The 72,089-nt window shown below is 47.1% G+C and overlaps 1 long non-coding RNA gene across 1 annotated transcript; it reads right to left on the bottom strand.

Moving 5' to 3' along the window:
• LOC110256791 lies at positions 18,025-48,419 on the bottom strand. Its single transcript, XR_002338787.1, has 3 exons — positions 48,092-48,419; positions 38,204-38,416; positions 18,025-19,419 (listed from the first exon to the last, which is right to left on the bottom strand). It is a non-coding gene; the product is annotated as an uncharacterized LOC110256791 (long non-coding RNA).

The following is a 72,089-nucleotide window of genomic DNA, read 5'->3' on the forward strand; positions in this document are numbered from 1 at the left end:
GCCTAGGAACTTCCTTATGCCTCGAGTGCGGTCCTAAGAAGCAAAAAAATAAAAAATAAAAAAAATAAAAGGAAGTGAAGACCTGCAGAATTCATTTCTATTTAACTGTGAGCAACCAGAGACTAGTGCAGTGGAAAATATGCAAAGGGCTTAAAGGAGGAAAGAGGATATTAAAATTTGTCATTTTTCCATTTATATTGAGATGTTTCTTTCAGCCCTAATGACGGGATGCACAGCACATCCGTCAAAAACTGTGCTATATCTCCAAGCAGAAACCAAATAAATTGAGCTTATGCTCAGTGACAGCATAGGCTGAGGTTGCTGTTGGCTTTGTTCTGGGTTTTTTCTTTTTTCTTCTCTCTCTCTCCATGACGTTTTGGTTTTGTTGCTATCTTTGTGAGATGTGCTCCTGTTTTCTCCCTTGTTCTTCTCCCTTCCACGTGAACTGGACAGGACCTGAGTCTGCATGCACCAGGGAGCTCCAGTGTGAAGCTTCCAAAGGCCCCACATAGGCCCCGGGATGCAGTATAAGGTCTAACAATCAGGCCCTGAGGGTCCGACTGGGTGTCGACATCCCCAAAGACCCCAAATCTACTGCTTTTTCTAGCAGCCGATGGGAGAGGCCAAGATTGGTCAGGCAGAGAAACACTGTGGTGTGGTGTCCCACGTGGTTGAACTGAGGTTGACCAGTGATAAGCAAAGGGCTGATGAAATCCATGGCCAATGGGTGACAGCAGGACTCAATTTCGGGGATAAGTCTGGGCACCTCTTTGGGCCTTAAGAACCTAATTTGGTTGTGAGCTGAGTCCTAGAATTTTCTGACATCAATGGAGCCCCACGAATGGAAGTTCTGCATCATCAGGGGGTTCCTGGCCAGATTTCTGGATGCCATTCCACTCTACTGGAGCTCGGGTCACCTCACCTGTGAACCCCAAGATGTAGCTCTCCTCCCTGCCTTTCAGGGCAACACTAGGGCACCAGCCAAGAGGGACAAGGGACAACAAACCTCCAGGAATGTAATTCACACCCCAAAATCTCACATCCTTGAATAAATGGGGCATTCAGGAGCGGAACATCTGAAACTGAGTCAGAGGAACTCGAATCAATTATATCCAAGGAAGAGATAGCAGGAACACTTTAAAATATTTTTGAGGAGTTCCAATTGTGGCTCAGCAGAAACAAACCTAATGAGTATCCATGAGGACTCAGGTTTAATCACTGGCCTTGCTCAGTGGGTTGGGGATCCACCGTTGCCGTGAGCTGTGATGTAGGTCACAGACATGGCTCAGATCCTGTGATGCTGTGGCTGTGGCTGTGGCTGTGGCCAGCAGCTATATCTCCAATTCAACCCCTAACCTGGGAACTTCCATATACCACACGTGCAGCCCTTAAAAAATTTTTTTTAATAAAATAAAATATTTGACAAGCCAGTGGCAAAAGAGCTTGGAGAGGGCGACATGGGCCAGGTCTGGAAGGATCTGCACATCACTGTATGCACCCATGGGAGCCACTAAAGGGCTAAGATCAGGACAGTGATGATCAGAGCTGCATTTCAGAAGATCACTCCCGCTGTGGGGAAAGAATGGATGGAAGGAGGGAAGAATGGAAATAATTGACAGAAGGCTCCTCTGGAAATTTTGAAAGGGAGACAGCCAGATCCAAGACATTGGGTAGAGAATGGAGACAAGTTAACAGCTCTAAGCACTGTTTAAGAAATAAGATTAGAAAGGAAAACAGTTTTGGAGTTCCCGTCGTGGCTCAGTGGAAATGAATCTGACTAGTATCCATGAGGATACAGGTTTGATCCCTGGCATTCCTCGGTGGGTTAAGGATCTGGTCTTGCCATGAGCTGTGGTATAGGTTGCAGACTCAGGTCAGATCCAGCGTTGCTGTGGTTGTGGTATAGGCCGGCAGCTGCAGCTCCATTTCAACCCCTAGCCTGGGAACCTCCGTATGCTGCCAGCGTGGCCCTAAAGAGATAAAAAAAAAAAAAAAAAAAGAAAGAAAGAAAAAAAAAAAAGAAAGGAAGACAGTTTTAGGCTAGAAGGATAGAGTTAGTCTAAACTCTTCCCCCAATTTTAGTTTATCTAACACATGGCAAGTCAAAATCTTTTTTTTTTCTTTCAAATTTTGCTCGTGGGTGTTCACTGGCGATCTAGTCATTAAAGGATCCGGCGTTGCCACTGGTTCGATCCCTCGCCAGCAAACTTCCATCTGGCATGGCTGTGCCCGCCAAAAAATGATGTGATCTTTTGTGGGTTTTTTTGTTTTTGTTTTTTTGTCTTTTTGCCTTTTCTGGGGCCACTCTAGGATCTGAGCCACGTCTGCAACCTACACCACAGCTCACAGCAACGCCAGATCTTTAACCCACTGAGCAAGGCCAGGGACCGAACCCACAACCTCATGGTTTTAGTCGGATTCGTTAACCACTGCGACACGACAGGAACTCTAAAAATGATGTGATCTTAATGCAGCCCTTGGTGATGGAGTCAAGAGAGCAAAGCTGTAATGGAGAGAATTTGTTCCTTTTTTTTTTTTTTTTTTTTTTGTCCTTTTTGCTATTTCTTGGGCCGCTCTAGCAGCATAAGGAGGTTCCCAGGCTAGGGGTCGAATCGGAGCTGTAGCCACTGGCCTACACCAGAACCACAGCAACGCGGGATCCAAGCCACATCTGCGACCTACACCACAGCTCACGGCAACGCCAGGATCGTTAACCCACTGAGCAAGGGCAGGGACCGAACCCACAACCTCATGGTTCCACTGCACCACGACGGGAACTCCAAGAATTTGTTCTATGCAGAGGACAGAAAAAAACTTTCAGGAACTCAAAGCTTATAGCTAATATTGAGGAACCACTGAATGGTCCCCAGCCCTCCAGTGAAAGGTACACTTTTCTGCCACCTTCCTCAAATAGCAGCTTATCAACAATACGAGTCACTAAGATTGTACCTCCAGTGGATCTTAGCCAAAGAGGTTTTCCTAAAGCTGAGCAGGGCAGGACGAAAGGAGTGACCATGGTGGGTAAACTCATCATCCTAGAGTCAATGAAGAGCTCACTATTCAATCCAGTTCATACGTGGAAACAGTCTACGTGGACATTGACCATCCTTCATGAGTAAGATAATTGACCATCCCAGTTTGTCTGGGACCTCCAGTGCTAAAATGGAGAAAGTCCCAGGCAAATTAGGATGAGCTGGGGCTTCCTTTGAGCCCCACTTGCAGCTTACGTCACCATTTTGAATGGTATCCTATTCAATGGTGATTTCAGAAAACACACTGACCAATGTTGGGTCCATTGGTGGCGGGGGGAGGAAAGATAAGCAATTTGCTCAATTGTTCATGGAAATTGCTCATCTTTTCCAATGGAAAGGAAATTGGTATAGCCATGGTGCAAGCTCTGAAATCAGATACAATGGTTCAAATCCTTTCTTGCCTCACTAAAATGGGAACATTCCTAATTCAAGCCTCCGATGTAAGACAACGTATGGAAAGTGCTGAGTGCAGTGTCTGGCTTGCAGTAAGTATTCAAAGCCATGAGCTGTTTTTTATTATTAGAACTTTCCATCTAACCCCACCCCGACTCCAATCCTCTTGATGGAAAGCTACTTAGAGCTTTTAATCTGTCTCTTGGCATTTCCCATTTGACCTAGGCTTTGAGGAGCTTTTGAATCTCACATCCCCCTTCCCAGGGCCTTAACTGATAGAATCCAGTTACCAGGTTCCTCTTTGCAAATTTGTAACTCAGAAGATTTGGAAAACCTTCGACTCAAGCGACTAACACGATCGAATATGAAAGGAAAGCATGACAATCGCGTCTTTCCTTCAGAAGGAATGGGTTATCTCTAGGGGAAGGGAGTTTTCTAAGCTCCAAAGATGTTTGTTAACTGAGATAACGTGTATAAAGAGGTTAATGTCGTGGTCAAAACAATGCCACTACCAAATTATTATCTCTCACCTGAACAATGGCAGTGGCCTCCCAGCTGTCCTACTGCTTCTGCCTTTTAGCCCAAGAGTCTGCTCTCCACCCCGCAGCCAGAGGGATCTTTTTAAAATGTAAGACAGCTAAAAAACGAGAAACTGCCCTGGTGTCCATGAGCAGGAGAAAGGATAAACTGTGGTATAGCTATACAAAGGAATAGTACCCCACAATAAAATATATATATATATATATACATACTGATCCAAGTTACACAGCAGAAATGAATTTCAAATACAATACACTGAGTGAAAGAAACCTGGGAGTTCCCGTCGTGGCACAGCAGAAACAAATCCGACTAGGAACCATGAGGTTTCGGGCTCTATCCCTGGCCTCACTCATGTGGGTTAAGGATCCGGCATTGCCATGAGCTGTGGTGTAGGTTGCAGATGCGGCTCAGATCTGGCATTGCTGTGGTTGTGGCGTAGGCTGGCAGCTGTGGCTCCAATTAGACCCCTAACCTGGGAACCTCTATATGCCATGGGTGCGACCCTAAAAAGACAAAAAAAGTCTTACACCAGACTACATAAAGGTCTGGAATAGGCGAAACATACATGGGGAGAAAAATCAGAACAGCAGTTGCCTGGGGGCAGGGCAAGAGGGAGGGCTGCAATGATTATATTCTAGCTTGATAGGGATTTGGGCCTCACAGGTATGCCAAAAATTGTCAAAATCCAAAGAATGATACACTTAAGATTTGTGCCCTTCACTGTATGTAAATTCTCTCCTTAAAAACAAACATTGAACTCTGATTAGTGATATGCATGCCAAACCGTTTGAGGATAAGGTCACTGGATGTCTGCAATTTACTTTTGAAATGCAACGAAGCAATAAGATGAAATGTTTGATGGACAGAGGGATGAATACACAAGTAGATGTGTGAAAAAGCAAACAGAATTTTAAGTGCAGAATCCATTCAGTGGTTATATATATATAGGTACTTGATATACGTACAGTTTTTCAGCTTTTCCATGTGGTCGAAAATTTTCAGAATAAAAAAAAATGGGGTGGAATGGGGAAGGGGAATAAAAAGGGAGATATATCACTCCTTTTTAAAATAGCTTCCCCATTTTATTCAGATGCAGAAACCAAAGCACTCGCCCTTGCAGGATCTACAGGATCTGGTCTCCTCCCCAGTCCCAACTCTCTAGTTTCATCACCTGCTACCTTCTAAATAATTTTCAGGGATGGAAGAAGCCTCTCAAGGGCTTTACTTCCAGCCACGGTGGCCTCCTTGTTCATCCTCAAACATGCCAACCCTGTTCCGGATTCAGAGCCTTTGCACATCTGTTCCTTCTGCCTGGAACAGGGTTCCCCTAAATTCCACACGCTTGATTCCCTGCTTTCTTCAGTCTCTGGCCCAGTGTCACCTCCTGACTATAGAAAACAGCACTTCCTTTCTCCCGTCACTCTCCATACCTTTGCCTGAACTGGGTTTTTGTTTTGTTTCCTTTTGGCTGCGGCGTGCGACGTCTTGAAGTGGGATCTCGGTTCCCAGACCGGGGATTGAACCCAGACCACAGCAGTGAAAGTGCCAAGTCCTAACCATGAGAACACCAGGGAATTCCCTAGGCATCCTGGTTTTTATCACCTGCGGGTACAATTTTTATCTGTTTATTGCCTATCTCCCCTCCCAGCAATACAGGCACTTACTGTTTCTTGTGCTGTGTCAGCACCTAGAATAGTACCCAAAAGATGGGAGCACTCCATCCATATTTTAATAAACATGTGCATCCATGTGTGGGATGCTGACACTACCCACAGTAATCTTTTTTGGTCTTTTTAGGGCCGCACCTGCGGCATATGGAAGTTTCCAGGCTAGGGGTCTAATCCGAGCTACAGCTGCTGTCCTACACCACAGCCACAGCCACAGCCACAGCAACATGGGAATTGGGCTGCATCTGCGACCTACACCACAGCTCACAGCAATGCCAGATCCTTAACCCACTGAGTGAGGCCAGGGATCGAACCCACATCATCATGGATACTATTTGGGTTCATTACCACTGAGCCAAGACAGGAACTTCCCATAGTAGCTTTAACTGAGGACTTGGTAAGTCCTGTGCTAAACCACTGACTCTCATGCTCTCAAATAGCCTATGCCTATTTTGACAACTGAGAAAAGTCATAGCTTAGAACATTGATTTATCCACAGACAAGGATCTGGGCTGGGGGAATCCAGCCCAGTTCTTGGATTCCAAAGCCCAGAATCTTTTCACATTGCTCCAGGGCTGGGAGGGTCTAGAAGAGAGGGTTACCCAGGAGAGAAGGCATGAGCTTTTGCCAGGGCTGCCCCAACTACAGACATAAAACCCAGGTGCCACACTTCTGGGACATCAGACGCTCCATCACTCCATCATCAAACGTCCAATGATCCCTGGTGCCCCCGGTCCTCCGTCTACCAGGGTCATATGGGCTGACCAGCATCACTACTGGACTCCCAACTTAGTTCTTCTGAATCATGATCTGTGTAAATAAACTGCCTTTCAGTGGTAAAGATGACCTCAACCCCCATCTCTTTTTGGTCTTTCCCTACACAGGCTCTACCTATTGACCTTAGCACAAACCAATTTTTTTACAAGTGCTGAAAAATGTTGGTTTTCTCCATGATTAACTAGTCCATATCTGACAGTCAAATTTAACATGGGGGAAAGAAATGTTAAAAACAGTTCCAGTTATTCACAGATGATCAGTCAGTCAAGGAATGGACATTCAGGAAGCAATGGGCATGGCAGTTGTTGCTAGGTGTGTGTATTGATTACCTACTATGTGCCAGGCATTATATCAGACATGAGGGGATGTTCCCTGCAGACCTCACTCACCTACTGTGTGACCTTGGCCAAATTACTCAAGCACTCTGAACCTCAGTTGCCCCATCTGAAAAGTGGAAATAACTATACCTCCTTGAAAATGCTGTTATTGTGAGGAACACAGGAAACAATATCCAGAACAGGGTCTGACAGTGGCCAGAACACAATAGCCCAGGAAAAACATGCTAGTTCCATGCCCACATCTCCCTCCCCTGGGACACACTTGCATAATTCTGATGTCTGAGCAGACGAGGCTAAGTACTCCAAGTGAGGAGCTGACCACAGACTAGTATTTCATTCTATGCCCAAAGACACTCACAAAGAAGGTATTTTTGTCCCCACGTAACAGATGGGAAAACCAAAACTCAGAAAGAATAAATACTGGCCAAGATAATACAGTTTTTAAGTTTTAGAAGCCTCCTAGTTCTTATCTTTTTCATCCCGTGGTAGAGAGAGATGAATTCCAATCTGCTTCAGAAATGCAGAAGGGCTGCTTGGAGGAGGTGGCCATTTCAAGAGTCTGTCTTCGGAGCGTGCAATCTCTTTTTCTCTAGTACCAAACTCAGCATTCCTCTAAGAGTCTGCATCCTGGATTCCATAACCCAGAGATTTGCCACTTTCCTTCCGGCTTTGGCTTTTGCCCAAGTGGGCATCGGCACATTTCCTCCTCTGAACACAAGTAAAACATTCAGTTTCATGGAGATCTCCACCCATCTCCTCCCCCCTCGCCACATCTTTGTCTCCCCCCTCCCCCAACATCTAAAGTGATTTGAGAAAGATGCTGCTCAAAATCTCTTTGAAAATCCCCTCCCGCTGGCTGGTTATGTCAGACCTACTTTTTTGTCTTTTGAGACAGGTTTTAAGAAAAGGAGAGGAGGGAATCCAGCAAACAGTTATCCTCAGGATGGAGCTTCCACCATGCTACTGCGAAAAAATATGCATGTTCTCTCGTTATTTACAATTACCTGTTTGTTTAGGAGGGATTTTTTTCTCTTCCTTCCTTCCAAGTCCGTGTGTACGGTAAAAAGGATGGGGCTGGGCCTGTAAGATTTTTTTTCCCCTCGGCTGTGTTTATCCACCCAAGAAAGTATTTTAAGTACTTTGTTTCCATTATGCTATTCTGAGCCCATTACTTGGTGGGGTGATTAAAGATTGCTTTTGGCAAGAGAAGAGAAAGCAAAGTGTTTGTTACTTCCATGACTGTTAGCCTTTCCCAGGCAGTCTTCAAAGGGGAAAACATAAACACATGGCATTCAAAATACATATTGGCTTCGTCCTGGGAGCCCTGGAGAATGTCTGGCCCTTCACCTTTGCCTGGAATCAGAGAGTAGCTGGGACAGGAGGCATGAAAAGGGCTCTTTGGGGGGCATCTTGGAAGCAATCAACCTTTCTGGGTCTTCTGTCTTCCTCCTCACCTGTGTGGTCCTTGATTCTTTCCCTTGGCTGGGGTCTTCTTGAGTTTGGAACTAGCCATGGACAAGACAGATGAGCTCTCTACATTCATGGGGCTTAAAGTCTGGCATGGTCCACAGACCTTAATGAAAGAATCCCACAAGTATATTTCCAAGAGGCGCCAAGGTTCCATGATGCAAAAGGACAAGGCATGTAATGGGGTCGGGAGTAAGAATCTGAGTTTCTCTTGGGGTCAGGAAGGACTTCCTTGCATGTGCAAATCTGAAAGATAATCAGGGAGGGGGTAGGAAGGGGTCTCCCAAGCAAAAGCAGCAAGGAGAGGAGAGAGCAGGGTTTTTTTCCCAAAGAAGGGAGAGAAGGTGGGATGGCTGGAATCCAGAGGACAAGAGTAAGGTGATGTAAACAGGAGGTCAGAGAGGTCTTGGGTGCCCTCCGCCCCATATAACCACATAGCAGGTGCTAAATACAAGACAGACTGGAATAAGAGTGGAAGGAGGAAGTGTCAGGTAGAAGAGAAAAGGACCAATTCCTGCTTTCTTATCTTAACAGCTAGGTGGCCCTGGGGCAAGATATTTCACTGCCTTAAGCCTCTGTTTCCTCATCTGTCAAATGGGTCTCAATTAGCCCTACCTCACAGGGCCTGTGGTACCCCGTTGGAACTTAACTTTAATGATGCCCTTTCCTTGTTCCACTTGCATGAAGACAAAAAAAAAAAAAAAAAAAAAAAAAAAAAAACCATCACCATCTCTGATCAATTGCTCATTTGAATGAAAGCCCAAGACTGTCAGTCCTGTGGGCCAGGGGGCCTCGCCGCTTGCAAGGTTGTTGTAATCACTCACCCTCCATCCCTGCAGCCAGAAGGCATCGCTTTGAAGTCAACAGCTGATCTCTCCCTGGATCTTGGGCACATGAGTATCTCCCTGGCCTATCTCCCAAACTATTGTGACGAGCCGATGAGATAAAGGGTGGGTGAGGTCTTTAGAGGATTCCTGTTCCCCTCCCTGGGCTGGGAAGGAAATCTGCATGGGTCTAGATAGGGTTACAAGTTGCACAAAAGCACTTTCCCTGAACTCACACCCTTAAGTCAAGGGCCTCTTGAATTCAAAATGGCACCTGCAAGTTTGGGCATGTCCAGAGCGCTTTAGGCAAGTGGGACTCTCAGTCTTCCAGAGCCAAGTGGGCAGCTTCAGCAACTCCAACTGCTCAGGCAAACAGAAAGCACAGTCTAGGGCATGGGGCAGCTCACATGCATCCTCTGCTCCATGACCTCTCGAGAGCCACCTCCAGGCCAGATGCTTTTCTCCAACCCTCTTCATGTCATTGTCCTCACAATCCTGTGGGAGAGCTAAACCATTCCCCCCACCCTTTTTTTTTTTTTTTTTAATGTTCTTGTTTTTGTCTTTTTAGGTCTGCACATGCGGCATATGGAGGTGCCCAGGCCAGGGGTTGAATCAGAGCTGTAGCCGCTGGTCTACGCCACAGCCACAGCAATGCCAGATCTGAGCTGCCTCTGTGACCTACACCTCAGCTCATGGCAATGCCAGATCTTTAACCCACTGGGCGAGGCCAGGGATCAAACCTGCGTCCTCATAGATACCAGTCATATTCGTTTCCACTGAGCCACGACGGAAACTCCTAAGCCTTCCAATTTTGACTGATTTGATCCACTGAGAAGTTCAGCTACTGGCACAGAGTCTCACTTATGAAATGGAAACAAGTTCCTGATGCTAAACACACAAAGGCCTTTAATTTTCAATGCTCTCTTGATGACTATTTAACTGTTCTCTCTACATCCAAAAAATAGATTACCTGGGACCGAACAATGCTCAGGGGAATGGAGCCTCCAGGTGGGGGACGTCTTTGCTTTGAGTGTTGAATTTGGATTTCCAGAGACTCCCAGGCTACCAACAGATAGTTGGTATCTCCCATCATTTTCGTTCTCTTCCAATCCTGAGTCCTCTGCTAACCTCACTAGAGTTCTAGAAGGTATGACCACAGTCTTCATAATCATAATTGGCCCCATTTATTAAGCACTTGCTATGTGCTAGATCCTGAGCCATGCAATACGTTATTTCCTCAGGAATTTATGAAATTGATACATAGCTGTTGGTATCTTCCTCCCCATTTCACAGATGAGCAAAGTAAGGCTCAGAGGGGGAAAAGTCTTCACCCAAGTTCACAACTACCAAGTGGCTGAGTCAAATCTGAAATTTGGTCTGGGAATTCCCTGATGGCCTAGTGGTTAAAGATCCAGCATTGTCACTGCTGTGACTCAGGTTTGATCCCTGGCCCAGGAGGGAAGTTCCACCTGCCAAGGGCACAGCCAAAGAAAAAAGAAATTTGGTCTGGCTGACCCCAAGCTCTCAACCACTTCAACATTGCCTGCTTTTCTGCCTTCACACTTTGACGAAAGTGGAAAAGATGGTACCAAGATCCGGTGAAATTCTGCCCAACCAACCCTGAGGCCCAACCCAGGCTTGTCTGTCCCTCTCCACCTGCACTCTCAGGCCTCAGGGTCCCCCTCTGTGGGATAGACAGACCCTAACACTTACTCAAATCCTGACAACGAGAGTTCCCGTCATGGCTCAGTGGTTACCAAACCTGACTAGTATCCATGAGGACACGGGTTCAATCCCTGGCCTCGCTCAGTGGGTTAACAATCCGGCGTTGCCATGAGCTGTAGTATAGGTCGAAGACACAGCTCTGGCGTTGCTGTGGTTGTGGTGTGGGCTGGCAGCTGCAGCTCCAATTCGACCCCTAGCCTAGGAATCTCCATATGCTGCGGGTGCTGCCCTAAAAAGACAAAAAAAAAAAAAAAAAAAAAAAAAAAAAAAAAAAAACCCTAACAACTGCAACTCAACCGGAAGCAGCATCCTACACATGCTCAACCCCATCCGAGTCCTGAATCCTCCTTAAGACATTTCTCTCTATGTATGGAAAATAAGTGAGGGCTTCAACAACTTTTCCTGTTTCTCTTGCGGACTCCCAGGGAGGAGGGGCAAACGAAGTCACAGCCCGGCTCCTGTGGGCCCCAAGGCATCAAACCCCAGGCTTTCCCTCAGGCTCCTCCCATTCTGGGAGCTCACCTTGGCCTTTTTCATGCCTGTAATTCTCCCTCCATGGCTAGCTTGAGATTCCAGATCCTGAGGTTGGAATCTGAGTCTTGTCCTCCAGGAATCTGGCCCCATCTTGACTGAGCTTTGAGAAGGGGTAGGTAGACCCAAGCCTTTAGAGCCAGACAGAGCTGATTCACACCCCAGTACTGCCATGTGGCACTGTCTTTGTCCCTGTGGGAGACACTTAGGAGTTTAACCTTTATGAAGGTCCTACTGTGTTAGGAACTTTGTTTTTTTTTTATTTTTTGTTGTTTTTTTATTGTTTTTGTTTTTTGCTTTTTAGGGCCTCACCTACAACATACGGAAGTTCCAAGACTCAGGGTCAAATTGGAGCTGCAGGAGTTCCCGTCGTGGCTCAGTGAGTGCTTAACAAATCTGACTAGCATCCATGAGGACGCAGATTTGATCCTTGGCCTTGCTCAGTGGGTTAAGGATCTGGCATCACCGTGAGCTGTGGTGTAAGTCGGAGATGCCGCTCAGACCCTGTGTTTCTGTGTCTGTGGCATAGGCCAGCAGCTACAGCTCCAATTCGACCCCTAGCCTGGGAACTTCCATATGCCGCAGGTGCAGCCCTAAAAAGCAAAACAAAACAAAACAAAAAACAAATTGGAGCTGCAGCTACAGCCACAGCAACACCAGATCCAAGCCACGTCTGCAACCTACACCACAGCTCACAGCAATGCAGGATCTTTAACCCACTGAGCAAAGCCAGGGATTGAACTTGAATCCTCAAGGACACTAGTCATATTCACTTCTGCTGCACCACAACAGGAGCTCCCTGTGTTAGGAACTCTGTCGCAGGATACAGCGTTGCCTAGAGAAGCAAGATCTCTGCCATCTTGTAGTTTTCTTTCTGATTGGAAGAGTGGGAATAGCGGGGGTAAATAGACAGCAAGTACATATGAGATTTTCAGGGGTGGAGTTCCCGTCGTGGTGCAGTGTAGCAGAAATGAATCCGACTAGAAACCATGAGGTTGCAGGTTCGATCCCTGGCCTTGTTCAGTGGGTTACGGATCCGGCTTTGCCGTGACCTGTGGTGTAGCTCACAGATGCAATTCAGATCTGGCGTTGCTGTGGCTCTGGCGTAGGCCGATGGCAACAGCTCCAATTGGACCTCTAGCCTGGGAACCTCCATATGCCGAAGGTGCATATGAAAGACAAAAGAGAGAGATTTTCAGAGGTAAATAAATGAAGGTAAAAGGATAAGAAGTGGTAGGAGATGTTTTTAATGCAAAGCAAATGTCTTCCCGAAGGAACAACATTTGAGGAGAGACTTGATCAGTGAGACCACCGTATGAAAGCAGAGGGAACAGCAAAGAAGTTTGCTATGCTTCAAGGTCAGAAGAAAGGACAATATGGCAGAAAGGGAGTGAATTTCAGGGAGAAGAAAGCAAATTGAGGTTGGAAGATGGCAGGAGCCAGATCACTGTAGGCTATGTAGATCACGAAACAGAGTTTGGATGTTATTTTAGAGGCATGGGAAGGCACTGGAGGATTTTTAAGAACTTTTTCCATGCTTTCGCCAGAAAAAAAAAAAAAAAAAAAAAGGCTATTTTAAGAATCTGTCAAACTCGGAGTTCCCATCGTGGCGCAGTGGTTAACGAATCTGACTAGGAACCATGAGGTTGCGGGTTCGATCCCTGCCCTTGCTCAGTGGGTTAAGGATCCAGCGTTGTCGTGAGCTGTGGTGTAGGTTGCAGACACGGCTCGCATCCCGCCTTGCTGTGGCTCTGGCGTAGGCCGGCGGCTACAGCTCCGACTGGACCCCTAGCCTGGGAACATCCCATATGCCGTGGGAGCGGCCCAAGAAATGGCAAAAAGACAAAAAAAAAAAAAAAAAAAAGAATCTGTCAAACTCATCCAAAGTGGCTGTACCATTCTGCATTCCCCTTGGGCATTCCAGTTGCTCCACATCTTTGCCAACACTTGGCATGGTCAGTCTTTTTAATTTTAGCCATCGTGTTGGATGTAGAGTAATATCTCATTACTGCTTTCATTTTTATTTTCCTGATGACTAGTGGTGTTGAGTATTTTTTATGAGCTTTTTGACTGCTCAAATATTTCCTTCTTTCACCCATCTTTTAATCTATTTTATTTATTCTTTATTTTAGCCATGGAATGCTGTGGCTTGATGTGGATCTCAGTTCCCAGATTAGGGATTGAACCCAGGATATAGTTGTGAAAGCACCAAGTCCTAACCACTAGACCACCAGAAAACTCCCTGCTCATTTTTAAATTGGGTCATTTGTCTTTTTGTTAGTAAGTCATAGGACTTCTTTTAATAGTCTGGATATATGTTCTCTGTCAGATAAATGATTTACAGATAATTTTTTCTCAGATTATGGCTTGCCTTTTCATTTCCTCAACAGGGTCCTTCTTTTTTGGGGGCGGGGGGAGGGAGCGCACTCATGGCTATGAAAAATCCCAGGCTAGAGATCGAATCGGAGCTACACCTGCCAGCCTACACCACAGCCACAGCAATGCCAGATCCAAGCCATATCTGCAAACTACATCACAGCTCATGGCAACACTGGATCCTTAACCCACTGAGAGAGGCCAGGGGTTGAACCTACATCCTCATGGATACTAGTCGGGTTCTTAATTTGCTGAGCCACAATGGGAACTCCTCAATAGGGTCTTTCAAAGAGAAGACATTTTATGTCTTGATAAAGTCCAATTTATCATTTATTTTTATTTTATGGTTTATGCTTTTTGTGTTCTAAGAAATTTGTGCCTATCCCAAGGTCACAAAGATTTCCTAGTGTTCTCTCTTCTAAAAGTTATATAGGAGTTCCCGTCGTGGCGCAGTGGTTAACGAATCCGGAACCATGAGGTTGCGGGTTCGGTCCCTGCCCTTGCTCAGTGGGTTAAGGATCTGGCGTTGCCGTGAGCTGTGGTGTAGGTCACAGACGCGGCTCGGATCCTGTGTTGCTGTGGCTCTGGCGTAGGCCGGTAGCTACAGCTCCGATTCAACCCCTAGCTTGGGAACCTCCATATGCCGCGGGAGCGGCCCAAGAAATAGCAAAATAAATAAATAAATAAAAAATAAAAGTTATATAGTTTTAGTTCCTATATTTAGTTTTAATCTTATATTGTTTACATTAGGTTAAAAAGTTTAACATGTACTTACCATACATGACAGCAATTTAACTCTCAGACTCATACGTCCACAGAAAGACTTACACTTGACAGTTCATATCAGTATTACTCACAATAGCCAAAAACTAGAAATAACCTGACTGTCCATCCACAGGCAGTACACGCATGTAATGGAATGCTACTTATCAAAGAAAAGGCACCAACCATTGATCCATGCAACAACACAAATGAATCTGGAAAACACGATCCTGAGCAAAAGAAGCCAGACAAAACAGAGGCCATGCTGGATGATTCCATTAATATAAAACTCTAGAAATGATCAAGTTCATCTATGGTGACAGAAAGCAGATCAGTGGTCACCCAGGACCAGAGCATATGGGTGGAGGTGGGCAGGTGACCAGGAAGGGGAAGGAGGGCACTTTGGAAGAGAGGAAGAATGATCTATATCTTGATTGTACTGGTGGCCATACCCACGTGAATGTTTATCAAAACTCATTGAACTGTACCCTTGAAATGAGTACATTTTATTTTGTGAAAACCATATACCATGCAAGTCTTGGGAAGTAATGGGTATGGTTAGCATTTATGGTGTACCTACAGTATACCAGGAACCACGCTAAGCATTGCACACGTATATCATTTAAACCTCACAATAACTCTAGAGGAAAATGACTTTATTCAAATGAGGAAACCAGGAGTTCCCCTCTGGTGCAGCAAGTTTAAGGATCCGGCATTATTAGGGTAACTCAGGTCACTGCTGTGGCATGGGTTCAACCCCTGGACTGGGAATTTCCACATGCCTCAAGAATGGCCAGAAAACAAAACAAATGAAGGGTTAGCTGGAGGCCCCCACATTCAGTCAACCCCTGAACATCTCTCAGTGGTCTGCTTTCCTCTGCTCCATTTTCTAGTGCAAGCCCTCATCATTTCTTATCTATCTCCATAAACAGAAAGACATGTTTTAAGGTTAGCTTCTTGTTTGTTTTTGTTCTGTTTTGCTTTGCTTTTTAGGACCAAAGGTATGGTGTATGGAAGTTCCCAGAGGTTGAATTGGAGCTGCAGCTACCAGCCTAGGCCACAGCCACAGCCACAGCCACATCAGGTCCTAGCCGCACGGGTGACCTACTTGCAGCTCACGGAAAACCAGATTCTTAACCCACTGAGCGAGGCCAGGGATCGAACTTGCATCTTCCTGGACACTATATCGGATTCTTAACCCACTGAGCCACAACAGGGAGGGGGATTTTGGCTAATGAAATTCCCTTGAATAAAATTCTTCAGTGGCTCCCAATTATCCTCAGAGTAAATTCTAAATCCCTCACACTATCTGAGCCCATCTAAATACCATCCTCATCTCCCATTGCTCCCTTCCCCAGAGTAATACCTACTCATGCTTCAGAATTCAGCTTAGGAAACGAATCTGACTAGAAACCGTGAGATTGAAGATTCAATCCCTGGCCTCACTCAGTGGGTTAAGGATCCAGCATTGCCATGAGCTGTGGTGTAGGTTGCAGAGGAGGCTTGGATCCTGTGGGGCTGTGGCTGTGGTATAGGCCAGCAACTGTAGCTCCAATTCAACCCCTAGCCTGGGAACCTCCATATGCTACAGATGTGGCCCTTAAAAAAAAAAAAAAGAATTCAGCTTAGATACCACTTCCTCCAGGAAGTCTTCTTTGCCTGCCCCTCAGGTGTGAGTCGGTTTTCCTACTCAGGTACCCTGAGAACACTCTTCCTGTCATCATAGCACTTAGCACAGTGCATTTTTATTGCCTGTTAACTTGTCTATCACCTCCAGATGGCAGGGGCTAAACACAGGGTTGGCACACTTGTGGTTCATATTTGTTCATTGTCATGGGCCATATGACCTTCAGTGCAGAAGGAAAACCAGGATTAGAAGCCACCAATGGCTGACTCCAGGGACTGTGTTCTGTCTACTATCCCACACAGATGTTGGTGGAGGCACAAAAGTCTATCTGGTATAGCAGGCACCAAAAAAGCTAAGCCCAAGTGTGCAGGGACCTGGAATGGCAAACATGCCTCTACTGTTCTCTGCCACACCCATGGCAGACATTACTAAGGGATCATAACACTCCTTACTGAACCCTGACCCCAGCCAGTCGCTACCAATCAATTCAAGACAGCACCGACATGTAATCTAAACACATGTGATCTGTCATCCTATGTCCCCTTTTAGAAGGGAAGGCGAATGGGATAGAGAGAAAACTGGTTTCCCAAAACCACATGCAAGTTCATGTGAAAGCAGGGACACAAGCTCTCCTCTCTCAGTTCAGTGCTGCTCTCCTACCCCTCTTGGCCTCTGGAGATCAGCTTCTCAAGCTGTGTAGTCAGCATACCCTCAGGATGTCTGGAGAAAGAAGTATACTTGTTAAATTAGACCAGGTGACCCATGGAAGTCTCTGAAGACAAGAATAACTAAGGATGGCCCAGTGGACTCTCTTTTCTTTTTTAAAGTTGTTCAGAGGCAACTCCAGCTTTTATCTCTTTCCTATGAGTCTAGCCATCTACCTGCATGCCACATGCTCCTCACAACCATGGAAATGCAGCACCTGGGTACATGGCCTGCAAACCCTCTAGGGATGCACAGAATTTCCAAACCAAAAAAAGAAAGACTTTCCAAGACACATTAGTAACACACAATGCCCCACTTTCTCCTTTTCCAAAAAAGGGAAGTTTCTATTTTGCAACAATTTTAGATTGACAGACAAGTTGCAAAGATGGTACAAGAATCCCTGTTTAAAACTTGTGGTTGGTTACCAAGGGGGACAGGTGGCAGGGAGGGATGAATGGGGGGGGTTGGTATCGGCACATGCACACTGTGGTATATGGAATCACTGGTCAACAGGGACCTAGCACAGGGAACTCTCAATATTTGGTGATAATCTACATGGGAAAAGAATCTGAAAAGAATTGGCTGTGTGTATATGTATGACTGAATTACTCTGTTGTACAGCAGAAATTATCACAAACCTGTAAATCAACCATACTTCAATACAAAATTTTTTTTAAATCCCTGTTTACTCTTCACCCAGTTTCCCCTAATGGTAGCCTTTTGCCTTTCCATGGGATGTTCCTTAAAAATGAAGAAATCGACACCTGGGCATTAGAATTAACTGAACTCCAGATTTTATTCAGATTTCCCTCATTTTTCTGTTCCAGGATCCAGCCCAGGCGACCCATTGCTTTGAGGACTTGCCCTTTTTGATAAATCCCTTTCCCATGTTTCCCCCTTCCTCCTGGCAGCTAATTCCCCCTGGCACTCAGAAAGGGATGTTTGCTTCTTGCTTTACTCTGCTCTGATTCATTTTATGGATTATGGTTTGGGGGATGCTTCACCTGATTATTTCTAATATTGTAAATGATCCTTCTTCAGCACATTCATTTTTCCTCTTTCTGTTTTAAAGTCTAGTTCACATCATCAGACTAGCCACTGGCACTTCCTGGAAAACTTGGCAGAGCATTTTACTGTATTTCTAAATAAATAAATTAAAAAAAAAAAAAGTCCTGCTTTTTTCTTTTTTTTTTTTTTTTTTTTTTTTTTGCCAGCTTCCCCCGACCCCGAACTTCGTTTGTTCTTTTATGACTAAGGATATTTATCTTCTGCCTGCTTTAGAAGTTTATGGGCAGCTTTTCCTTTGAATTCCAGGCCAAGGTCAGTGGCCTTTTGATTGTGATGTCACAGTGTGTTGCCTTGGTTACCACTGTGACATCATCAGGCAAACCTGGGGGCCTGATGGGGTGGCAGAGGCTCTTTGAAACAGACTGTCTCCTTCATCTGCTTTTGGTGACAAAACTGCCGCTGCTTTGGGAAAAGCTTTGAGAAATTGTGAGAAGTTAAAGGGAAGGGTTAAGAAGATTTACAATGCTCCCCCCACAACAGGCTGCAGACCCCTAAAAGTCAGGCCACCATCAAAGGCTGCAGACTTCTGAAGGGGAAAAAGCTAAAGGAACAAATGCATTCCTAGAAACAGAACCCTGATTTGTAAAAAGACCATCAGTTGGCCTCAAGAAGAAACACACAAGCACACACAAGCACACATGCACATACGCACATACAAATTGACTATCGACCAAATTGCCTCGAGATGGAATGTATTTCACGAGGTGTCTCTTGGTCTTTAATCTAATCTAATCTGTCTCCCCTTCGGCATAAAAGCGAAAGCAAAGAAAGGAATTACAAGCCAGGAATGCTTGGTTTAAAAGGCTTTTTAATAAAAGGAGAAAAGAAAAAGAACAAAAGAGCGAACACTCAGCAGACAGTTTTCATGCCATTAAAACAGCATCTTGAAAAATGTTCATCTTTTTTTCCCCCCCTCAGGGTCAGGGGAAGGGGGAAAAAATGTGTTTTTATTGTGAACATGTGTCAAGAGGACTCGGTCACATAAACTCGGTACCCACAATAAGTATATTTGTGCAGTAATTAATGTGAGATCTGAGACGCACGTTTTGCCAAAAGGCTATTGTCAGCGTGGGCTGTATTTATGTGGGTCAATAATCTAGTTTTCCGAATGCGGTGCACATCCCGCTCGCTGTAATTAAGCGCTCTGTCATCTAACGACAAAGCAAGCAAAAGTGACTCCCAGGCCGGATTATACCTAAAACACAGTTTCCAAATGTTTCTTCTTGGCAAATCTTTTAAGGAAACTCTATGCAGGAGGAATGTCAAGACATCTGTAATTAGATCCTGGAGAAAAGGGTGGAAGACTGAGGACCAGTTTTTATTTCGGCTCTCCAAGAACCCCCACCCCCACCCCAGTTCTCTGCCCTGGCTGTCAAGGGCCTTATCCATCACAGTCATCTGTCTTTTCCTTCTGTCTCCTAGGGTCTCCAGGAACACGCTTGGGATGCCAAGTGGCCCTCGGAAAGTTGACTGCAGCAGCTGTGAAGGCAAAATTGGTGGTGTCCAAACGGTCTTCGGCCAGGCTTTGAACCCGGCCAGGGAGATGCTGGTTCTGAGGGTTTCTGCTTTGTTACGGGGCCTGGAGGTCTGAAGAAGAAAGCGGGATGGGGTGTGTTTTGTGGGATCTAGGGCTGCGTGTTTGGAAGACACTTGCACTGCAAGGGAAACCAAAGGGAGAAGAACCCGCTGGTTGAAGCTTTTAGGTGAGGCCACAGGGAGGTGCAAGCAGCGATGGGGCGGGGTATGTATCCTGACCCTGGCCTGACAATGGACGTGGGGCTCCGTTTGTGTCCGGTTTTATATGTCACATATGAACATGCTTGCACACACCCCGTGGGTCTTGGGCATGTGTTGTAAGCATGTGATGCTTCTTTGTGCATGCGAGGGGAGGGGGGTACGCTGAGCTTGTCGCTTTATCTTTCCTTGGCTCCTATGGGTCACCCCACACGTGGGGGCATCTCTAACCATGAAATATACGGCATTCATTATACATCGTACCCTCTTTTCCAACCAACAGGCTATCTGCAGACCTCTCAGCTCTTTATCACCCAAATACGATCTTACGGTGTTGGAAAAGCGAAACACATCATAAATCTCGAGACTGGCTAGAACCTGGAGACTTTTCAAAAGAAAGAAAGAGGCAAAGGGGTGGGAAGCAGGAGGGGCGGGGGTGGGGAAGGGGCATTTTGATGAAGCACTTCTCCTTGACTCCAACTTAGAAGCAATTTTCTCTTGGCACTAAGTGGGATCAGTCCTAGTGTTTGGGGTTTCTTCTCTCTCCCGACCCCCTCCCCTTCTGCATGCTCACAGTCAGGAACAGATGTGCCCCACTTTATAAATGCTGACCAGCTGGGGAGGCTGCAGCCAGCGTCCACACAGCTTTTCCCAAACAGGGATGCCCAAGGAGGTCTTTGAGAGGAAGACTGAGGGTCTCTCAGATACATCTGTGGCCTGTTTGTTTCCAGAAACTTCCTCAGGGTTCCCTGAAAGGGGAGTGTTAGAGTAAATGGAGAATGCCTTTAGCTTTTGTTTGGGGCATCCCCAAGGCTGTTCCTTAAGACCTGAAATGCCAAAAGGAGAATAATGGCGGGAGGGGGTCCTCTGGACTGAGATGGGGTGGGAGTGGGTGACAAGGACTTAGGAACGATGCACAAGACCTCTAAATAGGTGAAAAGAGGGGAGCTTGATTGCTGCTGATGTCAATGGTCTTTTTTCCTCCCTCCTGCAGATTAAAAGGGTCATTTGTTTTCCAAAGTCTCCACTCAGCCTATTGGTTCATTTCACATGTTGCTTGGCAGCGCACTCTCCTCCATAGGGCTTCTTGAAGAACACAAAGGCAGGAAATTCGATGCAACACAAGCCCAGTGACATCTCTGTTTTGGGGTGTGTGTGTGGGTGTGTGTGTGTGTGTGTGTGTCTGTAGAGGCTGAAAACGTGTTCTCTCAATCAGAGCATTGCCTCATAGAATTATTATTCCTGCAGCTGTAGAAAGAGCTGGAGAAATTCTATAAGAATCATTTAAACAAAGCTGCTCATAAACTGTCCACCACAGGGTTTGGGCAGGAGATGAAACCTGTCCCTTTTGGATATTTTTTTTAAGACAGTCTTCTCTGCTTCTCCAAATACGTTCATTTAATGGAAATCTCCCCCTCAACACACACGCAACTTTTGATTCAGGTGTAAAATACATAGAGAAAGGCACATATATCATAAGTCTTCCCAGCATCCAGACTGAAAAAAAAAACACAGATGTCCCCAAAAGTCCTCAGTCGTGCTCCTTTCCAATCTCTGTCTGTCCCCAACTCCCCAAAGGGCAACCAATACGATGTTTAGCTCTGCCTGGTCTCATTCTTTGTTCTTATAAATGCAATTCCACAGTATCACACTTTAGTATCTGGCTCCTTTGGTTCAAAATGAAGTGTGTGAGATTCGTCTCTGTTCTGAGTGTTTGTAGATCAATGGTTTTCAACTGAGAGCGATCTTATGCCTCCAGGGGACTTTGGGCTGTGTCTGGAGACATTTGTGGTTCTCAGCACTGGGGTACAGCTAGTCAGAGATGCTGCCCAACAGCCTTCAGTGCACAGGACGGCCCCCTACAGCACTGCATCATCTGGCTCAGAATGCCAACAGGGATGAAGTTAAAAAGCCCAGTCTACATCAATCACTCCTGTGGCTGTTCTTTGATTCCTCAGAAACACCATTTTTAAAGCTTCCTGCATACTCACCACAGCACAGCAGAGTTAGCCTAAACTAAACTCCAAGTTCAAAGCTTTGACTCAGAGGCGGGATTACTGACCTCAAGTTCTATGGCCAAGGTAGGGTCAGGGAGAGTAGTGAGGGGTTGGGGCGGAGACGGGGAAATACAGAAGGGTCATCCTCAACGATGTCTTCATCTTGCCTGGTGACAAATTCAACCTTAGAAGGTCTTAACCGGCCACTCATGCTTCTTCGACAAGCAGGGGAAGGAAATGACAGAAAAGTCCGTCCTTAGGAACAGAGCCCCACGGATGTTCACAGACATAAACAGACAACCGAACAAGTCCAAACATATACGCCCCCACGGCTCTGGACACACACACACACACACACCACAGACACAACTCACCAGCAGGCCCATGCTGGGACGGGGGGAAGACCAAGGTTTTTCTTAAAGGGACCCATCTCCAAGTCAGCTGCTTATAGAAATAATCAAGATGACTGTGTTCAAGGAAATCTAGCCCAGGGAGTTCCTTTCATGGATCAGAGGTTAATGAACCCGACTAGGATCCATGAGGATGCAGGTTCGAAACCTAGCCTCGCTCAGTGGATTAAGGATCGGGGGTTGCCGTGAGTTGTGATATACTTCATAGATGTGGCTCAGATCTCGAGAGGCTGTGGCTGTGGCTGTGGTGTAGACCAGCAGCTGTAGCCAATTCAACCCCTAGCTTGGGAACTTCCGTGTGCAGCAAATGCATCCCTAAAAAGCAAAAAAAGGAAAAAAAAAAAGAAAGAAACCTAGCCCAGGCAGAGACCTCAGCTATCTGTCCCTTGGACCGCAACTGGGTTTCTCAAGCTCATCACTATTGCTATTTCGAACTGGGTAATTCCTCGTGGCAGAAGCTGTCTTGACCATTTCAAGATGTTTTGCAGCATCTCCAGCCTCTGTAAATGAGATGCACCACATATTATAACCACCAAAGGAGTATTTACATATTGCCCAATGTCCTATGGGGACATTGCCTCCAGCTGAGAACCCCTGAAGTAGCCCAGTGCCAGACTCATAGAAGCTGCCCCCAAATGAAATGTTTGTTGATTGAATGAGTGAACCACTCCATTCTTTCCTGAAAATAAGTGACCATTCATGTAAACTCAGCTGATCTCTCCTCTTCGGCAATCACATATACCTAGAGTTAAAAACACAGGCAAAGAGAGGTGGCCCTGGGCATCCTCCTAGGCCAGCCATTATGGTCTCCGAGGTTCAGGCTTGGGCAGAATAGCCAGTGGTTCCACTGCAGAGGAGACCTTCGTTGCCATCATGACAACCCTTGAAGAAGTGGCCCCCAGAGAGATGCCTACGCCACATGTGCTCTGCTCTGTGACTGAGGGACATTAATGCATTTTTCCGGACCCTGATTGGGTTTTAATCGTGTTTGGAATATTGCACTTCCCCATACACCAGCTGAATTCACTGTCGCGTTCAGAACTGTTTTCACTTTTCCCTTCTCTTGTCTCTGTGGTGTCTGCAGAGCTGCAGCTGGGGAAGGCAGGGAGAGGTGATCTGGACCAGGAAGCATAGCCATGGAATTTTCCGCACATTAAACCACCTGAGGCTTCCTTTAGGCTCTAAACTTTCCAAGGACACACAAGCCTGTAGACAGGCTGGGAAGTGGATCTTCAGGACCTTCGGTGACACCTTTGAAGGCTAAGGTATCTACTGTTTGCACGTAGAAGACAGTACTTCAGGATTAGACATTCATTCAGCAAATATTCTCCAAATGCCAGGCACTGAGGTTGCAGAGATTAAAGATGTTCCTTAATCTATCCATCTGTTGGTGGACATCGAAGTTGTTTCCAACTCTTGGCTTTTGTGAATAGTGCTGCTATAAACATTAGGAGGCACGTGTCTTTTTCCTTTTCCTTTTCTTTTTTTTTTTTTTTTTTTTTTTTTTTTGTCTTTTTGCCTTTTCTGGGGCCGCTCCCGCGGCATATGGAGGTTCTTAGGCCAGGGGTCCAATCAGAGCTGTAGCCACCGTCTTACGCCAGAGCCACAGCAATGCAGGATCCGAGCCACATCTGTGACCCACACCATAGCTCACGGCAATGCCAGATCCTTAACCCACTGAGCAAGGCCAGGCATTGAACCCGCAACATCATGGTTCCTAGTCAGATTCATTAACCACTGCACCACGATGGGAACTCCGGCATGTCTTTTTTGAATTATAGTTTTGTCCAGGTGTATGTCCAGGAGTAGAATTGCTGGATCACATGGTAATTCTTTTTTTTTTTTTTTTTGCTTTTTAGGGCCACACCTGCAGCACATGAAAGTTCCTAGGCTAGGGTGCAAATTGAAGCTACAGCTGCTGGCCACAGCCACAGCCACAGCCACACGGGATTCAAGCCATATCTTCGACCTACACCACAGCAACACCAGATCCTTAACCCACTGAGTGAGGCCAGGGATCAAACCCACATCCTCATAGATACTAGTGAGGTTCATTATAGCTGAGCCACGGTGGGAACTCCCATATGGTAATACTATTTTTAGTCTTCTAAGGAGCCTCTGTAATGTTTTCCATAGTAGTTGCAGTAATATACAATGGAATATTACTTGGCCATAAAAAAGAAAGAATGCCATTTGCAGCAACATGGATGCAACTAGAGATTCTCATACTAAGTCAGAAAGAGACAGACAAATTCCATATGCTATCACTTATATGTGGAATCTAAAATACAGCACAAATGAACCTAGCTACAAAATAGAAACAGACACATGGACAAGGAAAACAGACTTGTGGTTGCCAAAATGGGAAGAGAGAGAGAGAAGGATGGACTGGGAGTTTGGGGTTAGTAGGTGCAAACTATTACATTTCAAATGGATAGACAACAAGGTCCTACAGAAATGTATCCATTCTCCTGGGATAGGCCATAATAGAAAGAAATATTTTAAAAAGAATGTATGTAGTGTATAATGAGGCCACTTTGCTGTACAACAGAAATTAGCACATTATAAATCTACTATATAAAAGATATATAAAAATAATGCTGTGCCCATGGCATGTACAAGTTCCTGGGCCAGGGATCAGACCCTCACCACAGCAGAGACCCAAGCCACTGCAGTGTCAACACCAGGTCTTTAACCCGCTATGCCATGAGAGAGCTCCATTTTTTAAAAATAAACTATAATTTTTTTAAAAAAGAAAGGAAGAGAAAAAGAAAAAATACGTATTCTTTATTTTCAAGTAGCAAGAAAAAGTAACAGCTCATTTGTCATTTATTAAGTGCTAGGTACTATTTTTTTTTTTTTCACTCAAAGAATCCTCAAAATGCTCTCCAAGGTAGATCCTATCATTACTCCCAAATTACAGGTGAAGAAACTGATGCTCACTTTGGGAAAGTAACTTGGCCAAAAGGACATGTTTTTTGTTTTTTGGGGTTTTTTTTTTTTTTGGCTTTTTAGGGCCCCAGGTACAGCATATGGAAGTTCCCTGGCTAGGGTCGAATCAGAGCTACAGCTGCCAGCCTACACCACAGCTCACGGCAATGCGGATCCTTAACCCACTGAGAGAGGCCAGGGATTGAACCCACATCCCCACTAACACTATGTCAGGTTCTTAACCTGCTGAGCCACAACAGGAAGTCCAACAAACTTCTTTAAGTGAGGACACACCCATTGTACTGGATAAGGGTGTAACCACACTGGCTCAAGTCCGAATCTTCACTGTGCCCTTTTAAGTTAGGTGACCTTCGGGGAGTTCTCCTGTGGCTCAGGGGGATAAGCATCTGGCATTGTCACTGCAGAGGCTCAGTCACTGCTGTGGCCCAGGTTCGATCTGTGGCCAAGAACCTCCCCCACACTGTGGGTGCTGCCAAAAAGAAGAAGGAGGAGAAGAAGAAGAAAGAGAAGAAGCAGCAGCCCATGCTGTGCTAAACGCATTGCAAGCATTCAGTCCATGTAATCTATTGTCTGGCAGGATAGAGAATATATCCCAGGCAGGCAAAAGAGATCTAAGAGCTACTTCAACTCAGAGAGACACCGTGTATAAAGGTCCCTGGTAAACATCAAACATATTAGTCGTTACCTTCAAAACCTGGATTGAGGATTAACCCCCTGAGTCCACTGAGGTTTACGAGAGGTCTGCTAAAAGGCTAAGAGCTGAACTGGTTGACCTCTCAAAACCAGGGTGACCCCATTGTGAGAGGAATCACCCAATTTTGCCAATATCATTTACCCAGTTGATTTCACCACGTGTATATTTTGTTCAATAGCCTGCAGCCTCCCAGCAAGGAGTAAGTTTCTCCCTCAGTCAATAGCTTAGGTTGTACTTAACCAGCTGTTAAGGATGTCTTAACCAGAAGTGACCTTATTTCTTCTTATCAATACAATGAAGGCATAACTTCCATCGCAGCTGGTTCTCTACTCCATTAGCGCTGGGTTCAATTCTGGCCCTACATCATGCTTTGTGTTATCTTGAATGGATCATCAAATTTTTCTGATTTCACTTTTCTGTCTGTAAAATAGGATTTAATTATATATATCTCCAGCACTTTTAAAACCCACCCCCAAATTCTTTGATACCCATTGAGTCCAAATATGAGTCTATGACCCTTCCCCTTGAATCTGGGTAATCTGTGACTATTTCAACCAATAGGCCACGGCAGAAATAATGCCATACTCTTTTAAGATGGGTCACAGGAGTTCCCATCATGGAGCAGTGGAAACAAATCTGACCAGGAACCATGAGGCTGTGGCTTCGATCACTAGCCTCACTCAGTGGATTAAGGATCTGGCACTGCCATGAGCTGTGGTGTAGGTTGCAGACATGGCTCGGATCTGTTGTTGCTGTGGCTCTGGTGTAGGCCAGCAACTGTAGCTCCGATTTGACCCCTAGCCTGGGAACCTACATAGGTCGTGGGTGTGGCCCTAAAAAGCAAAAACAAAACAAACAAAAAAATAAGATGGGTCACAAAAGATGACATGGCTTCTAATGTGTCTGCTGGAACACTTGGCCTTAGAGCCCTGGGCCACTGTGTTCTCTACTGAGGCAGCCATGTTGGGAGGAAGCTCAGGCCACACGGAGAGGCCCACGGAGGTGCTCTGATTGGCAATATGAATCTTCAAGTCATCCTTCAGAGGAAGCAAAAGAGCCTTCAGATAATTCTAGCCTCCAGCCATCAAGTCACCACCAGTCATAGAGCCTTCCCAACTGATCCCTCTGTAGGGCCTTCATGGAGCAGAGACAAGCTGTTCCCTCTCAATCTTGGCCTAATTCCTGATGACAGAATCTGGGAGTTGTTTTAAGCTGCTAAATGTGAAGTTGGTTTGTTACACACTGTAATAACCAGAACACTATATCAAATGATGGATGCAAGGATTAAGTTAGCTAGTATGTGTCAAATGTCCTCCCTCAGGGCCATGGCACAGAATAGGCTCTCGAAGAATGCTAATTCTTACCCTGTTTATATTTTCTTCTTTATGACCATACCCCCCACCCCTGCCTCCTAGTTTTATTTGACAAACACTGGGAGAATAGGTACCTCTAGCCACTTCCATCCTGTCTAGACCATGGATTCACTTTGGTAAACAAAATCATGACATGATCCTAATGGATCTAGATCTGGCTTTAAGCTGCAGATTCACAGCAAACCTGGTTATAGACACTCCACACAATGTTAGATTTCACCTATCTCATGACCTTTGGGGTTGCAGAGAAAAAAAAAAAAAAAAAAAAAGCCTTCCCAAGAGAAAAGTGGAATATGGTCCAGTTCAAATGTAACCCATGATATCTAATCACGAAAACAGAGTTTGCAAAGATGCAGCATCTTTTTCTTTTTCTTTTCTTTTTTTTCTGGCTGTACTCACAGCATGTGGAAGTTCCTAGGCCAGGGAACAATGGTGACAATGCCAAATCCTTAACCACTCTGCCACCAGGGAACTCCCAAAGATGCAGAATCTTGATACCACAGAATATCTCCTCTTGGGGAAAATATCACAAATCAAGAGTTAGGCACAGGCCGCTGAAGAAATGTCCCCTTGGGGAAAAAACCTCCCTCAGGCCCTTTTTTGCCAGCTGTTTCTATCAGACTTGTGAGGTCACTAGGGTTTAAAAAGATGCCCCACTGCCCTCCCTCTATTTGAGTTTAATGAGCATGAATTATGCCAGGTTCTCTGCTGGAGGCTGGGAATTCAGAGAAGGAATTCCTGGCCCCTGTACTGCAGAGCCCAGCCCTGAATCCATCCTCACATGATCAATTCCTTCCAATAACCCAGCACTTTACAGATCAAAGAACAGCTTGCTCACAGAGGTAAGGTTGAGTAAAAAGCCATGGCCAGCATGGGGGAGTCTAAATGTGTCTCCCTAACCAAGGGGGCAGCCAAAAATGAGAAGAGCTGGAAGCAGGGATTAGAGATGATAGGACTCAGGTGAGATACAAGAAGTCAGAGTCAATGCAGCCAAGTATGGGTAAGTGGAGGCAATGCCCCAGAACAGGCCTCACCACGGGTGAAAATGTTCTAGGTGCCCTAGTGAACCCCTGGTTAATTGATCCAATATCCATTCCCAACATCCTTTCCCTTCCTGCCTCCTATCATAGGGTCTAAAAAAGAAAAGATTTGCTTCCTTGCCCTCTTGGTAGCTAAAGCAGTCCCTGTGGCACGGTTTGGGCAATAAAATGTAAGCAGAGATCTGTTGGGAAGATTTGGGGGAGAGTTTTGATTCCTTATCAAGAAAAAAGGCTTAAGAGGAAAGTCTTCTGGTGCTACCGCTTTCTCTTCCTGTCTTTTTGGCCATGCCCTCAGCATGTGGAAGTTCCCTCTTGGGCCAGGGATTGAACCTGCACCACAGCAGTGACAGTGCTGGATTCTTAACCACTAGGCCATCAGGGAACTCCTCTCCCTCCTGTCTTCATGCAGATGTGATGCTTGGAGCAGAGGCAGCCATTTTTGAACATGAGGACAACAAGCACAGGGGAAAAGGCCAAACGCTAACTACAGTGGAGTGATAAAAATAATAATAATAATAATAGTAATAATAAATTTAAAAACCTAGCTGGATCGGGAGTGCCCATCATGACTCAGCTATCCATGAGGATGCTGGTTCGACCCCGGCCTCGCTCAGTGGGTTAAGGATCTGGTGTTGCTATGAGCTGCGGAGATGGTTGCAGATGCAGCTCAGATCTGTTGTTGCTGTGGCTGTGGTGTAGGCTGGCAGCTACAGCTCTGATTCAGTCCCTAGCCTGGGAACTTCCATAAGCTGCAGGTGCAGCCCTAAAAAGGCAAAAAAAAAAAAAAAAAAAAAAAGGATATCAGTGACCTCATGGGGCAGCTGGATCAACGTCAGCAGAGAACACCTCTGGACTATGCTTCATATGAGAAAAAAAAAAAAAAAACTTCTCCTTGTTTGAATTACTGTTTAGTCAGGCTTTTTGCTACTAAACGTCTTCTTAGGGGATTTGAATTTCTGTTTAACAGTTATACAGAGTTTTTGGTGGGAGTGGTGCACCTTTGTTTGATGGGCTATGGGTGGGACACATATCCTATCCGATAAAGTGTTTGCAACACATCAACTAATCCCTGAGAAGAGGTTTTTGTGAACAATTGGAAATAATCTAACTGCCCAGCTGCCTGGGCTGTCTTCACTAAACCATGGTACATCCTTATAATGGAACACAACTCCACCACAAAGAAATAATGGTAGAGAGACAAATGCATTGACATAGAAAAGTCCTTCTATGTGGTGAAGGGTTTTTTTTAAAGCAGGTCATCAAACTATACGGAGAAGGTGTCTAGAAAGATAGATGCCTGAAGGTAAATAGTGGTTGCAATCTGAGTTTTCTGTGTTGTCGGTGGTTTTGTTATTTTCCATATTATTTGACTATTTTTCAATAGGTATCTATAATGTCTGCTAATAAAAACTCTCATTAGCAGCATAAGTAATAGCTTACTGTCATTTAAAACGCATCTACCCTCCACAGAAGACTGGAAAGATAGATGGTGAAATAGGAATACTTAGACCCATGTGGTGGGATTACAGGTAATTTCTTTCTTCCTTATCTGCCTTTTCTACTTTTTTCCATAATGAATATATATGACTTGTTTAATTTTTCAAGTTTTGTTTTTGAAGAGCTACTTCTCTCCTTACATTTGCCAAAGCCTCAGAACCTCCCCCGGGAAAGACGTTAATCCCATCAAGATCTTCTGGTCCTGGCAACAAACCCCAGGACGGGTGTACTGTGATTTTTAAATAACTAGCAGGATGTAAAATTAGGAGACAGTCGAGCCCACCGTTTCTGGTCATTGTCAACTTGCTGAAACTGGAAGCTGAAAGAACGCCCTGAATTGCTTAATCTGACCAGTTGGTACTGCATTTTCAACCCCAAAGCAAAAGACAGAGTGATAAGAGGGAAATCCCACCTTCTGATACCAGAGATAAGGAATTCTCCTTCCCTTCTCCTTGAAGATAAATCATGCTGACCCGCCCTCCGTGGATCCCCTCTTGGAAGAAGAGTCATAAAAATATGGCAGGCCAAAGCCTCTGCAGAAGGATGATGGAATGACATCATGACAGAATAATATACGATCAATTTAGCTGAGGTGGCTGTCAGTTTGGGGGCTCTCCAGAGTTCAAGCATGTCCGGAAAAGAACTCAACAACCCGATGACTCCCCCGGGGAGAAAGAGATCTCCCTCCAAATCCAGCCTGTCACCTAACATCGGGGAGCTGGGGCACACTGAGGGAGCAGGAATTGGTTTATCTGAGCCAGAATGAGCAGAGGATGGAAGAAGGGAGGCCAGAGGGGTAGAAGAGGGGGCTTCTCAAACGATTTAGGTCTCTGGATCCCTCCCCCAAACAATGTCCCTCTGGTGCCCTAGGGGTCCTGGAAAAGTCAGCCCAGAGAAAAGCAACTATGGAAAACGAAACTCCCCAGGCCTGGGGTGGGAAAGACTATGGAGCGTCCAGTTGCCGCTGTCCTGTAGAACTAACACACCGGCCCCCCGTGTGCGTGACCTCTGGTTCACATCAGCGCCACCGATCAAAAGGGGGCAGCTCGGTAGCCCGCCTCCTCATCCCCAGCCGGAGAGGATTCAAAGCTACTGGCTTCGTGGCTGGTGTGGCTTCCATTAACCCAGAGGTTGGCGCTGTGGATGTCTCGAAAAGCTGAGCATCAAACATCATGAATCACAAGAAACCAATAGCTCAGGCCAGCCCTGTGACCTTTAAAGCAAGATAGTATTACTCAAAACGAACATAGTTGTGGAACCATTAAGACAAACAGGATCGGTTCAAGGGCCCTTCCATTCTGGCTGCAGACAACAGTCCACTGGAGACTTGGAGATGGGGCTCCCCTGACATCTTCCCCTGCTTCCCCCAGCCCCTGTCTAGCTGGGCCAAGCACACTTCTTTAGTTCTTTCCCAGACACACAGCAAAGATGATGCTCTATGGCAGGGCGGGAAAATGCAATTGCTTGAGAAAGCATTTTCCATCATGAGACCCTTGTATATCCAAGGATTTACAGCTTCAAAACCAAAGAAATGTTCATCTTGGTTTCCTGCCTGCTGCTATGGACACGACTGTCAAGACCCCTCCCCGGAATCCACTAGGACTCTGAAATACACTAGATCATCCAAAAGACTCTGGGTGCTTGCATATGTGTGTGTGCGTGTGTGTGTGTGGATGTGTACACACACATTCACTCCTTTATTTTTTTATTCTTTTGCTCCTTTATTGCCCAAAGTTTTGCATAGAAATAGATAGTGTATTTTGAGATCAAGACCAAAACCTGACTTCAAGAAATCAGATCAGTTTCAGGCAGTGCCTGGGTTCAGAGAGAGGCCAGTCTACCCAGAAACGTAAACCAGTTCCAGCCAGGGTTAGGTGAAGACTCACCAGACAGACGCATTGGCCCCACGTAGAGGCTCAGCTCAGACACACACACAGAAACATGCACCCTACACACATGCATATGCTCTCTCCCTGTCTCTCTCTCTCACACACACACACATACACGCATGCACATGCACACTCATTTTGTGCTCAGCTGTCATAAAACTTAAGACGCTTATATGGGGGTGAAAGGTCAGGAGGGGGAAAACATTATTTTCTGTTATTAATTACACCTTATCCATTCTACATGTGCTGCACTCGTCTTAGATAAAGTTACAGTTCTATTTTATTAAGAAGCCTCCAGGATCATGTAAAGGGGGATTTTGGATTGAGACAAAGGAAATCACAGGATGGGGTGCAAGGCGGGGGCGCAGGGGGGCGGGGGGCGGGTATTTGTTCTCCTGCTCAGAAGCCAAGCCCAGTCTCCTCCTAGGCCATTTCCAGGACTGAATCTGCACATTCTTGAAATAGCTCGCTCTGCAAATGCTAAATGAACCTGGTCCCCAAATCAGCTCAGTCTGGAGCAGACAGGGCTGCCGGTTTCCTGAAGAAAAGGAGAGGAGGTGAGAGGGAGAGAATAGGTGAACACCCAGGCAGACTGCTGCTGGGTTCAAAGAGAGACATGAGGCCAGCCAAGGAGGGAACTTGGGAGTTCAAGGCCACATCAGGGTCACCCCTGCCAGCCCTGCAATGGGCAGCTGCTGGAGGGGAGTCTTTCCTCGCCATAAGAAGTTGAGAAGGAGGGCTGATTGGTTAGGCAGATGGAGAGCCTCAGGGTCCAACAAGAGGGATCTTTGGGCCCCTTTGCCCTTGGCTGACAGGAAGACCACACGGAAGTGTTCAGCCTGGGAAAGGGAACCAAGAACCCCCCAGTGGTGGACGGCAGCATGGAAAGGGGGACCGTCGAACTCCTAGGGAGCAGCCAGAAAAAGACTCAAGAGGACAAAACCTGGATTTAAATCCCGATCCGACTCTTGCCCTGGGCAAGTTGTTTGCTCCTTCTGAACCTCAGTCTCCCCAATTTGGAAACTAGGAGAAATCACATCACTATAACATGCAACGCGCCACAGTCACTCATAACAGCAATGACACTGAGAGGGCCGTGACCATCAGGAGAGTCTGGCCTTCCTAAGGCACTGTACATAATGGGAAGCGCATCAGAGCCGTAAATCACAGCGCAGATATAATTTATTGTTATTAATATGATCTGCCCTGTCCTTCCCCAGCCCCCCGGGGCTGCCAGGAGAGTCTGTGCTCTGTCATCATGCACTTGAAGACAGGTTGTTTTGTCCCTTCTCCCTCTTGTTTCTAATCACAATGTTCTAATTCTCCAGCTGACGTTGAATTCAATTCTCGGCCGGAGCTCGATGCCGTATATTACCCCCTGTCCGGGATGGCAGTCTGGCTTCTGTCTCCTAGAGCCGCCATGTGCCCCGTGCTCACGAGGCACCAGGCACTGGGCCCAGCCAAGCACAGGCAATGGTTTACAGCCCACCGCCACACAGTGAGAGGTCTTTCTACCATCCCCATTTTACACAGGAGAAGACTACGTCTCAGGAAAGGCAGCTCGATTTAATCCCAAGGGTCTCCCTCCAAACCAGCACCTTCTTCAACCTCCTGGACACTTAACATCATTCCACCAGGTCTTCAGACAACTCTGGAGGGCGGCCCCTGCCGGTTACTAGAATGTTCATTTCACAGGCAAGGGAACTAAGACTTAAGAACTAGGGTCCCGGAGTTCCCGGCGTGGTGCAGCGGAAACGAATCCGACTAGGAACCATGAGGTTTTGGGTTCGATCCCTGGCCTCGCTCAGTGGGTTAAGGATCCGGCGCTGCCGTGAGCTGTGGTGTAGGTTGCAGACCCGGCTCAGATCCGGCATTGCTATGGCTATGGTGTAGGCTGGCAGCTACAGCTCCGGTTGGACCCCTAGCCTGGGAACCTCCATATGCCGCGGGTGTGGCCCTAAAAAGCTAAATAAATAGATAAATAAATAAATATTAGGAAAAAAAAAAAAAAAAAAGGACTGGGGTCCCAGCACTCCTTGTTCAGGGGGATGCCTCCACCCTCGCTCCTTCGGGCGTGTATTACTGCTTTATTTCTGCCTCAAGTAAATAGACTAATTCTCTGTGTAGTTTCCTACATGTTGTACTGTGTTTCTAACAATAAAAATTACACCGATTTTAAAAAAGGAACTGGGAGTTCCCGTCATGGCTCAGAGGAAACGAATATGACTAGCATCCATGAAGACGCAGGTTCGATCCTTGGCCTCGCTCAGCATTGCCGTGAGCTTTGGTGTAAGTCAAAGACGTGGCTCGGATCTGGTGTTGCCATGGCTGTGGTGAAGGCCAGTGGCTACAGCTCTGATTGGACCCCTAGCCTGGAAACCTCTATATGCCACGGGTGTAGCCCTAAAAAAAAAAAGAAAAAAGACATTTAAAAAAAAAGAAGTGGGGTCCCTTGGAAAAGCAGGCCCTGATATTCACCAACCATCGATCCTGATTTCAAGGAACATGCAGGAGGAAGAGGAAGAGGGGAGGGAGGGAGCTTGCGGCTGGAACGTCTCTATCTGCCCATCAGAATGTTTCCCGGGGGTTCCGCCAGGAATTCAGGCCTGTGGGCCCCACTGGGAGTCCTGCCAATGAATCCAGGGCCCTGGCTGCCTTTGATCCTTCCCACCGTCCATCCCTCCCTGATGTAATCCTGCCTTGCAGCCCTGATGTCTAATTTGCGATATCCCAGCAGCGTCCCCCAGGGCCCCAGGCTAGCAAGGGACTTTGAAGGCCTAGTGACACTGATAGGGAATTCCATGTTCTGGGAGAGAAACCAGGGTCAGGATCCCAAGAATCAAGCACCTACTAGTTCAAGAAGTGACCTTTCAAGTGTCGTATCTTCCCAGTCATTGGCTCTGTTTCTTCCTCTTTCCTCTTTCTCCTGAGTGACTGGGTCTTTGGGTTTCTGTTTCTCTTTGCAGGTACAGCCTGGTATTTCTGACCTCCTTCTGACTCCCTTCCTCTGTATTTCTTTTGGGTGGGGTGTGGGGGGTGTCGTTCTCTCTGTCTCTCTCTGCCTTTCCCCCGCTTCTTTTCTCTGTCCTTTTCTCTCCTGAGTGTGTGTGTGTGTGTGTGTGTGTGTGTGTGTGTGTGTGTGTGTGTGTCTCCCGTTTCCCTCTGTCTCTCTTTGGGCTCTTCCCACCTCTGCCTCTCTTTCTCCCACATGTGATGTGTCTGTTCCCTTCACTGTCTCCCAGGACACCAGGAAAGCCAGTTACTTCACAAAACAATTTAGCAAAGGCAACGCCAGCAGCCACAGAAATGTGGCTCTGGGTTGGGGTGCGTCTCCCCAACCTGAGCCATGAACAGGGTCTGGGGGAATCCTGTTCAAAGCCTTTCTGTCCATCACTGAGATCGAGTCTGGGGTCACAGACAAGCCAGGTCATTTCAAGTATCAGGAGAGAAAATGCTGCTGATGGGGGCGTGGCGGAGGGAGCCTGGGAGGTTTGCTATGTGGGAGTCAGCAGCCTCCACCGTCCCTGAGAACCTTCCAGACACACTAATCAGTTTCCAATTCACTCTTCCGACATTGCTGAGGGCTGCCAAGCTCACACTTACACACTGATCTCCATGCCCAGGTTTCCCACCACGTATTACAGCCAAAAATGTCCCCTTGACTAAATCTCGGAGCTCGTGGACATTTTGAAATTTTGTGAACCAGAGGAATCCACACGGAAGATGCACCCAGGGTGCCCCTGCTCTGGCACCATGCTCACCTCCAATACACACATTTTTATCTGTCCAGGGTCTACAGAGCATCCAGCCTTTGCTGAGGTACTTCGCTAACTGTCCTTCTTTTAGGTGAAACTTCTCAACAGCCCGGTGAATAGTATTCATCCGCTTACTATGAACTGAGATCTCAGAAAACTGAGGTTCAGACAAACACAGTGACTTGTCCAAGGTCAGACAGCCAGTAGGATGGGAGCCCAGCCGACTGTCTCTTTTCATACGTAGGAAAGACGGTGGGAAACCAGGCTGAGGCTTTGAGTTTCTTTTTTCCAACCCTCCTCTCATGGAAGGATCGCATCAGAACTGGATTTTGCTTCCAGACCATGCAGCCTGGGTCACCTAGCTTCCAGAACCCATACCAGTGCAGTAACAGAATTCCTCTCTTCTAGAATCCTGCTCTCTCTCTTTGGCTCGGGAAATGCTGTTTTCTCCTCCGTTTAGGGGCAGGAGGCATTCCGGATATTTAGCTTTTGGAAGGCAAATTTGGCATCCGGGATTGTTTTCTGCCTTATTAAACTTTTCAGAAACTGTATCTCTTTTAAACAGCCTGTGGGGGTTCTCCCCCCACCAAGCCCCCCACCCACCCCCTCCAAAGGACCCTCTTCATCAGCCCACACATTCCCTCATCCCATCTGTCAGAGGCCGAAGCCAAAACACGTCCCGGGAAAAGCCAGAGAGGAAGGGGCGAGGCGGGGAGAGGGCTGTCTAATCATCACGAAACCTTTGAAACGTATCTTGAGCAAATCGAGTTTGTCTAAAACGCATCCAGCATTTAACATTTAATAGGAGCTGATCAATTTAATGCACCACATGCCTTAGGTAAATGGATCCTTCCCCTTTAAGGGTCTGTTGACGTTAGGTGAAGGAGAAAAACAGTTGTTATGATTCAGAAACTCAGGATGAACCCAATTAATCAATGCTGAGATGATTTGAATCATGTGGCAAATGCTTGGTCACCTCTCTGATATCCTATCCCCGTCCCAGGGACGAGGCAGACATGATTGATGTCACCTGTGACCACCACGTCTCCAGGCAGGACCCCCCCAAACCCGGCAGACAGAGAAACAAATTAGATCCAAAGGCCCGGGATCAGTTTCAGAGGGGACAGGCCTCCGGCTGGGGAGGGGGTGGTCTCTGGGGGTGCCTGGCCTGGCCTGTCTGTCACAGGCAGGCAGAAGATAGAGGCCAGACCATGTGGGGGCTGGGAGAGAAAAAGGCGCGCTCAGGGATGGGGTGGCAAGGGCCTCTGCGGAGTCTTAGAGCCCTGAGCACGCCCGTATCTTGGAGGGCTTAAAAGAAAAATTTTTTTAGTGTAAAAATAATTGCTCAAGCTTCCCCTGCCTCTTAGAGTTACATTCAGGCGTGTCTGCCCTGGGCCTTGGCCGGGAGGAAATCAGTCTGAGAGAAACAGGGTAGGAAAGAGTGTTAATCAGAGTTATTTTGATTGCTTTGAAAATCTCTGCCTGTTACACACACACACACACACACACACACACCGCCTTTTCTCTTGAAGCCTGTGACTGCCTTCATTGAAACCAACGTCTATACCCTAATGGTCATTGCTGATTTTTTTTTTTTTTTTTTTTTTTTTGGCCATGCCCACAGCATGTGGAAATTCCTGGGTCAGGGACTGAACCTGCACCACAGCAGCAACCAGAGCCACAGCCATGACAACACCAGATCCTTAATCAGCTGAGCCACCAGGGAACTCCTCACTACCACTTTTTATATCAACCTCCCTTGCCTTCCTCCTCCCTGAGGAGAGAAAGGACTATAAGGACTGGGCCCCTTTGGTATTCCTAGATGCCTTTCTTGTTTTTTTGTTTTGTTTTGTCTTTTTGTCTTTTTAGGGCCGCACCCATGGCATATGGAGGTTCCCAGGCTAAGGGTCGAATAGGAGCTACAGCTGCCAGCCTGTGCCACAGCCACAGCAATGCGGATCCAAGCCAAATTTTCGACCTACACCACAGCTCACGGCAATGCCAGATCCTTAACCTACCGAGTGAGGCCAGGGATCTAACCCGCAACCTCATGGTTCCTAGTCAGATTTGCTAACCACTGAGCCATGACAGGAACTCCCCCTTCTTTTTTTTTTTTTTTTTTTCTTTTTAGGGCCACACCTGCGGCATATGGAGGTTCCCAGGCTAGGGGTCAAATCAGAGAGAGCTGCAGCTACCGGCTTACACCACAGCCACAGCAACAAGGGATCCTTTACCCACTGAGCAACGCCAGGGATTGAACCTGCATCCTCATGGATACTAGCCAGGTTTGTTTCCATTAAGCCACAATGGGACCTCCTAGATTCCTTGCTTTCTAAGAACAGACCCCAATATTCTCCAGAGCATTACTGCTGTCTACATGGATGCTCGCATGCATGTGCATGCACACACAAATACACACACACACACACACACACACACACACACAGCTTTTATTTTTACTCCTACTCCACATAGCCTCTAGTGAACTATACAATGGCCAGACTGTCCCTTTCCTGCTTTTTTTTTTTTTTTTTTTTTGTCTTTTCTAAGGCCGCACCCACAGCATATGGAGGTTCCCAGGCTAGGGGTCTAATTGGAGCTACAGCTGCCAGCCTATGCCACAGCCACAGCAATGCAGGATCCAAGCCACATCTGCAACCTACACCACAGCTCACGGCAGCGCTAGATCCTTAACCCACTGAGCAAGGCCAGAGATTGAACCTCATGGTTCCTAGTCAGATTCATTAACCACTGAGCCACAACAGGACCTCTTCTTTCCTGTCTTTTCTATCTCCTTATTCATTCTTTCTGTTCTTTCCTCTCTCTCTCTTCCTTTGCTGTTGTTGTTTTATTACCTCCCTTTCTTCTCCTACTGCCCTTCTTTCATTCATTCAACAAACATTTGCAGAGAAAGGCAGGCACCTCTGGGGGCTTCCAGCAACAAGAGGTAAGGTCCCTACCTTCTGAGCGTGCAGGAAAGATAAGCAGAATGAGAGAGCAGGGATTCTCCCATTTCCTCACTTTTCTCACCTTCTCCCCAAAGTCTGTGCTGCTGCAGAGTTGTCAGTGCCTTCAATCCCATTTCACAATTCTGACCTCAGCGTCTTTCCTAACACCAGCCTTCCATCTGGAGAACTGCCCCTGAATCCTTGTAAATAATCCACGTTTCCATTCTGACATGCCTCCTCATGATGTCTTCTTGAATTTTCCAACCATCATCCAGCTCTGCTTCCTCTGGAGTCACTGGAAGTGCAAAACAGTCAGCATGTCACTTACCTTGTCCAGACTGTATCCCTAGCACGCAGTCCCCAGCACAGTCCCCAGCACATAGTAGGTGTTCTAAACATCTACTGAATAACAGGAGTTCCCATTGCAGCTCAGTGGTTAACGAATCTGACTAGGAACCATGAGGTTTCAGGTTCAATCCCTGGCCTTGCACAGTGGGTTAAGAATCTGGCGTTGCCGTGAGCTGTGGTGTAGGTTGCAGACTTGGCTCAGATCCCGAGTTGCCATGGCTGTGGTGTAGGCCGGTGGCTACAGCTCCGATTAGATCCCTAGCCTGGGAACTTCCATGTGCCATGGGAGCGGCCCTAGAAAAGGCAAAAAGACAAGCAAACAAAAAAACATCTACTGAATAACAGAATGAAGAGGGCCGCACTTCTTTCTACTTGACATCACCCTACTGATTCCACGAAGTGCTTATTTGACAGGGGGCAGAGGAGCAGGGGAGGAGGTGTGCCTGCAGCATGTGGAAGTTCCTGGGCCCAGGATCAAAACTGTGCCACAGCTGTGACCAGAGCCATAGCAATGACAACGCCAGATCCTTAACCCACAGAGCCACATGGGAACTCCAACTTCGTGTTCATCAAAAAAAAAAAAAAAAACTACACCTGCTTCCTTCCAGAAAGGTCTTTGAATTATTTACAGTGCAGATTCCTAGGCTCTGAAAGAGGTGGACTGTGTTGCTCGGGGGTGTGGTCCTCGAATCTGCCTTTTAACACCCATCCCAGGGGACTCTGAGGCACTCACTCCTCAGACGACTCTTTGAGAAGCTCTCCGTGAACAATGGGGAGCCACTGAAGGCATGAGAGCAGAAGCATGACTTTGCGGGGCTTAAAGAAGGTCTTGCTGACTGCAGAGCCGGGGCTGGGCAGGAGAGAGGAGTGAGGAGACAGAACTCGCTTGAATGCTTAGAGGCAGATTCTTCTTAGAAGGGGGCTTGGGGGACTTAGAGCAAGTTTATTTGGCGTATTTTAGGAGAACTAATGGGGATTTCCAGGACACTTCCTGGATTTCACCTCTTCCCGGGAGGAAAGGCCATTCAAATCGAGAACCTGGCAGGTCACAAGTTTAGAATTTGCTGAATTCATGAGAAAAGAGTAGGTTCCAGGAAGGAAAGATGGGCCCCCTTTCCTTCTTCATCGCCTTCCCCTCCGTTTCCAAAAGCCCCTTCCTGCCCCCAAAGCTCCCATTGTGGCGGCACCCTCCCCCTCCACCCCAATCTGCAGGGTCTGGAGGGACCAGATCCCAGGCTCTCACCCTCCTAGGGTTCTCAAAAGAGCATCTGGCCGCAGACCCGGGGCTCTGGTCGGCGGCATCTGTTTGCAATGTTTGACTCAGTAGTTTTATTTCTGCTCGGCGGTATAATATAAACTATCTTGTTACACGGCAGGCAGACTGGGCGCAGAGCCGGCCGCTTTGCAGTCCTGCAGCAGGACCAAAGCAGAGCTTTAAAGGAGCTGGTGGGCTTGGGCAAGGCCCCTAAAGCAGTCAGAGGAAACGGCTGCTCTTCAAAAAGTCCTCCCCAGTTTGGGCCTCTTGCTGTTTGAATCCCAGGGCAGCTCCTGGCTGACCCCTTGAAATCTACACCACCTACAATACCCATGCACGCATGCACACACACAAATCTTCCACACCTTGCCCATTTCCAGAGGCTGCAGAGACAGGTCAGAACTATCTGCTCTAAGGATAAGGGTGTTAGTTAAAAATGCTTGACTTCTGGGAGCTCCCCTCATGGCTCAGCAGTAATGAACCCGACTAGGATCCATGAGGACAGAGGTTCAATCCCTGACCCGGCTCTGTGGGTTAAGGATCCAGTGTTGCCATGAGCTGTGGTGTAGGCCAGCAGCTACAGCTCCAATTTGACCCCTAGCCTGGAAACTTCCATATGCCACGAACGCAGCCCTAAAAAGACAACAACAACAAATGCTTAACTTCCTGGGTGTGAATGCAGGCCATACCCATCAGGGCAAACGCCTTCACCAACTTGGGGCCTGTATCTGTACAATGGGATTCACCATGAGGTCCTCCCATGTAACCAGGCTATTTTAAGCTGGCCATCAGGCAGTATTTGCAAAATGCATAGCAAAGCACCCTGGTGTGGCGGGCACTCCGTAAATGTTAACCGTTTATTCCAATCGTTAGGCCAAATGTAGTGAAATGAAAAGAAAGACTCAGCTGGCACTGGAAGCAGCCACTGGGTTTGGTCATTACCCTCAGCCCAGCTGGAGGGAAACACACACCCTCCCAGGATGCTGGGGCTCCTGCAAAAGGAAATCCAACTGCTTTCCCCACTCCTGGCAGGATCTCCTTTGGGGTAGAGGGTGGGGCTCTAAACTTGGGAGTGGGAGAGAGTCACCTATGCCTGACTCCCCAAAAAAACAGAAATGGGGGGTAGTTCTGAGACTTGATGGACAAGCAGGGCCCCCAGTTCTCCGGTTTCTTCTATCAGTGGGGAGGCTTTGGAGATGAACAAAGAATCTATGTTCTAGGAGGCCCCAGCTTGCCCTAAGCTCACCGGCACTAAGGTGGGTGCTGTTATCCCTGACTGCTATGGGGGGCTGGGCCTCTCCATCAAGGTCCTCAACTCTGGACAATTCCCAAAGACAGAGAGATAATCCCTGAGCCCAGAGTCCCAGCAGCCTCCTGGCACCCCCACCTAGAGAGGCAGAGTTGGACATGCCCTCCACTCTCTTGTTTTTCTATCTTTTTTGGGGAAGGGGGGCTTTTTAAGACTGCACCCATGGCATAAGGAGGTACCCAAACTAGGGGCTGAATCAATGCTGCAGCTGCTGGCCTTCACCACAGCCATGGCAACACCAGATCCAAACCTCGTCTACAACTTACACCACAGCTCACAGCAACTAGGGATCCTTAACCCACTAAGTGAAGCCAGGGATCAAACCTGCATCCTCATGGATACTAGTCAGGTTCTTAACCCACTAAGCCACAATGGCAACTCCTTGTTTTCCTATCTTTAATGCTCAGTCTAACATTTGGCAAGGGATAGATTCTCAACAAATATTGAATGTGTGAAATGGATGGGGGTATGTATGTCTGTGTGTCTGGTGGATTTGCATGAGGGTGTGTGCACACATATGTGATGAAGATGTGTGTATCTGGGGGAGATTGTATGATTCTGTACACACACGTGTGTGCAAACATGTCCCTGCAGCTGGACATAAATTCCCCTGAGGGCCTGATGAGTGTCCATTTGAGGCCCTGCCTGGGGGCGGACAGCCTGGGGGGCAGCGCAGACTCAGAGGCCCACTCCAGAGGTGGCAGGATGACACATAAACTTTGAAGATGTCTACAAAACAGAAACAGACTCAGGGACATAAAGAACAGACTAACGGTTGCCAAGGGGCAGGGGAAAGGGAGTGGGGTGGAGGGGAAGTTTGGGATTGGTAAATGCAAACTATTACATTTAGAATGGATAAGCAATGAGGTCCTACTGTATAGCACAGGGAACTCTATTCAGTCTCTCAGGATAGATAATGACGGAAGATAAAATAAAAAGGGAATGTATATATATATGTATGACTGTGTCACTTTGCTGTAAAGCAGAGATTGGCACAGCACTGTAAATCAACCATACTTTAATAAAAATAAAATAAATTTTGAACTAATTAAAGAAATTGAAGATGGGAGTTCCCTTGTGGTTCAGTGGGTTAAGAATCTGGTGTTGTCACTCCTGTGGCCCTGGTTACAGCCGTTACTTGAGTTTGACCCTTGGCCCAGGAACTTCTGCATGCCACAGGCTCAGGCAAAAAACAACAGGAGTTCCAGTCGTGGCTCAGTGGTTAATGAATCTGACTAGGAACCATGAAGTTGCAGGTTCAATCCCCGGCCTCACTCAGTGGGTTAAGGATCTGGCTTTGCCTTGAGCTGTGGTGTAGGTTGCAGATGCGGCTTGGATCCCACATTGCTGTGGCTGTGGCGTAGGCTAGCAGCTGTAGCTCCAATTAGATCCCTAGCCTGGGAACCTCCATATGTCTTGGGTGTAGCCCTAGAAAAGACAAAAAAAGACAAAACAACAATAACAACAAATTGGGGTTGGGAGGTCATTAAAAACCACCCATAGAAGCCAGTTTATCTGGAGAGGAAACTAACCCCATTACTAATTGTGGCTAAAGTCCCTTATGCTGGGTCCTGAGGGGTAAATGTCCCCTGACCCAGGACCAATTGGCCCAGGACAGCTAAGGACCCACAGCACAGAGAAACTCAGATCCTTGCTGCCAAAATGCTATTTGCATCGATTTGGTTTTCTGTCCACTGTCGGCTACAAATCACATTGACTGGCTCTGCCATCTTATCCATCTCTGCTCCCTTCCTCTCTGTCTATCTCTCTAGGTTGATTTCTCTCACAGTGGCTTTCTGTCTCTGTATCAATTCTGGGTCTTTATTTTCTCTCCATTTTCTCTCCTCCTGTCCTGGTTAAGGCTTCCTTCTCTGCCTCTCTCAGTCTATTTTTCTCAGAGTCTCTCTTGTCTCTACCTTCCATCTCCCCATGTCTCTGTGGGCCTCTGTATCCTTCTGTCGCTGTTATCCCGCCATCCTTCTCTCTCCAAGGCCGCCTCCATCCCTCTTTTCTGTTTCTCTCCCCAGACCTCTCGCCGTTGATCTCTGACCCTCTGCCTGGCTCTCTTCCGTGTGGGTTTGCGTCTCTGCATCTCCCCGCGCCCTTGCCCCGCCCCCCTGCCTCCCCCGGAGCCCGCCCCACCACGCGGGCCTGTGGATCGTCACTCAGCGGCCCTGCCCGATCCAGCACGGGGCCCCTTTGTTCGCAGCTCCCTCCTCCTCCGCTCCCCCCTACCCCCGAATCGCCCTCCAGGCCCTGCTTTCCCTTCCTCTTCCCAGGCCCGGCAAGCTGGGCCATCTCTCCAGCCCACGATGTGGAAAAATGCTGAGACTCCTCGCTGGACCACCCCCGATGACACCACGGCTGGGACCATTAAGGAGACGCCCCCACGACGGCTTCCTCCACCCCACCCTCCCTCCCCCAGGCCATGCCAGGGCCCTACCAGACAGGAACCAATCCCTGACCCCACCCTGATTCCATCCCTGATTCAAGACGGGTCTTGGACAGGGTAGTGTGTCTCTCTGGGTCTGTGAAGTAATGCCCAGGGCCCCATCTGACTCCAACAGGAGGCACAATGGTTTTTCTGCCCTGAGCCTCCAGCCCCCAGTTGGGTGCCTATTCCCCAGTGTAGCTGATACTTGCACTGGAATCTGTGGCCCCAGGAGGCTCCATCCAGATGGGCCCTCAGGCCGCCTCCATCTGCCACCCCTGGGCACTAGCTCCCACCTTGGCATAACTTACCCTCCCATTTCCTGTAGCAGAAGAGGAAAGACTGAGATTTCTGTAATGAAAAGACCCAGTGCCCCAGGGAGTCACCAGGAGTGGAAATATCTATAAATCAGCCCCAAAGCATCCATCGGCACATTTCTGAAGCAGTTGAGCAGGGCATGAGAGATACCCTTCGGAGTTTCCATCATGGCACAGCAGAAACAAATCCGACTAGTACCCTTGAGGACTCAAGTTCAATGCCTGGCCTCGCTCAGTGGGTTAAGGATCCGGTGTTGCCATGAGCCGTGGTGTAGGTTGCAGATGAAGCTTGGATCTGCGCCTGAGGCTGTGGCTGGCAGCTGTAGCTCCAATTGGACCCCTAGCCTGGTAACCTCCACATGCTGAAAGTGCGACCCTAAAAAGCGGAAAAAAAAAAAAAAAAAAAAAAAAAAGAAGAAGAAGAAGAGAGAGAGAGAAATAACCCTCACTGCAGGAACAGTCCACTTCCCGGGACTATTCTGTGTCCCAGGTGTCTTTGGGTGTCTGTGATTATCTCAAGGATGGTCCAGCTCTGTGTCAGCTTCAGGGCAGGGAGATGGGAGCGTTTTTCTCTGCCACATTGCCTGCTTCCTAACTTCCCCTCTCTGCCTCTTCCTCTCTGATCTGTCTTTCTCTGTCTCTGGGCCACTTATTGGCTGAGCACCTTGGGCAAGTGTCTTCACTGGTCTGACTCTCAATGTTATACTTCAGTGGCAGCACAGCTGGCTTATAGTGGGGCTAGAAAAAAAAGTGTGGCCCTTAAGTAATGGCCCTAATAATAATAATGATAAGGAGAAGAAAAAGGAAGAAGAGAGGAGGAGGAAGAGGAGGATGACAATGGGTTGAGTGGGGGTGTGCCATGTCTATGTGGGCCTAAAACCAGTATCCATATAGGTCGCTCTGGTTTGATATGTATGCAGGCAATAGAACACAGAGCTTCTGGGTCTTAGAGACCCCAGCCTATGCCTAGTTACTCCAGTCAAGACCTTCAGCCTTCGGCCCCTTCTGCCTGTTCTCTGGACTCAGAATGAGAGGCCTCAGAAATCCCACTGGTGGGGTTATAACCCACTTCTCACATGAAGCCCATGTACTCTGTCCCTAGGTTGCGATCAAGGAGCCTTTGAGGTGCTTGCCAAGGAAAGGGCACTTCTGCAGTGATCCAGGGATCCTCCCACTGCCACCCATGCTCCAGAAGTTCTGGGGAGCCTGATTTCATAGAACCTTGAGATTGGGAACTCATTCTGCTTGGCTCTGAATCTGTTTTTGATGGTGGCCTAATGAAGTCTAAGAACATCATCATCACCATTGACTTAGTAGTTAAATGCTTTAACCCCTATATCACTGTGATTTTACATTTGGGGTAACTGAGGCCCAGAGAGGTTGAGCAACTTACACAAAGTCACACAGAAGACTGAGGACAAAAGGAAAACCCAGGTCCATCTTAGTCTCTCTCAGGCCCCTCCATCAGGTCTGTGGCCAACACCCTGGCCTGGGAGGGAGATGCCAAGCCTCAGGCCATTGGGGCCCATCTTTGTCTACCCTCCTGACTTCACGTGGGATTGTAGATCAAGCTCTACCCCTTCATCAGGCCTGTTAGGCCATTTGGAGGGTGGCTGGACCCACTGTCCTGAGATCCTCTCAATCTGTTTTGCAGCTTATATCAAAGAAAGTCAGAATCCACTTCCACCAAATCGTGCCACATTTACATGAAGTGAGCCCACTCCGACAGTCTCCTTTCTATTGGAAATCCGAACCCACAGCTTGACTGGCTCTGTGACTTTGAAAAAATGGCTTAACCTCTCTGTGCCTTTTAAAGGGAAAGTCCCTACCCATAGGGCTATCACATAAAAAAAGAACCATGCATCATGCATAGCATAGTAAGTGCTCAATAAAGAATATCTGCTATTAGTATTTTCACTCTGCTTATCAACACCTGATCTCTGTCACACACAACTCCCCCACCAGTGTCAAGACCTGCCCCTCCACTTCACCCTCAGTTTTCTCTACCAGGACCTCAGTCCTTGGATTATGAAGACATGGAGGGTGGACAGCCCTCAGCTTGTAGATTGGTGCCCCTGGCCAACAGCCCAAAGCCAAGGCTATACACCCTAGTGGTGGCCACCTTTGAAGTCACCGCCTTATATAACCCCTTATCCCACCCCCATCTTCCTGTTTGTCCCCAGAGCGACCTTGGGGAGAAAAATGCAGCCCAGGGTCAGTAAGCCTGGGATTTCTTTCATGTGACTCAGGAGAGAGCTATGAAAGGCTCTCCCAGAGGCATGATGCTGGTGGTTAGGGCTGCCTCCCCCCAGTTCAAATCCTGAATCCAGCTCTTCCTCACTGTGTGACTTTAGGCTGGTGACAACTTCTGTGTGCCTTGTCTTTACTGCCACATGGAAAGTACAGAGTTCATAGTCATTGTAGGACACACTTGTGAAAAATAAATGAACAACTGGCTTAGAACAGTGCCTGGCACACAGGAGGTGCATAACAAAGGAAGGGCAATTGCTGTAAGTACTTAATTATATTAATAATTATTAAGTATTAATAATTATTGTTATGAAGTTTCACTAAAAATAGGATTTGAATCCCAACAAGGTGGCTGAGAAACCGACCTCACAGTTCAGCCTCAGTTTTCCACATCTGTAAAAAGGGGATAATGGGTCCTTGTCAGGAAACCAGCTAAAAATTGAACGAGGTGGATTTCCTGTCATGGCACAGTGGAAATGGACTAGAAACCATGAGGTTTTGGGTTCGATCCCTGGCCTTGCTCAGTGGGTTAACGATCCTGTGTTGCCGTGAGCTGTGGTGTAGGTCACAGCTTCGGCTTCGATCTGGCATTACTGTGGCTGTGGCATAGGCCAGTGGCTACAGCTGATTGGACCCCTAGCCTGGGAACCCCCATATGCTGTGGGCGTGGCCCTAAAAAGACAAAAGACCAAAAAAAAAAAAAAAAAAACTGAACGAGGCGGATCAATGAAAAGAAAAATGCAAGTTTACAGTCAACGTACCCCTAATCCTTGTGCTTCGCCACTATCTTCATTCCCAAGACTTCAAATATGGATTAGGGAAAGTTTACACGCACACACATCACATCATAATCCTTAAGAAGAGGGACCGTGGCGGCAGCTATTAGAATGTTTCCCCTCTTTTCCTCCAGTTCATCTTCCCAAACGCTCTCAAGGCGTCTGCTGAAAGGCTCCAATCCACCGGAACTTTCGAGGTAACCGCCCCCGCCTGCCCTCGCGGGTGTAGACCGAGATTCTCGGGACGGGAGAGAGGAAGAATGTTTGTGCAGCCTTCAAAAGACTTGGCAGGCCACAAGAGGGAAAGGGCCGCTCCGGGGAGAGTTCAAATTGAAATTACACGGAGGGAAGAACGTGCAGATCAGCTCTGAAGCTCATAAAACAGAGCGAGGTGACTGAGAAGAACAAACACGCCTCCAGAAGGAAAATGGAAAAGTTCGTAAAACGCGCTCTTCAAAGCCTGGCCTGCGGCGAGGAGGGGTGGGGGGTGGGGGGGGCTTGGCCGCCGGGAAAGGCCGCTGCCCCCTGGGAGGTTCCGGCGGGAGGCGGGAGGTCTGAGAGGGGGAAATTGGCTCGACCTCCACCTCCTCCAACCCGGGAGGTCAGCGCTCCTTCGGCCCCTTTCCTCTGACGAGCTTGGCCCACTGGGAACCGAGAGGAGGTGGGGAGATAGGTCCGAACCAAGCCTGGAGCGGGGGGGCGGGGGGGGAACCCTCCCAGCTGGATGTCGCGGGCAGGCCATAAAAGCTCAGTCCTGAAAGGTAGGGTAGGTTTAGATCCCTCGCTCATTCACTGGAGGTCGAGGGTTTGTTGGAGTTTTACTCAGAGAACATTTGGAGAGCCTGTTGAACCGTCCAGAGTCAAGACATCCCCCCATTCCAAATCCGCCTCCCGCTCCCCATCCTCGCATCATCGCCCCTTGCTTGCACTTGAGAGAAGGCCAAGGTCAATTCCTAATGCAAAGCTGTGCGCCCTGCGCTCTGCGCTCCTGGGGCTGAGTAACCCCCTATGCGCCCCGGCTCCCCCGGTCAGGGTCCCCACGCTCAGCCTCGTGTGCAGTTCATTAGATCTACAGACAGCCGGGTTACTCGCCAGATAATTCTCGGACGCTTTAACGAAAAGCCTGGACATTAACCTCAAGCCCTGCTCCTACTGCCCAAAGGCACCGCAAATGAGAGATTCTCGGAAAAGATCCGCCACCGCAGCTCCCGAATCCCGGCAGCCCCTAGCCGGCGGGTGCCCGAGACCGACAGGACGAGAGAGGCACTTTTTCTATCCACTTACTGGAGCGCAAAGCCAGAAATCAGTCCTGAGGCGGACCCCAGTCACTTCCTAGGTGCTTCTACAGCTTCCAGCTTCAGTTGAACCCCAGTGATCCCCCAGGCTCGGAGAGCTCAGGGTGTCCCCAAGACAGGCTGCCTGGAGGAGACTAGAGTCGGGCTGAACTCAGGGTTTGCACGTTTCAGATCCGGGTTGGGCGGGTTCTGATACCCCTTCCTGACCTTCCTGACCCAGGGTGCGTCCCGCGGAGGGATTCGGCCTCTGACCTCAGATGCCGGGTGGAGGAGAGGGCTGGTCATTTCCCCAGGTCGTCATCTTCACCGATTTAGAACCTGTTTCTCCAGACCCTCTCCACTCCTCTCCAATCCTCCCCCACCCCCGCCACTGCTTCCCTCCCTCCCACCCCCCACTGAGCTTCCTACCTATTTCTTGGCCAAAGCCTCACAACTAGCAAGGGACTTCAAACCCTCCTCCTTCCGCCAAACCCTGCGCCTGTATTCTTTCTACCGTAGTTCTTGTGCATCGAGAGTCCGCTGGAGGGCTGGTTAAAACCGGGTTGCCAGACCCCACTCCCAGAGCTCCGGAGGTCCGTGGTGAAGCCAGAGAACTTGCATTTCCAGAACTTGCATTTCTAACGGGTTTCTGGGTACTGACGGCCCCGGAATCCATTCGGAGGACAACTGCCCTACGGGCTGCTTTGATTCCTGCGTTCATAACGCCTAAATATTGTGCGTCCTCCCAGACTAAAAGCCCCTTAAAATCAAGGAAGCCAGGCTTCTCTCTATATCCCCAGCACCTACGAGAAAACTATGAATACAGTAAGTACCTCATAAACGTTTGGGCTTGGTCATGATTGCTGAAGATGTCACCATTTACAGACGTTTAGTGCCTGCCTGGTGCTTTTCTGGGCGCGTTAGTAGTGGCAGTTCTTTTAATGCTAACAGCGACCGGGGAAGGTAAGAGACCCATGGCTTTAGCGATCTAAAGACTAAGCCACAGAATAAGGGTGCCAGACACTGAAACTGAGAGAAAGGAGACTCCGGGAAAATTTTATTTATGGAAGCCAACCTCTCCCAAAAGCCAGATAACTTGGGGGAACCATCTTAAAGGGATGGTGGGGGAAGGACTGGCTCTCCCTGTCAGATCATGGTTAAAAATAGGCAGCATCGCCATCAAGGGAAGACCTGGGCCTCCAGGACCCTCACACCCCTAACACCTGCCTTGTGCTTTGGCCAATCTATCCATGTGCCTGAGGCTGGGAAATAACCAGTGCCCAGCAGTGCCATACTCTCTGCACCAGAGTCCCCCCACCCTACCCTCCAGCCAACCTTTCCAAAGGCTCCAGGACCTCTTACCAGTGCTTGGGGGAGGGGTCTCAGATTTTGGAGACTTCCACAGTGAAGTGTCAAGAGAGACACCTCTCCAGCCAGCAGTGGATGGGTGGAGCATCTAGGCCTTCCAGATGCAGCCATAGCCACACCTGGAAGAATACTGTCACCCAGGTGACACAGGGTCAGGAAAGAGCTGAGGGTACCCCCATCTTACAACCTCCAGGTAGTTGTGGGGCCCAAGCCTTCTGTATTCAAACTATATTTCATCCCTGAGTTCTGCACACAGCTCCGTGTTCCTGGGCCACAAGTCGTAAAAAGATTTACAAGACGATGTTAAACTGGCAGTAAAAACAATTAACTTTAATGGCACCTCAGGTGGGTGGCTGGGTGGGACGGAGGGAGGGCCCAGTGCGTCCTCCTTTCCTGACCAGGAAGCCAGGTGAGAGAGAGGACTCGCTGTCCCGTGGCCTTTTGTGTTCAGAGGTTCAAGGTTAAATGGAGAAAAAGGCTGGACTGGGAGGACAGAACTGTCCTGCTTGACAGTTCCTGGTTGAATGATCCTTCACACGCCCCTTAACCACTCTGACACTCAAGCTTCTCATCTATGAAATAGGAATCCCTCGAATGGGAAAATCTTTTCACATGACAATTTGTAAAAAAATAAAATAAAATAAAATAATAATACTGGCATAATAAAATGAAATGATAAATAAGTCTCCCCGGGGTTGTCAGGGTGGCAAATGATATATATTTATTTGGAAGCACCTCCCACATACCTAACATGTACATGCATTTAAGAAGCACGTAGATCAGTGTGCTTGTTTAATAAATGTTAGTTTCTGGAGGATCCAATCTCTTCGGGTATAAAATGAGGGGGAAAAAACAGGCTACTGCAGAGGCCAGAACCCCCTGGTGCAGAATCCTGACTTAGCCAGCATCACTTACATGTAGGTTTCCTGCTAAAATTGACCTGCTTGTCCAGCTAGTGACCTCGGAAGCGACCCCATGCTCAGGCAGGCTGCAGCCCCAGGCCTTGAAACTGACCTGGATTTCTAGAAAGCTGGCAAGGAAATGAGAGTGGCTGGGGGCGGGGGCAAGGTCTCTTTGCCCCGGTCCAATCCGGAAAACTCTAATTCTGCAGGTCTCCCTGGCCTGGAGACAATTAGCTGTCCATTTCAGAGAGAGCTCTGTGTCTGTGTGTGGCCCTTTCAGCCAACCAGGACCAAGGAGAGATGCCCCAGCAAGGGGTCCTCCCATGGGAGGAAAACACCCACTGGTTTGGCTTGTTCTCTGCTTTGGGGAAGCAGTGGAGAAATAGGAGAGGGGGGTTAGGCTCCTCATCCAGTCTCCTCTGCGGGGGGCTATGCTGCAGGAGAGCTGGCCCTGCCTGAGACCTGCACCCCTCTCGAGGACATTTTCAGTCCCCATCCATGAGGCCCCTGTCTCTGTCCCTCTCTGGGCCAGGCACCTAAGGTCACATCACCAGACTCACTTAGCTCAGGAATGAAACCACTCTCATCAGCCTCAAGGAAGCCATCTGTCAGCAGATTGGGCACCCTGCCTTCTTCATCTCTGGGTACCCAATGGCAATTCCATGCCCAATTCCATTTATTTTATACCCCTCTCCCCCAGCAGATGTATTTTCCCCTGCTTATTTCCTCTGTTTATCTTAAAAAAAAAAAAAAAAAGATTAAAAGTTGGGATGATGAGGGAATTCCCGTTGTGGCTCAGTGGTTAACAACCCCAGCTAGGATCCATGAGGATGTGGGTTTGATCCCTGACCTTGTTCAGTGGATTAAGGATCCAGTGTTGCCATGAGCTGTGATGTAGGTCTCAGACGCGGCTCGGATCTGGCGTTGCTGTGGCTGTGGCATAAGCCGGTAGCTACAGCTTCAATTCGACCCCTAGCCTGGGAACCTTCATATGCGGAGAGCATGGTCCTAAAAAGACCAAAAAAAAAAAGTTGGAATGATGATTCAGAGTTAGGTGGAGTGATGGTTAATTTTATGTGTCAACTTGACTAGGCTAAGGGATGCCCAGAGAGCCGAATGTGTCTATGAGGGTGTTTCTGGAAGAGAAAAATATTTGAATCAGTACTGAGTAAAGCAGATGGCCCTCACCAGTATGAGTGGGCTTCATCCAATCCACTGAGAGCCTGAATAGAACAAAAAGGTGGAGGAAAGGCAAATTTACTTTTTGTTTGAACTAGACCATCTGTCTTATCCTGTCCTTGGACATCAGTGTTTCTGGTTTTTGGGCCTTTGGATTGGACTCGGACTTCCATTACTGGCCCCCCAATTCCCAAACCTTTAGACTTGGCCTAAATTACACCATTGTTGTTCCTGATCGCCACTGAATTGGAGTTTATTCCTTACTGCCCAAAAAAACAAAAAATTGTAATGGATAACACTTTTTCCATCTCACAGGACTGGGGTCTCCAAAGGGTGGCCTTTTCAATAAATAGCCTTTGGCAGAGTTGGTAGGGGTGGGGGATATCTTTCCTCCAGAAACACCCTCTCTCTGTTTTTGCATTGGTTTTCCAGGTCAGCTTTTAGGCCTGGATTCCATTCTAGCAAGTGACACAGGCTATTCTAAGACTAGGTCCTAAAACTATTCAGCTTCCATCCGATTCTCTTGTTCCAGATGTTCAGTCTCAAGATAGTCTGACCTGGAACCCAGTCACCATGGTGTGAGGGATCGCAAACTACAGGAAGTTGCTGTGTGGAGTTGCTCCAGTCACCTGTCCCAGGTGAGTTCTGTCTTTGGGTCCTCCAGCTCCAGGGCCGGACATGTGAGTAAAGCAGCCTTAGATACTTCCAGGCTCCAGATGTTCAAATTACTCCCAGTCATTTATGTCTTCCAAGGTGAGGCCTTAGACATCATGGAACAGAAACAGACCATCCCAGCTCTGCCCTGTCCAAATTCCTGACCCACAGAATCTATAAGCATAATAAAGTAATTGTCTTTAGGCCACTAAATTTGAGGTAGCTTGTCTGAGCAATAGATAACCATGTGAAGGTACAATGTCCTTCACCAATTCGAGCCTCAATTTTCCCACCTGCAAAGTGTGGACATGAACACCTTCCAAAGGTGATCCTGGGAGTGAAGGGGCTCACACAAATAGCAGATGACCAGGCACATAGGCCCATTGGACTCTGGAGGTTAGAACTCTACAGCTCAGACAGAGGCTGGGAGCCCATATGGGGCACCCTGAGATTCTCAACCCCCACATCACCTTCTCTCTCTTGCCATACCTAAAAAAACCCAAACCAGTGCTTCATCTAGATCTCACGTCGTAAAGGAACTCCACACAATATATACACCCTGCCACCATCAACTTCGCTTTCCATGCCAAAGAATTAATTTCCAGAAAGCAAGACTGCCAACAGCAGAAATAAATCATAACTGGGCAGGAGATGAACATTTTCCAAAGAGAAACAATTTAGCAAAAATCTCTCCCCAACACATACCCCCTCCAGACCAATAACAATTTGATTATTCAGCCACCACTATAAATGATGAAGCAGCCACATGGCTTCCCTTGGTAAAAAGGAGGAAAGGAGACAGAAACCAGCCAGAAGGATGTACTGAAAAGCACAAAAAGGGAGCAAAGTGGGGAGGTTGCTCCTCTCCAGGACTGGGGGAAAGAATAATAGTAATCATTGTCATGGTCATGGGCATAACACTTTGTTACATGACGCTCTTCTGTCCATTATTGCACTGGACCCTCTGAGAAAGCTAAAAGTTTGACTGAGATGATATAATCCATCCCCACTGAACAAAAAAAATGGCGCTCAGAACAGCATTCAGAGGTGATGGAAAGAGCACCCAATTTGGAGGGAGAAGAAGTTGATTTATTCATTTCTCCCACAAATGTTTTGAAAGCCTATCATGTAGTAGGCACAAGACCAGGTTCTGGGGATATTGATGAAGAAAATAAACAAAAATGTCCATGGAGCTTAGATTTTGATATGAAAAGAAATATAATTGAAAAAATAAACACAGTAAGTAAGGACATTAAATGCTTCTGGAAAGGCAACAATGGCTATGATAAAAACAAGATCAAGGCAAGACGAATGGGGAGGAAGAGGGCTGCAGTGTTGGATGGAGTGGACAGCAAGGGCCTCCGTGAGAAGGAAGCCTGTGAGCAAAGGCTTGAAAGATATGAAGGAATGAGTCTCACAGCAGTTGGGGGAAAGAGCATCGCTGGGGAAGGAAATAACCAGATCAAAGGGCAGAGGTGGGAGTGTGCCTACAGGTTCTAGGACCAGCAAGGAGGTCAGTGTAACAGAAGCACAGAGAGAGGAAGCAGTAGACAAGATCAGAGAGATCAGAAGGGGCCTAATCAGGCCAATGTCAGGACTTTTGTGTTTCTTCCAAATGAGATGGGAGCCATGGGGGGATTTAGAGCAGAAGAGGGACCTGCTCTGACATAGGCTTTAGGAGGATCTCTCCAGCTGTTGAGAACAGCCTAGAGCAGGGATACAAGCTAAGAGGCAACTATAGCAAACCATCAAAGAATGACAGTTGATTAAATATCAGTGGCAAAAGTAGGTATACGAAGAAGGGGCTGGACTGTGAATATATGTTTGAAGATAGGTCCAATAGGACCTCTGCCTGCTCTATCCCAGTACTTAGAACAGTGTCCGGAACCTGATAGATGTTCAGTAAATAGTTGTGGAATAAATTGGGCAGCTGAAAAAGGTTTCCTGAAAGAGACGGGCTCAAAAGCTGAGGTTTACAGGATGAGTAAGAAATAAAGAAAAGGGGATAGGAGGAGCTCCTGCTGTGGCTCAAGGGGTTAAGAATCTTACTGCAGCAGCTTGGGTCCCTGTGGAGGGTTAAAGGAGGTGGAAGCTGTGGCTAGGATTCAGTACCTGGCCTGGGAACTTCTTTATGCCACAGATGCACCCTCCCACCTGAAAAAAGAAAGAAAAGGGGATAGGAAAGCTAAGAAGACGATGACTCCAGTGATTCTTGCCTCCTGATATTCACACCATGTGTAAGCCTCCTCCCACATAAGATAGGGCCAACTTGCATTACCAATAGGATATTGCAAAAAGGATGGAGTGTGACTTCCAAGGGTAGGTCATAAAAGATATTATAGCTTCTACCTTGCTCCCTCTAGATTCTCTTACCTAGGAGGAAGCTGGCCCGCTGTCCTAAAGATACTCAAACATCCCACAGAGAGACCCTTGGGGAGAAACTAAAGCTTCCAGCCAACAGCCAGTACCAATTTATCACCTGTGTGATGAGCCATCTTGCAGTTGGATCCCATAACCCTGGTCAAGCCTTTAGATGACTGCAGCCTCAGCCAATATCATAAAGGCAACTTCATGAGATATTGAACCATAGCTGTCCAGCTAAGCCATGCCCAGATGACTTAGCCTTATGTTTGGGATAATTTGTTATGCAGCAATAGCCAACTGATACAATGAACAAAGTTAAGGGGGAAAAAAAAATACCAGAATAGTTTAACCTTTGTGTGTGTGGAAAGAGAAGCAGGAGATAAAGACCAAAGGCTTAGCGAAGACCAAATCATGGAAAGCCTTGCAAGGTACATGGAGGGGTTTAAATTGTACTTTAACTGCCCTGGGAAATCATGGAAGAAATTTTTGTAGGGGAATAACATGACCTAGATTTACACCCTCCCCACTGTGGCTGGTATTCTGAGAATGGAGAGGAGAGAAGTAGAAGGAGAAACCAGGAAACCACAAGGCAGCCAATATCACCATTTACTATCTAAGTGACCCTGAGCAAGTTTATCAATAAACTTCAGTCTCCTCATCTGTTACACAGATGTCATGGTCCCTAGACTTGCTAGCAAAGATTACGTGATATATGTCAAGTGTTCCCTGGGGTGCCTGGCCGGCAATACATGTTCTGCAAAATCCCAATGCATCCCCACCCCTCCCCCCACCCCTCCTGCAAATCAAGTTCCATCAGTTACCCCCAAAACATAGAATTGGTGTTCTCATCCTAGGAACTGACAGATTCCAGGACAATCAACAAGACCAGCCATCTCTACCACACTGGGTGCCTTCTAAGTGCTGGGCCCTGTGCCAGACTCTTTCCCTGAGCTGTCTCATCCATCCTTCCCATCATGCTCTGAGGCCAGTAATTACTATCATGGCGTTAACCTCAGAGCCTCTGCACTCTCAGATTCCCATGATGTCACGTCACAAAGCAGGTCCCAGCTGTCACTTCTAGTCCCCTAGGAAAGAGGCCGTAGATACGCAGGGCGCCCAAGAGACTGCAAGCACTGGAGGAAATCCTGGTCTAAGATACACAGTTCTGCCCCTTGAATGGACACTGGCAAAAGAAGATCCTGCCTGGTGACCTGTCTGAGCTGGATCTCATCACATCTGCACTCCAGTGTCCCCAGCTGGACTCATTGCTCCTGCCACAGGCTAGGGAGCACAGAGGGGAAAAGCATGACATCTAGAAGACAGCTAAACAGCATTTCAAGCACAGCTGGTTAAAAGCCCAGCTTTGCCGCTTACTAGCATGTATAAATCAGGGAAGTGGTGCAATCTCTCAATGCCTCATTTTCCCCCTCTGTGAAGTGGGGATAATGGCCACACCTCCTTTAAAGAAGTTATGTGTATTTGCAAGATGCTTAGACCCTGAAAGCCACTACCCTCTGTAGAGCACAGATTATTCGGAGTAGAGGAAAGGAAGGATGTAACAAAAAAGTGAACTTCTTTTTTTTTTTCTTTTTTGTCTTTTGTCCTTTTAGGGCCCCCCCCTCCGGCACATGGAGGTTCCCTGGCTAGAGGTCTAATTGGCACTATAGCCGCTGGCCCACACCAGAGACACAGCAATGTGGGATCCGAGCCACATCTGCAACCTACACCACAGCTCACAGCAAAGCCAGGTCCTTAACCCACTGAGCGAGGCCAGGGATTGAACCCGCAACTCATGGTTCTTAGTCAGATTAACCACTGAGCCACGATGGGAACTCCTCTTTTTTTTAAATGCATTTTTTAATTGAAGTATAGTTGATTTATAATGTCATGCTAGTTTCAAGTGTACAGCAAAGCAATTCAGTTATACATATATATACAGATATATATATATATGTATCTATATATATTCTTGTTGAGATTCATTTCCATCATAAGTTATTACAAGGAGTTCCCGTCGTGGCGCAGTGATTAACAAATCCGACTAGGAAGCATAAGGTTGCGGGTTCGGTCCCTGCCCTTGCTCAGTGGGTTAAGGATCCGGCGTTGCCGTGAGCTGTGGTGTAGGTTGCAGACGCGGCTCGGATCCTGCATTGCTGTGGCTCTGGCGTAGGCCAGTGGCTACAGCTCCGATTCGACCCCTAGCCTGGGAACCTCCATATGCCATGGAAGCGGCCCAAGAAATAGCAAAAAGACAAAATAATAATAATAATAATAATAATAAGTTATTACAAGATAGTGAGTATAGCTCACTGTGCTTTACAGCAAGTCCTTGTTGTTTGACTATTTTATACACAGTAGTGTGTATATGTTAATCCCAAACTCCTAACTAATCTCCCTCACCCCTGGCAATGAACCTCTGAATGGCAGGAAACACAGGTTGGATCCACACTGTACACAACCTATGTGAGCGAGTGAAGGACAAGGAAGGAGATTTGCCGCCCAGAAAACCAGCCTGTGTGACAGCCAAGAGAGAGCCAGTTCTAGACGTGAGGGATCCTAACTGGTTTTCTCGTTTCCGTGCACTGTTTTTCTGGCACACTTGTGGCTGGTGTTCCCATAGGACATTGTGATGCTCTACAGCCAGGGGGAGGTCTGAGTGCCTTTGTCCCCCACAGGGAAGCCAGGACAGGCTTCAAAGGAAATCATCCTTGTTATGGGTCACAAAGAGTTGATAATCAGCAATGTTGTAAGGTGCAACCTCATATAATTTTGGAACTATGAAAACAATAATAATTCTAATAACATTTGTTATGGGCTGAAGCATGTGTTCCCTGCTGCCACCACCAAATTCATATGTTAAAGCCTTCACCCCCAGGGCCTCAGAATGTGACTGTATCTGGAGACAGGGCCTTTAAAGAGGTGACTAAATTAAATGCCGTCTTCTGGATGGATGCTGATCCAAACTGACTGATGTCCTTAGAAGAAGAGGAGACTGGGGGACAGCAGGGCGTGTGGGCCCAGCCGTGTAAAAAAGTGCCAAGGCAGCCACCTGGAAGCCAAGGAAAGAAGCCTCAGAGGAAACTGACCCAGACATACCTTGATCTTGAACGTCCAGCCTCCAGAACTGTGAGAAAATGAATTTCTGTTATTAAAGACTCCCAGGTTGTGATGTCTTGTTATGGCAGCCCAAGGAAACGAATATGGTAATTTTTTTTTAAAGACAGGATTCTAAAAAGACAGGTATAGGTCTGAGGAGTTATTCCTATGACTGCATGCCAGCCAGTGGGCTTACCCCAGCACCACTTTCTGTTCTTTTTCTTCTTTTCATTTTTGGCCGCCCTGAGGCATATGGAGTTCCCGGGCCAGGGATCAGATCCAAGCCACCATCACAACCTAAGCCAAATCTGCAGCAACACCAGATTCTTAATCCACTGTGCCGGAGCCAGTGCTCCCAAGACGCCACAGTCCCATTGCTCCACAGCAGGAACTCTACCACCTTCTGTTTTTTGTGGTCCCTCTCGTCTCCTGGTTCCTCCGCCATTCAATACGTGGAGCATGGGCCTATCTCAAATAAAAAGGGGACACCCAGGACTCATCTTTAATCATGAGGAGCATCACGGAGGTGGCTTGGGGTTGATAGCTCTGTTGTCGAAGTCACGTTCAAGGAGTTCCTGCTGTGGCATGGCAGGTTAAGGACCTGGCATTGTTTCTGCGGCAGCTCAGGTCCCTGTGGAGGCGTGGGTTCAATGCCTAGCACCACACAGTGGATTAAGGATCCATCTTTGCTTCACTTGGGGCCTAGGTCTCAGCAGCAGCTCAGATTCAATCCCTGGCCCTTGAACTTCCATGTGCCTCTGATGCAGCTGAAAAAACAGTCATGTTCAAATCCAAAGAGCAGGGCCCCTGCCTCCTATTGCTTTGCCCTCTTCCACTAGCATGACGTAGGTAGTCAGTAAAGGGTTTACCCGAGCCCAGCAAGACCTGGGCTTCCATCTTGGTCCCGCTCTTTCCTATGTGGGTGGCCTTGGGCAAATTCAGCCTCTAAGCCTCTGTTTCTTGATCGGCACAGAAGGCATGGACATATCAACCTCCCAAAGCTCTGTGAAAGTTAGAAACCAAAGATATCAAGAGTCCATCACAATGCACAACACATGGAAAGGGTCCTGTGATTTGTGAAATCCATTATTTGTTATTTTGTGCTTCTCCAAGTTGGTAAAAGAATACCCCCATTAGGCCCTCTCTTGTTTTCTCTGATACACGTTGTCTGTCCTCTGTGATGGAAGAAGAAGGAAGAGGAGATAAAGGAGAAAAAAAGAAACTACCATTCTCTGTATGCTTAATAGGCATGTGGCATTGTTTTGAATACCATACACAGACATTCATCTTCAGTTCTCAATATAATCCCCCATTTTACAGATGAAAATACTGAGACCCAGAGAGGTCACACAACATCCTGAAAGTCACACAGCGATTGATAATAAGATCAGCAAATTAAGCAAATAAGCACTACCTTTAAAATAAGACTCCCATTCAAGGGGGACTGGAGAGTGGCTGGGAGACACACACACTCCAAATTCCTCTCCAAGTGCGACAGCAACACACTTGAGCCTATCTGGGTGCTGACAGGTGGAGAGAGTGTTCTGTGCAGGGCTCGGAGAGCACGCGGCAGTTCCAGGAAATTCCCAGTGCACCTACTGAAAGGCACCCAAGAGTCCCCTTTCTTTGATGAAAACAGTCTCAAGGTCACTGGATGTGTTCCCAGTCAGAGGGTCCAAAAGGACAGAGGTGGGCCAAAATCTGTGTCCCTTATTCTCTACTCTCTGCCCTGCCACACACAGAGATGCATGCTGCATCTTCTCTGCTCTGCCTGGTACCCAGGGTGACCCCTGCAGATACATCACCAGCTCCTTGTCCTCTGGCTTCCGGCTGGGCTCAGTTTATGGGCAGCACCAGCAGCTGATAGGCGGCAGAGTGGATTAAGAGGGGTCCTGCCAGGGTATGTATTCCCTGCCCTGCCCTGCCCTGAAAGTGACCCACCATGAATGAAGCTCATGCTGGAAAGCCCAGCTCCATGGTCCCAGCCCTCGATGGCTCCATACACCTCCCTCCTGGTACCTGAAGCCCCAAATGTTGTGATGGCTCCCACTGTCGCCAGCCCCAGAGAACCTCAGCATCCCTTGTTGGTTTTACTAACCCTACTCATCCCCCATAAATAGCTCTTATATTAAACTCCCCCTGGTTGCATCATCTGGGATGAATTCTGTTTCCAACAAGGACCTTGTCTGATCTAAAGTCAGAGGTGGAACTGAACAGAAAAGGTCCTGATTTCTAATTGTCTCCCCCAAACCAGATTCTGGCAAAGGTAAAGCAGAAGTCAAAGGATCTTACATCAGAGTTCCCTTGTGATGTAGTGGGTTAAGAATCTGGAACTGTCACTGTAGCAACTTGGGTCGCTGCCTTTGTGTGGATTCAAGTCCTTGGCCTGGAAACATCCACATGCCGCGGGCACAGCCCAAAAAAAAAAAAAAAAAAAAAAAAAGATCTCGGAATTCCCATCGAGGAGCAGTGGAAATGAATCCAACTAGGAACATTGAGGTTGCGGGTTCCATCCCTGGCCTCACTCAGTGGGTTAAGAATCCAATGTTGCTGTGAGCTGTGGTGTAGGTCGCAGACCCGGCTCAGATCTGGCGTTGCTGTGGCTGTGGTATAGGCCAGCGCCTCAGCTCCGATTTGACCCCTAGCCTGGGAACCCCCATATGCCGCTGGGTATGCTCCCCTCCCCCCAAAAAAAAGACACACACACACAAAAAAAGATCTTATACCACCCCTCTCCAGCTCTCTTCAGACAAGCTCAGGCCAGTGTAAAGAACAGACTAAATATGGTCATATCCAAGACCTTGAATCACACCCTAACTCTGTCACAGCCTGGCTGTGAGGCCTTGGATATGCCACTTAACCTCCCTGAGCCTCACTTTGCTCATCTGTACAATGGGAATAATGTCTCACTCATAGGACTGTTGAGTGGACAGGAAAATAGATGTAAAGCAGATCACACAGTACCTAGCACCATAGTAGGTGCTCAGTAAATTCGTGGTCCCCTTTTTCATCTCTCTTTTCCCTCCTTTCTCTAACTTCCCTCTACCTTTACCTAAATTCCTCTCCTTAACCCAATCATTAAGGAGGCAAGAAAAAAATAATAATAACCCTTGTCATATCAACACATTAGGATTGGGAGTTCCCCTTGTGGTGCAGTAGAAACAAATCCAACTAGGAACCATGAGATTGTGGGTTTGATCCCTGGCCTCACTCAGTGGGTTAAGGATCCAGCGTTGCCTCGAGCTATGGTGTAGGTTGCAGACGCAGCTCGGATCCCGAGTTGCTGTGGCTGTGGCCATGGCCGGCAACTGCAGCTCTGGTTTGACTCCTAGCCTGGGAACCTCCACAGGCCTCAGGTGCGGCCCTAAAAAGCAAAAAACAAAACAAAACAATAACATTAGGATTGCTTCATGGTTCGTGAAGGACTTCCATGGCTGCTATTCATCCATTCAGGGGATTTGAAACTCTTAGAGGTGAAAGGACACAGCTTACAAGTGTCTCCAGCCAACTGGATCAAGAGCATGAGGCATCAGCATTTAGATCAAAAGGCCAGAAAAATCAGGATTTCTGAAACCAGAAACACCTCCAGTATCCACTCTGATGGGTTTGTTACTCAAGGCTCTGAAACAAACCACCCAAAATGTAACTGCATCAAAGAAGCCCAGCCTGTTATTTCTGGTGGGTGGGCTGGGGGCAAAAGGTCTGAGAGATGAGGTTCCCCAAAAGAGTCTCCTCCATACATGGGGAGCTTGGCAGTAACAGCTAAAGGCTGAGACCTACCTGTCTCCTTCACAGGCGTTCTCAAAAGTCAGCAGTCAAGTCAGAGCTTCTTTCTGTGGCTCCTGGAACACAGAACAGAACTCTCTGAGTGTCCAGCCTCAGAGGGCCTGCAGCATCACGTCCACTCATCCTACCGGTCAAAACAAGTCACAGGGTCAGCCCAAGTCCAAGGGGAGGGAAAATAGTCCCCATCCTCTTGGGGAGGAGGAGGAGCAAAAACACAATGCAAAGAACTGTGAGGGGAATTTTTGCAGCCATCCTTGAAACCCACCAATCCATCTTCCAGTCCTCGAACCAGCCTGGCATCCCCACTTTGCTGTCCCTCACTGATTGCCTCAGTTCGCTGCAAAGTTTCCTCTTGGATGCACCTCTGAAAGCCATTGGCTCACATGGACAATGTGGCAGTTCAGCCTACAGTCTAACCTAAATCCATCCTCGGCATCACACAACAAACAATATTTCTCAGTGGCCCAGGGGAGGTAAAACTTCCAAGCAAACAGGCTTTTGAGCCAGGAACCATTCAGTCCATTGTACCCAACTCCCTTCATTTGTAGATCAGGAAACCACTGCCCAGAAAGGTTGAATGACTTTCCTTAAATCACGAAGAGAAAAAGAGAAATTGAACCCAGACCATAGTGACTAGTCCCTTTCTCCCCTCCCTTTAAGCACTTGATACTCAGGAAATCACAGTTTTCTGTTTGTTTTTGTCTTGTTTTGTTTTTTGCTTTTTAGGGCCACACCTGCAGCATATGGAAGTTCCCAGGCTAGGGGTCGAATAGGAGCTGCAGCTGCCAGCCTACACCACAGCCACAGTGACATGGGCTCCAAGCGACCTACACCACAGCTCACTGCAATGCCAGATCCTTAACCCACTGAGCGAGGCCAGGGATCGAACCCACACCCTCATGGATACTAGTCAGGTTCGTTACCCCTGAGCCATGACAGGAAATCACAGTTCTAACACTGCTCCTCCCATGGGGAGCCTCAGTTTCCCCCATCTGGCTGGTGACGTTGGTCCCCACCTCACGCCACACCTTTCCCCCAGGTGTGCTGTGAGCACTCATGAGTTAACGTGCCTAAGAGCCTACAGAACCTCGCAGGAGATATAATTACAGAGAATTACCGTCCACAGTCTTCTGGGAAGGGTTTTGTCAGGGAGTAGGTAAATAAATTATATCCTGTGGTTCTCCCTTCCCACGGGCTGATTAACTCTTCCGGAGAACGTTCCCCAGTGGCCGAGGTGATGGGGCCCCTTTGCCAGCCCAGCCTTCCACAATTCAGGGCTCCCTTCTGCCTCCAAAGACTCCCTGCAGTCAGCCTAGAAACACATCTCCTCTCCCATCTGCTTCTCCTCAGGATGCATCCAACCCCCTTGTTGGAAGCCTGCGTGGGTGCCGTCCAGCTCCAACTCCAGCCCCAGGTGAGCAGGTTTCTAAGGGTTAACCATCCTCTGCAGAATTCCTGGGCAAATACCATCCAGGCTGCCAGATTTATTGCCTTTTAATGTCTCCCGTGTGGTTCCATTAGCCTTTCCTTCTGATACCTCTATCTTTTCCATCTGACTTCTCCCCACCCATACTCCACAACCCCGGGTTATGGATTTTCCCATACTGAGGTCTGGGCATTAAAAAAAAAAAAAAAAAAAATTATTGGGCTCCCCCACCCCCCACCCCTCCCCCCACCCCCGCATCGAAATATTTACTTAGATCCTCCTTATCTTTTCCCGAGCATCTCACTGCTTCTCTCATTTTCTCCCCCAAGTTGTCAGTCTCTCCTCTCCCGCTTCTGAGAACTTCTCAGGAGAGCTGTTGACTGCTAGTTAAATTGACCTCTCACAGAACTGAGTCCTCACCTCCTGCCCTGAACCTCCTTTTTTTGTTTGTTTCAGTTTAGCCAATGCATGTCCTAAGCTACTACTGTTCCTAACCTAGTTCCCACAGGTTCCTTGGCTGGTCGCTGTGCTCCACAAACCTTCTGTGATTTGCCTTTGACCAAGAACACCTTCTTGATGCCTAAGGCCAGTGTTTCCTAGGCTGCTGCAGGATTGTCTAAGGGCTTAGATGCAGAGTCTGGCTGCATTCGAATCCCAAACCTGCCACTTCTTCCCCTTATGCCTTTGATAAGTTACTCAACCTCTCTGTGCTTTAGTTTCCTGATCTGTAAAATGGGTGGATGACAGTACCAACTTCCTGGATGGTGGAAGTAGGTGAGGCTAAGGCTAGAGTCGTACTGAGTGTCAGGTGTTTGACACAGCTCAGGTTATGTCCTTGATTTATTGTAAGGCTCCATAAACGTTAATCCTCCTTACTCACCAAGCAGCCAGGCACTCACGCCCTCACCCTTCCTGGTTCATAGCGTCAAGCAATTCACCAACCTCTAAACACTTTCATGGTCTTGCCCACCTTTCTATGTGCCGTAGCCTCTGTCTTGAATATCTCCCTTCCCCACCAATCTGACCTGGGGAATTCAATGCATCTATATGGTCCAGTTCAAAAGCTCCCTTCCCTGCAAAGCATTCTCAGTGCCCCAGAGTTCAATATCCCCTCCTCCTAATCTCCACAACTATAGCTGACTCTTAGCCCTGCTTACCTTCTGACACTGGAATCTTCAAGACTCAGCCCAAGGAGCATCCAGCACTCTAGCATGTGGCAGATACTGAGGGTTTGGCATGTACTTGAATGAATGAATGCTAAATGCGACCAAACTAATCTTATTTTGGTCTCTACCCTAGATTCTCCCCTACTTGATTTCAGCCATCTTTGTTGAGATAACTGCTATGTACGAATTTTCTTTTATTCATTTCATGTCTTTATTCTTTCCTTCTATACTGGTCTTTTAGACCATATCAGCTGTTCATCTTAGATTTACAATATTCATTCATTGACTCATTCAATAACATGTATTGAGGAGTTCCCGTCGTGGCACAGTGCTTAACAAATCTGACTAGGAACCATGAGGTTGCGGGTTCAATCCCTGGCCTTGCTCAGTAGGTTAAGGATCTGGCATTGCCATGAGCTATGGTGTAGGTTGCAGGTGCGGGCCGGATCCCACGTTGCTGTGGCTGTGGCATAGGCCAGCAGCTACAGCTCTGATTAGACCCCTAGCCTGGGAACCTCCATATGCCACGGGAGCAGCCCTAGAAAAGGCAAAAAGACAAAAAAAAAAAAAAAATGTATTGAGTATCTATGATATGCCTGGAAAGGCTCTGTGCTAGGAACTGTGAATCAAACAAAAACATTTCTGAGCTCGTGGAGGTTTAGGGAGGAAGACAGATAACGACTGAACAATTCCATAAAGGTACAACTCTAATAAGGCCTTAAAGAGTGTATAATAGAAAGTTTATGCCTAACCTGCAGGGTCAAAAAAGGCTTCTCAAGAAAAGTGAGCTTTGAGCAAAGATCTGAAGGATGAACAGAGGTTACTCAGGTGATACAGAGGGCAACACCTGAGGCCTGTGGCAAAGGAAGTGTGGCAAGAAGGAGTGATGAAAATCAAGGTATCTTGTATCAGTCAGCTACTGCTGTGAAACAAGCAACCTCAAAACCTCACCAGCATCACCAAGAAGCATTGGTTTCTCATGTGTTTTCAGGTTGGCTGATCTTGGCAGAGCTCAACTAGGCTTCTCTGCCTGAAGCCGACAGTTTGAGAGGGCTTAGCTCCCAAACACAGGTGGGGTTCCTTCAGCTCCATCCATGTGTGTTCTGTGTTGAGTGTGGCTGAAGGGGCAGTAGGTATTCAGGGAAAGCTCTTCCATCATCAGTAACAAACATGCAAGAGGACAAGTGGAAACGTGTGGTGACTCTTAAGTCCTGGGGTCAGAATTGGCCATTGTCATTGCCCACTTTTGATGGACTGAGGTTGGCCACATGACCAAACCCAAAACCAAGGTCACGGAAGTTACCTTAACCTTAAGTGAATGAAACTGCCAAGATACAAGGCAAAAGGCATGAATAGAGGGGTGTGAAGGTTTGGAGTTCAATCATTCAGTCTACCACAAGGCAAGAGCAGAAACAAATGACTGAGAACTTGAGACAGATTGAGCTGCAGAAGACCTCACAGGTCTATTGAAAATTTTTGTCCTTTCTCTTAAGAACAATGAAAGCTATGAGACATATATATAGCATGGTAGTGGATATTGATTTGATTTGGATTCTAAAGGCATCCTCTGGCTGCTGTAAGGAAGCAGATTGGGCAAGGGCACAGAGATAAAAATTCCACATGCCCTATAGCTCTCAATTCTCTGTGTGTTTGTGTGTCAGTGTGTGTTTATGCCTCCACATTCACACACCCCGTTCTTCCTCAGTGAAAGTGACACCCTAGGATTTATCTTTCCACACACCTAACGAGCATCTTATCTATACATTGGCTGGAACAACAACAATTCTATTGCTCCATCTCTCCAGCTCCCTGAGATCCGCACGTATACAGCATGGGAAGATTTCCCATGTTTTACAAATGCCGATACATCTTACTCCCAAGAGGTATCTCGCTTATTATTGTCATGGCTGTCATAACAATACCAGCTTCCAAACATGCTGTGCTTAAAGTTTGTTGAGGATTTTATCTATGGGCCCCAGGAGGTAGAACAGGAAGCTTCAACCCCATTTGACTGATAGATGCTGAGGGTTGGAGAGGTTGTCTGGCTGATGTGTTCACAACATCAGGAATAGAGGCATCTGAAACCAGTTAGTTATCTGCACTCAAAACCCATAACTAGTTTCTCAGCCACCTTGCCTGTCCAACCTGGTTATGATATTCCAATCAGTCAGGCCAGCTGATGCTGTTTTCCTAGGACTGTTTGACCGGGTGGACTATCCTAAAAGGTAGGCTCAGAAATGGATCTCTACTCAAGTCACCTACAAACTTTTCCTGGCTTCCCTCCATTGATGAAAACATCCATCTGAAGGGTAATCAGCCAGAAAAACCTGCTTGCTGACAAAATTTCACCATTTTCCACAAAGACACAGACAGAGAGGGGCTGTGTGATTTGAATGGCCACCAGCCTGAGTGGCAAGAAATACAATCTGACTTCGTTCCATCACTAAGATTCGATGGCCAAGGACTACACCAGGCCACCTCGGAGGAGAAGCAAGAGGGCGAGAAGGATCACGCATCATTGAACACAGGGAAACAAGGCCGACACAGCAGGATTGCAGGTTTGCGAGGCCGGGGTGAAAACTCAAGCTGTTTCTCTCTTGTCAGCCTTTTTGAATGAGAGGGAAAGATTTACTGTTAGCATCGGGTGGATGGCCTTTTACAGCCATCACAAATGGATTTGAGACAGCAGAGCCAGAGGCTGCACTGACCGTGGAGGGACTCTAGAAGGGTCGTTTTAAGACCTGTCCAATATCACAGGCGCAAGAAAGTGGTGCTTCTTGCCAGCAAAGAGCACACGGGAGGATTCAGCTGGAGCCTTCGGGGGGCCAGCGCACTTGAACGCGTAGTCAAATTGCTGAGGGTTTCAAGATGTAAATGTTTTCAGTACACTTGCTCAGCCTGGCAGTTTCTGTCCATTTAGCAAGGTCTGCTTGCAGTGTAGGCAAAAGTCTTGAGGTCCAGTTGATGGGGGACTGCATTTATTATTGATAAAGGCGAAAGAAAAATGGCTTACGTCTGGGTAACACCTGGATCAACCTGTTTACGTAGCAGATATTTGTAATTTACCCCGAGCTGCCATGTGCTATACCCTTTCCCCATGGATTGCCCATTTTTGTCTTAGTTTCTCTTCTTTGGTAAGGATGTTTCCTTATATGTTGAATGAAATATAAATTATTAAAAGACATTCCACATATCTTAATGAATTTAAAAAGTAATCCTGAAAAAATACATTCTGGCATGAATAACATATTTCCAAAAGTAAAAGAAAGTGATGTATCAGGCAAAACTATATATATATGTTTGAATATACCCACATTAATATTAATATCAGCAGGATGGGTGTTGTTATCCATGGTCAGTTCTAAAGAGAGGAAGTAGGAGAGAATTATGGGAGAGACAATTATTTTTCACTCAACCATTTTGTATCTCTTAAATTTGATGCCCTGTACACACAAGCTTCTCAAAAGGAAAGCATGTTTTTATTTTAACTATACGCATAGAGAGGGGGAAAAGGAAAGTGATTATTATTAGAGTTGTTACTAAGTTTTTCTATATCTTTTATTTATTTATTTATTTATTTATTTATTTATCTTTTAAGGGCCTAACATGAAGCATATGGAGGTTCCCAGGCCAGGGATCAAATTGGAGCTGTAGCCGCTGGCCTATACCACAGCCACAGCAACACCAAATGTGAGCTGTGTCTATGACTTACAACAGAGCTCATGGCAACGCTGGATCCTTAACCCACTGAGTGAAGCCAGGAGTCGAACCTGTGTCCTCATGGATGCTAGTCAGATTCATTTCTGCTGAGCCATGATAGGAATCCCTAAGTTTTCTATAGATTTCAGGTTTAAACCATGAACATATTTTATTTATTTTTGGCCACATCCACAGCATATTCCCAGCCCAGGGACTGAATCTGAGCTGCAACTGTAACCTATGCTATAGCTGTGGCATCCTTTACACTGTGCCAGGCCAGGGATCAAATCCTCGCCTCTGAGCTGCTGCAGTCAAATTCTTAACTCACCGAACCACAATGGGAATGCCCATATGTAATTTATTTATCAAAAAAAAAAAGTCAAAACATGTGCCTCTTTGCTTCTTTATCAATGGGTAATGGAGCCATAGATTCCAAGATTCCAAATAGTTTACAGTTAAAAGTAGGTTCACCTCCAGTTCTGGTTTCCAAGTTCAGTTCTCCATAGGAAACCAGTATCTCTAGATAAATATTTATGTGCAAATAATACGTAGGTTTTTATTTTCTAAATCATGGGTCCAGAGTGTCAGTTTGGGAAATATGGTGATTAGATGTCTATAGGAAAAGGGGGGGAGTACATGTGTGAGGAGGTGAGGATGAGACCAGAGGAAACATATGATAGTACTTTCAGTACTTAAAGGTGGTTCAGGCCTGCAGATCTGCACAGCCAGGCAGTCCCCTGGGGACCAACATCCACTGCTCTACAACCAGGACAAAGGTAAGTTGAGGGATCCTGGGAATAGAGGGCTGGGTGGTGGCGATGGTAGTGGTGAGAGGGCTTTGCCTGGGAGGGAACCCAAGACTGACCAGCCCCCACTGTCTTCCTTCTAGTTTTTTTTTTTTTTTTTTTCCTTCCCCCTCCATAAACAAGTGATTAATGCCTTGCAAAAAGGCACAGACACACCTTCCCCACAGCAAGGGAGCCCCTGCCAGATTCCCCAGCCTTAATTCTGCTGTTAACACCCCTCAGGGGGAGGGGTGAAGAGTAAATCCCCTCCTGCAAGAAGCAGACCTGCGGGCAATGTGGTTTGTTTAAAGTCTCTGAGCTGAGCCACCGACCTCCCATTTGCTCTGATGACGTGAGTACTTCAAAAAGAAAAAGAAAAAAACAAAAAAAAAAACCCAACTCATCTTTACCTAAGGCAGCACCCAGTTTGTAAATGTCTCTGCATAGGACCCTCCCAAATGGACATGACCATGGCAGAATTTTCCCTTCCTTCTCCCAGCGCCAGTGAACAGAGGGGGGAGCTCCATGAATCAACATTTTCAGAGAGTTTCACAGGCTCCTTTTTCCATTGAGTTTGCAAGGGGCATCTTGACTGAATTAAGAAATAAATTCCTGACGAACTTGTGCACACTTTTGGACAATGAACGAACTGAACACTGAGTGCAAGAAGAAATCTTAGGCACATTTATTTATTTATTATTTATTTTTTATTTATTTTTTGTTTGTTTTTTTTTTGTCTTTTTGTCTTTTCTAGGGCCTCTCCCTTGGCACATGGAGGTTCCCAGGCTAGGGGTCCAATCGGAGCTGTAGCTGCCGGTCTACGCCACAGCCACGGCAACATGGGATCCAAGCCGCATCTGCAACCTACACCACAGCTCACGGCAACGCCGGATCCTTAACCCACTGAGCAAGGCCAAGGATCGAACCCACAACCTCATGGTTCCTAGTTGGATTCATTAACCACTGAGCCACAATGGGAACTCATATTTTTTTAATTTACTTTTTATTAGGGTAAGAGTTGATTTACAGTGTTGAGTCAATTTATGCTGCATAGCATAGTGACCCAGTCATACATACATATTCTTTTTCTCATATTATCTTCCATCATAGTCTATCCCAAGAGACTGTATACAGTTCCCTGTGCTGTACAGTAGGACCTCATTGCTTATCCATTCTCAGTGTAATAGTTTGCATCTACCAAAACGTTATCTCTTTTCGTTTCCATTTGCATGCAGTTAAATTATATATCATATGTCAAATTCAACAGAAGAGGTATATCTTTTAGAAACGTGAATATGTAAGTATAGCTATTGGACAGTGTCTGCTCAGATCTTAGTGTTTAATGGTGTGGTGTCCTCTGGAGAAATTCAGGTGTATTCCACATCATCAGTGAAGAGGAAATGAAAGAAATGAAATACCACTGTTGTGCAAACCACTAAGGAAATAGTGGATCCAATCATGAAAATGCTTACCAGCAGCTGCTCACAAACCAAAAAGAAAGATAAATTATATGGTGAATCTCCTGAGAGCAGTACACACCACCATCCATGAAGCAGTTTTGCCAAAAGGATCAACTGTGAATCACATCAGACATCTTGTTCTAACCACTAGGTGATAGGAAATACAGGGGACAGAGAAACATAATAAATGACACTATAGGGATGCTAATGCAAGAGCCCTAGCGATTCCATTATTTCCATTTACAGTATTTTCCAGGGGGAAAAAAATAGCATGTGGATGTAAGTGATATATAATAAAAAACAATGTAGACACATTGTCTGCTTCCCAATCAGAACAAACCAACTATAATAAAATAAGAAGAATGGAGATGATTGGGGAACAATGAGTATGAACTGGAAATTTCAGAATATTGCCCAAATCATTGCTTTTGAGGTGTGTATTAATAACAGTCTTGTGGTGTTTTTTTGGTGGTTGGTGGTGGTGTTTTGGTTTTGGTTTGGTTTTTGGCCATGCCTGAGACATGTGGAAGTTCCTGGGCCAGGGACTGAACCTGTGCCACAGCAGTGACCAGAGAGCCACAGCTGTGACAACACCAGATCCTTAACCCACTGAGCCACCAATCCTTATAGTTGTCTTTAAAGTTTTTAAATCTTATCTTTTGGAGACACATTGCAGCATTTACAAACGAAATGATAGAGTGTCTGGGTTTGCTTTAAAAGAATCCACGGAGGGGAGTTCCCATCATGGTGCAGTGGAAACGAATCCAACTAGGAACCGTGAGGTTTCGGGTTGGATCCCTGGCCTCGCTCAGTGGGTTAAGGATCTGGTGTTGCCGTGAGCTGTAGTGTAGGTCACAGACGTGGCTCAGATCCCACGTTGCTGTGGCTGTGGTGTAGGCTGGTGACTACAGCTCCAATTGGATCCCTAGCCTGGGAACCTCCACATGCCGCAGGTGTGGCCCTAAAAAAAGACCAAAAAAAGACAAAAATAAAATAAAATAAAGTAATCCACTGAGGGTATAGAAATGAAATAAGATGGGCCATGAGTTGATGATTATTGAAGCTGGGTGATAGCTATATGGGAGTTCCTTCTACCAGTCTCTTTTTTTTTTTTTTTATGTTGGAAATATTTCATTTAAAAATTAGTTTGAGGAGTTCCCATTGTGGCTAGCAGTAACAAACCTGGCTAGTATCCATGAGGAGGTGGGTTCGATCCCTGACCTTGCTCAGAGAGCTAAGGATCCAGCGTTACCGCGAGCTGTGTAGGTTGCAGACATGGCTCGGATCCTGAATTGCTGTGGTGTGGTGTAGGCCAGCAGCTGTAGCTCCATTTCGACTCCTAGCCTGGGATCCTCCATATGCCACAGGTGCCACCCTAAAAAAAAGTTTGGGAGTTCCCATCGTGGTGCAGTGGTTAACGAACCCGACTAGGAACCATGAGGTTGCAGGTTCGATCCCTGGCCTTTGCTCAGTGGGTTAAGGATCCGGCGTTGCCGTGAGCTGTGGTATACGTCATAGACATGGCTCGAATCCCGAGTTGCTGTGGCTCTGGCACAGGCTGGTGGCTACAGCTCCGATTCAGCCCCTAGCCTGGGAACCTCCATATGCCGTGGGAGCGGCCCCAGAAAAAGCAAAAAGACAAAAAATAAAAAAGAAAAGAAAAGTTTGGAAACCATTAGCCTAGACCATGAAAACCAGTAGACATTTAATCCCTGCTCTGCCAAATGTAGCCAAAGAGCAGGTTGGCCAAAGAGGAACAATGAAATCTAACATTTACTGGGCACCAGTTCTGTGGCAAGGATTAGAATAAATTCTCTCTCCTGAGTGATCTTGTCTTTCCTGTTCATCAGCTGTGAGAGACTAATAGGACTGGCTCCATTTTTATGGATAAGGAAACTGAGGCCCCGAGAGGCACGATCTGGTGCCAAAACAAGAATAGTCACTGATGAGCTAAGACATCTAGCCATTAGGAGTTTTTTCTCTGTGACCTTGGAACAATTACTTTTCCTCTCTGAGCCTTAGTCTCCCCAGTCTTAGAGGACTGGGCTAAGGATTCATTGGGTCCATTGTAACTCTTTGGTCTTCATCCCCCTCCTCCATGACCTTCCTGTTGCTTCCTTTCT

The sequence above is a fragment of the Sus scrofa genome, chromosome 14, assembly GCF_000003025.6.
Source record: "Sus scrofa isolate TJ Tabasco breed Duroc chromosome 14, Sscrofa11.1, whole genome shotgun sequence".
Taxonomy (NCBI): Eukaryota; Metazoa; Chordata; class Mammalia; order Artiodactyla; family Suidae; genus Sus; species Sus scrofa.